General features: G+C 48.6%; 2 protein-coding genes across 2 annotated transcripts; both read right to left on the bottom strand.

Moving 5' to 3' along the window:
* Positions 1 to 34390: 34390 nt before the first annotated feature.
* On the bottom strand, positions 34391 to 35852 carry LOC308467206 (E3 ubiquitin-protein ligase ZNRF4-like). Its single transcript, XM_080988662.1, has one exon. The coding sequence runs from the start codon at positions 35478 to 35480 to the stop codon at positions 34419 to 34421; it is 1062 nt and encodes a 353-aa protein (XP_080844788.1). The 5' UTR covers positions 35481 to 35852; the 3' UTR covers positions 34391 to 34418.
* Positions 35853 to 41347: 5495 nt separating this feature from the next.
* On the bottom strand, positions 41348 to 42719 carry LOC308467431 (E3 ubiquitin-protein ligase RNF167-like). Its single transcript, XM_080989172.1, has one exon. The coding sequence runs from the start codon at positions 42366 to 42368 to the stop codon at positions 41451 to 41453; it is 918 nt and encodes a 305-aa protein (XP_080845298.1). The 5' UTR covers positions 42369 to 42719; the 3' UTR covers positions 41348 to 41450.
* Between the last annotated feature and the right edge of the window lie 28709 nt (positions 42720 to 71428).

Here is a 71428-nt window from a genome sequence, read left to right as displayed (position 1 = left end):
TTAAAATGCAGCCTCATTTTAAAAGTAACGCATAAATCAAAACCGTAAGGGGAGGGAAACAGAAGGGTCAGACTGAGTCCAAACCAAAGGCCAGGCGGAACAGCTCTGTCTTGCAGGCCCCGTGGAAAGATGTCAAGTCCTGCAGGGCCCTGGTCTCTTGTGACAGAGCGCTCCACCAAGTCAGGGCCAGTACTGAAAAGGCCCTGGCCCTAGTTGAGACCAGTCTAACCACCTTGCGACCTGGGACCTCCAAAGTGTTGTCATTTGTGGACCTTAAGGTCCTCCGCGGGGCATACCAGGAGAGGCAGTCCCGTAGGTCCCGTACATGAGTAGAATGTGTGCTTTTATTTAAAATGCATCTCTGGGTTATTTGTGGGGCCTGCCTGGTGTTTTTACATGAGTAGAATGTGTGCTTTTATTTAAAATACATCTCTGAGTTATTAGTGGGGCATAGGAATTCGTTCATATTTTTTCCCCAAAATATAGTCCGGCCCCCCACAAGGTCTGAGGGACAGTGGACAGGCCCCCTGCTGAAAAAGTTTTGCTGATCCCTGCTCTAGTGGAAGGCACATGAAAAAGGGCCTCAGGTGATGAGCGCAGGGTTCGGATCCGGCAGAGGGAGTCCTCGAGATATTGCAGCCCTGAGCCCCTTGGGGCTTTATAGGTCACTCTGAACGGGGCCCGGAAATGAATTATTATGTTCCTGTGTTCCTTCCCCTCCCTCTTCCTCCCTTCCCAGATGGGGAGAGAAGACTCAGCAAAGCCCCTTCCCCTTCATGCTCTTTTTCTGCCTATCGGCTGTTACGTGTCAAGAGCGAACATGTTGTAGCAGCTTTGAGAGTCTCAGGTGGCAGAGAGATGCGCAGCTGTCGGAACCTCATTAAATCCTTAACAAGTGGTGCTGCAATTATTCGTGCTGAACGCTCCTATGCAGCGAGCCTGGCTGAAGAGACCTGGCAGCGGGGGACCTGTGCCAGAAACTGGGGGAGGCTGGCCCATGGGGGGGGGAGAGGGGCAGTGCCCCACCAACCTCCCTCTGACCTCAGTCCATCCACACCTACCTGCCCCCTTCCATGGTTTGACAAACTCCTGAGCCAGTGTGGTGTAGTGGTTAAGAGCGGTGGACTTGTAATCTGGTGAACTGGGTTCGCTTCCCGCTCCTCCACATGCAGCTGCTGGGTGACCTTGGGCCAGTCACACTTCTCTGAAGTCTCTCAGCCCCACTCACCTCGCAGAGTGTTTGTTGTGGGGGAGGAAGGGAAAGGAGATTGTTAGCAGCTTTGAGACTCCTTAAAGGTAAAGGGACCCCTGACCATTAGGTCCAGTTGTGACCAACTCTGGGGTTGCGGCGCTCATCTCACTTTATTGGCCGATTGAGCCGGTGTGCAGCTTCCGGGTCATGTGGCCGGCGTGACTAAGCCGCTTCTGGTGAACCAGAGCAGCGCACAGAAACGCCGTTTACCTTCCCGCTGGAGCGGTACCTATTGATCTACTTGCACTTTGACGCGCTTTCGAACTGCTAGGTTGGCAGGAGCAGGGACCGAGCAATGGGAGCTCACCCCATCACGGGGATTCGAACCTCTGACCTTCTGATCGGCAAGTCCTAGGCTCTGTGGTTTGACCCACAGTGCCACCCGCATCCCTGGCTTGAGACTCCTTAGGGTAGTGATAAAGCAGGATATCAAATCCAAACTCTTTTTCTTCTTCTTCTTCTTGATAACCAGCTTAGCACTGGCTGTGTACACACCGTGCCTCCAAAGCACATTTGAAGAACATTCTCCCCCTCAAAGAATTCTGGGCAATGTAGTTTACCCCTTTGCAGAACTACAACTCCCAGCAATCACTTAACAAACTACAGTGCCCATAATTCTTTGAGGTGGCGGTGAGGAATGCGCTTCAAATGTGTTTTAAAGGTATATTGTTTTCCTCTGTGTCGTAGAACTCAGCAGGGAGGAGGAACTAGAATCTAGCCACATGAATGTCTGATGTATCGTGTGGTTTTCTGTGTTCTGTTGGAAGCCGCCCAGAATAGCCAGGAGAGCAACCCAGTCAAATGCATGGGGTAAAAGCAGAACTATTTTTCTAGAAAAAGAATTCAGCATGCTCTCTTTTATTTAATTAAATGTTTTTATTAGCAATTTCAACACACTAAAATATCAAAACATATTCATTATTTCCCCCCCCCCACTCAGCTCCTCTCTCTGATTTCTCCACACATATTATTCTCTGCATATTATAAAATTGTATAAATCCTTATATTATCTGTCTACTATGTTAACAATCAATAAATTTGTGTATGTTTATTCAAAACCTGCCAAGGAGTCCAATTCATTTTGTTGTCTTTTCAAGTAATTTGTAAAAAGTTCCCATTCTTCTTTGAAGTCACAGTTGTCCTTATCTCACAATTTATATGTTAGTTTAGCCAGCTCTTCATAGTTCATCATTTTCTCTTGCCACTGTTCTTTTGTCGGGGTTTCCTCATTCTTCCATCCTTGTGCTATCAAGACTCTTGCCGCTGTTGTTGCATACATAAATAAATTCTTTGTTTTCCTTGGCAGGTCTTGTCCTGCAATCCCTAACAAAAATGCTTCTGGTTTTTTTTTTTTTTTTTACAAATGCCATTTTAAACATTTTCTTCAATTCATCATATATCATTTCCCAATTTTTTTTAACTTCTCTACATTTCCACCACATATGATAAAAAGTCCCTTCTTTTTCTTTACATTTCCAACATGTATTGGACCCGGTTCAGAATTCAACATGTTCTTACCATGGCAGTGGCCTACCTGAGAGGAGCCGGAACTGAGTTGCAGTGAGTTCCATTTGAAAAAAATCCCTGGGTATAAGATAATGATAGGGACGTGGGTGGTGCTGTGGGTTAAACCACAGAGCCTAGGACTTGCCGATCAGAAGGTTGGCGGTTCGAATGCCCGCGACGGGGTAAGCTCCCATTGCTCGGTCCCTGCTCCTGCCAACCTATCTACTTGCACGTCAAACTGCAAGTAGATAAATAGGTACCGCTTCGGCGGGAAGGTAAACGGCGTTTTCGTGCGCTGCTCTAGTTCGCGAGAAGCGGCTCAGTCCTGCTGGCCACATGACCCGGAAGCTGTACGCCGGCTCCCTTAGCCAATAAAGCGAGATGAGCGCTGCAATCCCAGAGTCAGCCTCGGCTGGACCTAATGATCAGGGGTCCCTTTACCTTTACCTTAAGATAATGATGATGATGACGATAATTCAAAGCAATGCATCTCAAGCACTTATGAAACCACTATAAGCAGCCATGGTTCCCCACCAAAGAACCCCGGGAGGTGCAGTTTGTTATGGGCGCAGGGGGTTGTTAGCTTCCCTCACAAAACTACAATTCCCAGAGTTCCCTATGAAGAGGAATTGTCTGTTAAACCCTTCTGCCTATCTTTTTTTTGCCATCTGTCAGGGATGCATTAGCTGAAGTTTCAGCACCGCAGGGGGTTGGACTAGATGACCACTGGGGTCCCTTCCCACCCTGCAGTTCTGTGATTATATGAAGCTTCCTTTTACTCTCTGCTCAGCTGTTTCCTGCCAGTCAGCTGAACAGAATTGGGACGGTGTCAGGGGGAGGTTTAATGGGGCATATTTTTTAAAAAACACGCACATATGCAAAGCAATATCCACCAATAGGCATAGATTCTTCCACTGGGAACTTCAGACGAATAGGGGCAAAACAATTAGTTTTACACTTTTTAATGCATGGTTTTTAATGCATGGTTTTTGCATGCAGGGGGAAGAAATGGAGGCAGTGAGAGATTTTACTTTCTTGGGCTCCATGATCACTGCAGATGGTGACAGCAGCCACAAAATTAAAAGACGCCTGCTTCTTGGGAGAAAGGCGATGGCAAACCTAGACAGCATCTTAAAAAGCAGAGACATCACCTTGAAGACAAAGGTTCGTATAGTTAAAGCTATGGTTTTCCCAGTAGTGATGTATGGAAGTGAGAGCTGGACCATAAAGAAGGCTGATCGCTGAAGAATGGATGCTTTTGAATTCTGGTGCTGGAGGAGACTCTTGAGAGTCCCATGGACTGCAAGAAGATCAAACCTCTCCATTCTGAAGGAAATCAGCCCTGAGTGCTCACTGGAAGGACAGATCCTGAAGCTGAGGCTCCAATACTTTGGCCACCTCATGAGAAGAGAAGACTCCCTGGAAAAGACCCTGATGTGGGGAAAGATGGAGGGCACAAGGAGAAGGGGATGGCAGAGGACGAGATGGTGGGACAGTGTTCTCGAAGCCACAAACATGAGTTTGACCAAACTGTGGGAGGCAGTGGAAGACAGGAGTGCCTGGCGTGCTCTGGTCCAGGGGGTCACGAAGAGTGGGACACAACTAAACGACTAAATAACAATGCACAATGCATGGTTTGTTTTCAAAGTTGAAGTCCTGACCCATTATGGAGAGAGAGAGAGAGAGAGAGAGAGAGAGAGAGAGAGAGAGAGCTTTTTTCCCACCCCAGATGTGCCATGTTTAGCAACCTTGATGGGATATTATAGCTGTCAATGAAGACCTTTCTGTCCAAACATGCTTGGCATATGTTGAAACATACTGCCTAGGATCAGGCCTGGTAAAGATGTATTATTAGTGGAGTGTTTGATTGTATTTACAATCACTGCTTTTTCTTTCTTTCTAAACACTCATTTTGATTCAAGAAAATCACCATTTTATAGTTAAAATCAGGAAAAATAAATACAGTAAATGGACAAAAGTACAAAGATTCACAAAATGTTTAGGGGTATGCGTGCCCCCCCAGAAAAAAGCACTGTTTACAATGATTATGTTATTGGAATAAAAATGATAATACACATGCCCTGTTCTGATTTGGGTTGCAATATACACACATTCCCCAATATTAGTATTTTATGAAATTTGTATATCTCCCTTCATAAAAAGTCCGCATGCTGGTTTACCACATAAAACACTAACATCAACACATAACATGACACGTAGACAGTAGAAAGATCAAAACACTTATATATAAACACAGTTAAAATAAGAAATCTGTATATTTTGGAAAGCGATTTGTTGGCCTGTCCATTTGTTTGTTCTCTCTGTGTTGAATGCCTCTCGATATTTCATTGCCAAACTAGCACAGAGGTTTCGCAAGTGGGGGTGGTGCTCTTTGGTGATGTTTGGACACTGGCTGCCATTTTGAATCAAGATGGCGGGCTGATACGTGCCTTTGCTGTGACTTTGCTGATTTTTTTTTTGGCTCAGATTTGTCTGCCTCTCAAAATATCACCACCAAACTCGATACAAGGGTTCCTGATATGTTTGTCACAAAGTTCATCACTGAATGCTGGGTGCCATTTTGATTCAAGATGGCAGACTAAAACATCACTTTGGTGTGACTTAGCACATTTTTATGTTTTACATGTTTTGGCTTCCTCTCAAGTTATCACCCGCCAACTTGGTATGAGAGTTCCCTGTTAAGTTGTGGGTGAACATATCAGACGACACAGCGATTCTTCAAACAGCTCTTGTTTATTCACAGGCCAGAACAGAACTGAACCGAAGGGTTCAGCCAACCTGCTTATATAGAGCTCAACTACAAAGCAACAGTAACAACTTTCTGTAACTATCCAATCACTGAGCATCACTTTCAATTGCTTATTTGCATATGCGGACCTGAGTGAAAACTATCTACAGTATACCCCTGCTGGCCCAGGGTGAGAACTTCAGTACATAAAAATTCCCGAAGGCGGGTCTGAGCGGCAGTCTTCGTCGCCGTTTGGATGTCTTGTGCACTTCTGAATCAAGATGTCAAACAGGAATGCGACTTTGCCATGACTTTGCCCAAGTTTTGGCACGACTGGCCAAAGCTCACAAATTCCTCTATCGGTTTAAAAACCGCAAGGTGTTTTGGTTTCTAGAAATTCCCAGGCACGCAGATTCTCATAACAGCAAGAGCACAAATAAAGGGGGAGAGAAGAAGAATGTCAGCGGCAGGATATACAAGAACAAGGTACAAGGACAGAATCTTCATTCTATCCGAAAGCAGCTCTTAATCTCAGCCTCCACAGGAAACGGCAGACCCTCCCAGCTCTCTGCATGCATAGATTGGTTTGGAGAGATGCACAATTCCCTCTCCAGAGACAGATTATGAGCACATTCTCCATGAGGCGTGGTGAATGTGGACACTGGCTAGCTGTCATGTGCGTTAGCCAAAATATTCATTTTATCGCCTGACATATGCCTGTACAGTGGACGCGCGGGTTGCAAACGTGATCCGTGCGGGATGCACGTTTGCAACCCGCAGCGGCCTGTCTGCACACACACGGGTTGCAATTTGGTGCTTCTGCGCACGCGCAAAGCGCGATTTAGCGCTTCTGCGCATGTGTGACTGCCGAAAGTAACCCATTCCGGTACTTCCGGATTTCGGCGGTCCGTAACCCAAAAAAAACACAACCTGAAGCATCTGTAACCCGAGGTATGACTGTACTGTATAAAACAGAAACTAGCCACATGTTTAATGGAAGAAGAAATTTAGAACCGAGGGGACCTTTGCATCAGAGGAGAAAAGAGGAACATAATAAGAGTGCTGGATCAGGCCAATGGACCATCTAGTCCGGTATCCTGTTCTCACAATGGCCAGCTAGAAGCCTGTGGAGAACCATGTAAAATTAAGATTTGCAAGGGTGATTGAGAATCCCAAATATTAAATAATTATGGGCTGCTGCCCCTGCTTGCCCCAGTTATGTTTAAACGTTACTCTGGTGGTTTTTCGTGGAGGGGGGAAGCCCTTCAGAGAGCACATTGCCAAACCATCTCTGAAGAACCACTCACGCTCCTTTAAAGAGCTCACCCAGGTCACCTGCCACTCACACTTCCTGCCTGCTGTTCTGTTGCCGTGGTGGAACTGCTGTGGCCACCTATTAGAATCATAGAATCACAGAATCATAGAGTTGGAAGAGACCACAAGGGCCATCGAGTCCAACCCCCTGCCAAGCAGGAAACACCATCAGAGCACTCCTGACATATGGTTGTCAAGCCTCTGCTTAAAGACCTCCAAAGAAGGAGACTCCACCACACTCCTTGGCAGCAAATTCCACTGTCGAACAGCTCTTAATGTCAGGAAGTTCTTCCTAATGTTTAGGTGGAATCTTCTTTCTTGTAGTTTGGATCCATTGCTCCGTGTCCGCTTCTCTGGAGCAGCAGAAAACAACCTTTCTCCCTCCTCTATGTGACATCCTTTTATATATTTGAACATGGCTATCATATCACCCCTTAACCTCCTCTTCTCCAGGCTAAACATGCCCAGCTCCCTTAGCTGTTCCTCATAAGGCATCGTTTCCAGGCCTTTGACCATTTTGGTTGCCCTCCTCTGGACACGTTCCAGTTTGTCAGTGTCCTTCTTGAACTGTGGTGCCCAGAACTGGACACAGTACTCCAGGTGAGGTCTGACCAGAGCAGAATACAGTGGCACTATTACTTCCCTTGATCTAGATGCTATACTCCTATTGATGCAGCCCAGAATAGCATTGGCTTTTTTAGCTGCCGCGTCACACTGTTGGCTCATGTCAAGTTTGTGGTCAACCAAGACTCCTAGATCCTTTTCACATGTACTGCTCTCAAGCCAGGTGTCACCCATCTTGTATTTGTGCCTCTCATTTTTTTTGCCCAAGTGCAATACTTTACATTTCTCTCTGTTAAAATTCATCTTGTTTGTTTTTGCCCAGTTCTCTAATCTGTCAAGGTCGTTTTGAAGTGTGATCCTGTCCTCTGGGGTGTTAGCCACCCCTCCCAGTTTGGTGTCATCTGCAAATTTGATCAGGATGCCTTTGAGTCCATCATCCAAGTCGTTGATAAAGATGTTGAATAAGACCGGGCCCAAGACAGAATCCTGTGGCACCCCACTAGTCACTCTTCTCCAGGATGAAGAGGAACCATTGATGAGCACCCTTTGGGTTCGGTCAGTCAGCCAGTTACAAATCCACTGAGTGGTAGCATAGTCAAGACCGCATTTTACCAGCTTCTTTACAAGGATATCATGGGGCACCTTGTCAAATGCCTTGCTGAAATCAAGGTAGGCTACATCCACTGCGTTCCCTTCATCTACCAGGCTTGTAATTCTGTCAAAAAACGAGATCAGGTTAGTCTGACATGACTTATTTTTCAGAAATCCATGCTGACTATTGGTGATCACAGCATTCCCTTCTAGGTGCTCACAGACTGTTTGCTTAATGATCTGTTCCAGAATCTTCCCTGGTATTGATGTCAGACTGACTGGGCGGTAATTATTTGGGTCCTCTCTTTCCCCCTTTTTGAAAATAGGGACAACATTTGCCCTCCTCCAGTCTGCCGGGACTTCGCCTGTTCTCCAGGAATTCTCAAAGATGACTGACTGCCAGTGGTTCTGAGATCACATCTGCCAATTCTTTTAATACTCTTGGATGCAGTTCATCTGGCCCTGGAGACTTGAATACATCTAAACTAGCCAAGTATTCTTGTACTATCTCCTTAGTTATTCTGGGCTGTGTTTCCTTTGCTGAATCATTTGCTTCAAATTCTTCAGGTCGGGCATTGTTTTCTTTATCGGAGAAGACTGAGGCAAAGAAGGCATTGAGGAGTTCAGCCCTTTCTGTGTCCCCTGTTTGCATTTCACCATCTTCTCCTCTGAGTGACCCCACTGTTTCTTTGTTCTTCCTTTTGCTACGAACATACCCATAAAAGCCTTTTTTGTTGCTTTTAACCTCTCTAGCAAGCCTGAGTTCATTCTGTGCTTTAGCTTTTCTGACTTTGTGTCTACACGTGCTGGCTATTTGTTTGAATTCCTCTTTGGTGGTTTCCCCCCTTTTCCATTTTTTGTACACATCCTTTTTTGATCTTAACTCAGTTAAAAGTTCTTTAGATAGCCATCCTGGCTTCTTTAGGCACCTTCCATGTTTCCGTCTCATTGGTATTGCCTGACGTTGTGCTTTTACTATCTCCCTCTTAACAAACTCCCAGCCATCATGAACTCCCTTTCCTTTTAGTATTACTGTCCATGGGATCTCACCCAGCACTTCCCTAAGTTTTATGAAGTCGGCTTTCTTAAAGTCAAGAAATTGAGTCCTAGTATGCTTGGCTGCTCCTTTCCGCTGTATAGTAAACTTCAGAAGAGCATGATCACTCGCGCCTAATGATCCTTCCACTTCTACCCCACTAACCAGGTCATCAACATTGGTTAGGACCAGATCTAAAATGGCTGTTCCTCTTGTTGCTTCTCCCACTTTCTGGACAATGAAGTTGTCTGCAAGGCCAGTGAGGAATCTGTTTGACCTTATGCTCTTGGCTGAGTTTGACATCCAACAAATATCTGGGTAATTGAAGTCCCCCATTACTACTATCTCCCTTCCTTTTGCATGCCACCTGAACAGCAGCATGACGTCAGCCTTACAATTTTATTTTATAGGGAGATACTAATATGCAAACTCCTTTCAAGGTCTAGCAGAACTGATCAAGAAGACATTTTGGAGTGGGTAGCTGGTCGTTGAAATGGAACCATTGTATAGCTCATGTGAATTTGCATGCCTTGCAATGAGCTAATTGAAAATTACTCAAAAACAATGTAAACTGACTTTTCTATTTAGCCATTTCTTAAGAACCTTTGACAAAATGCAGTGATAGATTTAGTTGAGCTAAATCATCCAGAGCTGGTGTACTATGCTAGTTTTAATCCATATGCTGATATATATCGTAATCCATATAGCATTTTTCTTTCCAGAGGAGGAATGAAATATAGATAAATTGAACCCAATGCAGTGAATGTTAGAGCTGCTTTGCAGTGCTCATGCAGCCTACGCATAAATATGCCTCACTGAGCTCAGTTGAAAAGTATAGGATCAGAGCACTAAAACCAATAGGATTTGGAAGAGGGGCAATCTCTTGCAAGCTGCTCCAGAAGAAATTCACTATGAATTCTGCCATTCATGGTGACTGGCTTAGTTGAGAATGGGCCGTGCCCTGAATATTGCAGTCATGCAGTTGGGAATGAGCAGAGGGAGGTGGTTTTCTGTGCCACAGGGCGAGAGCCTGCTCTGGCATAGAAGTGGGCCCCAGCCAGGTGAGAAATGGGAGAGGAGAGTTAGATAGTTCAGTCAGTGTGAGGCATGAGCCCATGACTGCTTCAGATACAGTGGTACCTCGGGTTAAGTACTTAATTCGTTCCGGAGGTCTGTACTTAACCTGAAACTGTTCTTAACCTGAAACACCACTTTAGCTAATGGGGCCTCCTGCTGCCGTCGCACCGCCGGAGCCCAATTTCTGTTCTCATTCTGAAGCAAAGTTCTTAACCTGAAGCACTATTTCTGGGTTAGCGGAGTCTGTAATCTGAAGCGAATGTAACCTGAAGCGTATGTAACCCGAGGTACCACTGTACTAGGAGAGTGCCTTATATGTGTATGCTTGGCAGCAACCCTTTGTAAAGGTAAAGGTAAAGGGACCCCTGACCGTTAGTTCCAGTCGTGGATGACTCTGGGGTTGCGGCGCTCATCTCGCTTTACTGGCCAAGGGAGCTGGTGTTTGTCCGCACTTTTTCCAGGTCATGTGGCCAGCATGACTAAACCGCTTCTGGCGAACCAGAGCAGCAGCACGGAAATGCCGTTTACCTTCCCGCCGGAAGGTACTTGCACTCTGACGTGCTTTTGAACTGCTAGGTTGGCAGGAGCAGGGACTGAGCAACGGGAGCTCACCTCGTCGCGGGGATTCGAACTGCCGACCTTCTGATCAGCAAGCCCAAGAGGCTCAGTACTTTAGACCACAGCACCTCCCGCATGTATGCACATTGTAATATTGTTGAGTTCAGCTGCGATTCCTGCATTGCAGGGCGTTGGACTAGATGACCCTTGGGGTCCCTTCCATCTCTATGATTCTGTGAGTGTGTTTACGTTTGAGTGCTTGATTGATGGAGAGACTGCTTGAGGTAGTGAATGATTGCATCATCACCACCATCATTTCCCCCCTAAATTGATTTTTGAATTCTGAATTTATTGTTATTCACATTTTATACTGTATTTTCTGCATCAATTAAGTGTTTTAAATTTGTTGTTAGCTGCCCTGAGCCCGGTTTTCTGAACCTGGAAGGGCAGGGTATAAATAAAAAAATATTGTTATTATTTATTTAAATCCCACATTTTCCTCCAAAGAGCTCCACACGACAACCCTGGGAGTGAGGTTAGGCTAAGAGGCTAGCCCATAATCTCAAACTTTATTACTGAGTGAGGATTTGAACCCTGATTTCCCGGGTCATAGAATCATAGACTCACGTATTGTCTCCATTGTAAACCGCTTTAACATATTCTGAAAGTAAGCAGGATATAAATGGAAATAATCAATAATAATTAGATTGAATTCAGCAAGGTTTACTGCCAGGTCAATGTGCACGGGATTGTCTCTAACTCAGGGCCAGTTCATGTAGGAGGAGCAACCGCTCAGTCCACATGGTCCGAATATCCTGAGTTGATCGGAAATCAATCGTTCAAAGTCAGCAGGTGTCATGGACTGGCTTGGTGCAGAGGTGCGGTGCGAGGCACCAGCTGGGGAACCCCCAAGGGATGAAAGCTCAGAGCCTGGAGACTGGTGTTGGGATGACAATGAGGGAGAATTGGGAGCAGACTGGGAGGAAGAGGTGTCCAAAGTGGAAGAGGTAACAGGTCTTAGTGAACAGGGAGAGTCAGTGGCAGAGAGCAGTCCAGAACCAGAGGCAGACGCAGAAGCTGGAGAGGAGGGATGTAGGGGTGAGTCAGGTTGTCAAAGAAGGCAGGGTTTCTCTCTCTTCTGCTTTGACCAGCTTCCCTCTCCCCTGGTCCACCAGAACCAGGAGAGGTATGAAGAGGGAGGAGCAAAGACAGGCATGACGACGGAGTCTCTGATTGCTTGGGAAGCAGTAGTGGAGCCAGCTGCTCTGGCACCAGGAGTGGCGTGCACCCTGGGGCGGGGCTGGCCACCCATGGGGGTGGGGCTAGCATCCCAGGGGGCAGGACGAGCACCCCAGGGGGACGGGAGAAGCATGCCGGGGGCACCGCCCACGGCAAGCGTCTTGGAGGTGCACGTCCCAGGGTGTGTGCCGTCCACTCCGAGTGTCCCGGGGTGTGTGCGTCCCAGGGGGTGTGCTGCCCACGCCGAGTGTCCCAGGGTGTGTGCGTCCCAGGGGGCAGCATGGTGATGTCACCCCCCTCAGGGATGACACCCAAGGTGGGCCTCACCTACTGCACCCACCATGCTCCGCCTCTGTTGGGAAGGTCCTGGGGGAGAGGGAGACTTAGACAAGTGTGGGGAGGCAGGGACCCCCAGTCCCCACAACTGTCTCATAGGAACAAGATCAGCTGAGATGAATAGCTGTGCTCACTAGGCCTGGTCTCCTGAGCAGGACTTTTTCCTCTGAATAAAGCATTAACCGCACTGATGCCGTGTGAGTTATTGCTGATCCGCTCCTGACACCTGCTCCTGGCAGCAGGTAGGTTTGCAAGTCTACCCTCACTGTTGTTGCTGTTTAGTCGTTTAGTCGTGTCCGACTCTTCGTGACCCCATGGACCAGAGCACGCCAGGCACTCCTGTCTTCCACTGCCTCCCGCAGTTTGGTCAGACTCATGCTGGTAGCTTCGAGAACACTGTCCAACCATCTCGTCCTCTGTCGTCCCCTTCTCCTTGTGCCCTCCATCTTTCCCAACATCAGGGTCTTTTCCAGGGAGTCTTCTCTTCTCATGAGGTGGCCAAAGTCTTGGAGCCTCAGCTTTAGGATCTGTCCTTCCAATGAGCACTCAGGGCTGATTTCCTTCAGAATGGAGAGGTTGGATCTTCTTGCAGTCTCTCAAGAGTCTCCTCCAGCACCAGAATTCAAAAGCACCAATTCTTTGGCGATCAGCCTTCTTTATGGTCCAGCTCTCACTTCCATACATCACTACTGGGGAAACCATAGCTTTAACTACCCTCACTAGAGATGTGCAAATCTGTCCATTTCAGGTTCTTGGCTGAGCTGCCCTTTTTGATCTGCATATGGTTCCATATGGTGAAAAATGGCAAGGATTTCTCGTGCAGTCTGAACCGAAGAGAAAATTGTTTCAAAGTAATGGCAAGATGGCGCGCTACGCCAGAGAAGTTAGATAAAGAAATTTGTGCACATTATCCTCTGTGCTGGAAATGTCAAGATGAATTATTTTATCGATGGGGAAGACTTGGTTAAGAGCGAAGACATTATGGAACAAGATTAAGAGGGTCGTTGTTGGGTGGATCATCAAATTAGGGTGCAATCCTTTACCTACTGGTCATTGTACGCAGAAAGGTAGAATAGAATTGTAGCGTTGGGAAAGGGAGCATGGGAACTGAAGTCCACAACAACGTCTACCCTAGGCATAGGCCATGCAGAACTATATGACTCAAGGAAGTTTCCCGGGTTCAAAAATTAACATAGTCCTTCCTCCTAAAGTTGTTTGCATGCATTGGACTCAATGTATTTAAACACTGACAATGGTTAACCAGAAGCGGTTTACATCCTGGGAGACCAGGATGCATCTGGTCCAGGAACAGTCTGCAGGTTGCCAGAGTATATTATGTAAGGAGAAAAGGTCAGGGCATTCTCAGTGGTGGCTCCTCAGCCCTAGAATGCCAGCCCTGCCAAGGGAGATACCCCTGGCACCAACGTCATCTCCTTTTCGGACCCACATCCAGTTCAGACACTTCCATCCTGGTGAATTGCACGGCGAGAAGAGGAAAGGGAAAAGTTGAAGCGTCACTTCCTCCCCCCTGGAAGTTAGGGGGCGTGACCAAGCTGCGTCTAGGAACAGACCTCTCTGGTCTTTTTTTTTTATAAAAAAATAATATTTATTACTTTTCCAACAATTTAAACATTACAAAGAAAAAATAAACAATACAATACAATACAATACAAAAACAATACATAACACTAACCTAACAAAAACAATTTAAACTAACAAAACAAAAACAGTTTAAAATAAATCAAACAATTTCAATATCTTATCTTTCATTCACTTATTTCAATGACCTCCTCACACCTCCCTTTTTGTATTCCACTTCTATTAGTTGTTTCAGCAATTCCTTTCCATCTTCCTCTGTTTTCTATCCTATAATTATCTTAACACATTTTAACCTTATTTTTCCCTTTAATTCTCTATTAATCTATTTATACTTAATTCCTTATAACATTTCTACTAAAGCCATATAACTTCATTCCAACATTTTTCTAACATTCATTAATTTTACAATATTTCTGTAAATAGTCTTTAAACTTTTTCCAATCTTCTTCCACCGACTCTTCTCCCTGGTCTCGGATTCTGCCAATCATTTCCGCCAATTCCATGTAGTCCATCAACTTCATCTGCCATTCTTCCTGGGTGGGTAAATCTTGTGTCTTCCAATACTTCACGATGAGTATTCTTGCTGCTGTAGTTGCATACATAAAAAAAGTTCTATCCTTCTTTGGCACCAATTGGCCGACCATGCCCAGGAGAAAGGCCTCTGGTTTCTTCAGGAAGGTATATTTGAATACCTTTTTCATTTCATTATAGATCATCTCCCAGAATGTCTTAATCCTTGGGCATGTCCACCAAATGTGAAAGAAAGTACCTTTAGTCTCATTACATTTCCAACATTTATTGTCGGGCAAACGATAAATTTTTGCAAGCTTGACTGGTGTCATGTACCACCTATAAATCATTTTCATTAAATTTTCTCTTAAGGCATTACATGCTGTGAATTTCATGCCTGTGGTCCATAACTGTTCCCAGTCAGCCATCATTATGTTATGTCCAACATCTTGTGCCCAGACCTCTCTGGTCTTAACCCCTTCATGCACTAACTAGCGCTCGAGCACAATTACATTTGACTGCAATCTCCTACCGCCTCTAGGCTGGGGAAAGGCTCCCTGCCTGAAACCCCAGGGTGAGTTCAGCTTTTCATTCAAGAATGAGGAGGACAAGAAATTGAAAAAAAAATAATGTTTAAAATGACATTTGTAAAAAACCAGAAGCATTTTTGTTAGGGATCGTAGGACAAGACCTGCCAAGGAAAACAAAGAATTTATGTATGTATGCAACAACAGTGGCAAGAGTCTTGATAGCACAAAGATGGAAGAATGAGGAAACCCCGAGAAAAGAACAGTGGCAAGAGAAATTGATGGACTATGCAGAACTGGTGAAACTGACATGCGAATTGCGAGACAAGGACGACTGTGACTTCAAAGAAGAATGGGAACTTTTTACAAATTATTTAAAAAGACAAATTATTTTACAAATTATTTAAAAAGACAACAAAATGAACTGGACTCCTTGGCATGTTTTGAATAAACGTACACAAATTTATTGAGGGTTAATATAGCAGATAGATAACATAAGGATGTATACAATTTTGCAGTATGCAGAGAATAACATGAGCTGAGAAATCAGAGAGAGGAGCTGAGGGAAGTCTTGGAGGGGAGGGAGGGAGAGTTTGTTGGGGAGCTAGGGGAAAAATAATATGATATGTTTTGATAATTTGTTATGTTGAGACCAGAGAGAAGAGACGGTGAAAGAAGATTGGAAGAAATTTAAAGACTATTTACAGAAATATTGTAAAATTAAGGAATCTTAGAAGGATGTTGGATAGAAACTAAGGGGGTTTTTTTTAGCTGTAATGCTTTAAGAGATATGAAAAAAGGTTTGCACCTGGGTAATTTCAATGGTAAGGATTTGCTGAATCAACAAATTGAACTGGAATACAAAAAAGGGAGGTATGAGGAGGTCCGGGGAAATATGTATAAGGAAGATAGGTTATGGAAATTTAATGCCCTTTTAATTGTTTTATTTGGTATGTTTTCTTTTTTTTCTTTTTTTACTTCTTTGGTTATATTTTTTTAAAAAAACTTTATTCTTTTTCTTTCTGTATTCTGTATTTTTGTATTTTTTTTGAAACTTTAATAAATATCATTTAAAAAAAAGAAAAGAAATTGTTAATAATTTATTTATTTATTTATTTTAAAAAACACAAATAAACACAAATTGGTTATGCCAATTTGTCCTGGTGTGTTTTACTTTAAAAGCAACAACCCATACACGACCCGGAGTTTTTGAGTTAGGATGGGAGTAGTTTAAATTTTTTTAAGCAAACCAGTAAACAAGCAATTAAAACTGCCCCCTCCCCACCTCTGTGGAGTGGGCGCGATGAAAACAAATTAATTTGGAAGACCTGCCAGCTGTTTGAAATTAATCTGATCTTTAAATTGGGCCTGCTCTAAATTGGCACAGCCTCCGTGACCCATTGTCTTCCTGGTTGCATCTGGAGACCTGAACTCTTGCTGGCGGAAGCCAAAATTGTTGAGCTCTTCTTGGGAAATCACGGATGAAAATAACCTGTAAATAGGACATTGCAGGGGCAGGCTTCTGTTGGGGGGGGGGGGGCAGGGGCAGGGCAGAACCTCAGATAATTGAGTATTTTCGATGTTTTTCAATAATAGCCCCCCTCCTTGGCTATGTCCATGGTCCCGTCTTCTCGTTTGACTCCATTGGTTCAGGTCCCACCCTCTGGAGCATGTGACTGCCCTTCAGGTATTTAAAGATAATAATAATAATAATTTATTATTTATACCCCGCCCATCTGGCTGGATTTCCCCAGCCACCCTGGGTGGCTTCCAACAGAATATTTAAAACACAATAAAACATCAAACATTAAAAACTTCCCTAAACAGGGCTGCCTTCAGATGTTTCTAAGAGTCAGGTAGTTGTTTATTTCCTTGACATGTGATGGGAGGGTGTTTTACAGGGCGGGCGCCACCACCGAGAAGGCCCTCTGCCTGGTACCCTGTAACCTCACTTCTCGCAGGGAGGGAACAGACAGAAAGCCCTCGGAGCTGGACCTCAGAGTCCGGGTTGAATGATGGGGGTGGAGACGCTCCTTTAGGTATACTGGGCCTTTGAGGCCGTTTAGGGCTTTCAAGGTCAGCACCAACACTTTGAATTGTGCTTGGAAACATCCTGGGAGCCAATGTAGGTCTTTCAAGACTGGTGTTATGTGGTCTCGGCAGCCACCCCCAGTCACCAGTCTAGCTGCCACATTCTGGATTAGTTGTAGTTTCCGGGTCACCTTCAAATGTAGCCCCACGTAGAGCGCATTGCAGTAGTCGAAGCGGGAGATAACCAGAGCATGCACCACTCTGGTGAGACAGTCCGTGGGCAGGGAGGGTCTCAGGCTGGCTATCCAATCCCTTCCCAGTCTTCTCTCTGCTACCCAACTTTCTCCGCTGTTCCTCCTAAGTCCTGGTTTCCAGATCATGTGAATGGGCTTGAATTTGAGTGACTGGTTGATGGAGAGATTGTTTGAGGTTGCAAGTGATTGCAATCATCATCATTTATATCTCACCTTTCCTCCAAGGTTCTCAAGGTGGTGTACATGGTTCTCTCCCCCCCCCCCATTTTATCCTCACAACAATCCTGAGAGGTAGGTCAGGCCGAGAGTGAGTGACTGGCCCGGGGTCACCCAGTGAGCTTCCTGGCTGAGTGGCGATTTGAACCCTGCCCTCCCAGGTTCTGCTCTAACCATTGCACTACACTGTGTTGGAACGAATTCACGACAGACGAGTGGCAGGTGTCATATGAGAGGCGTCCGCCGGGGCAAGCCCCGGGAACTCTCTTTTATTGAATATTACAAACATTGCCACAGGTGTGCTTGTGGCTGATTGGTTGATACAAACACAAAGCAACTTGTTGCTGATTGGTTAACATAGGTACAAGGCGGGAATTACATATGAACATTTATCACCGATAGATTAAAGGCTGAGAAATGGAGCTGGAACTAGACAGGCATGAAGCCTCCTAATTAAATTATAACTAAAGATTGATATTGAAAGAACATAACATGAAAGAATACAACAATCACGTTCCGTAGATGTGGTCAGCAATGCATTAAGAACAGGTCAGGGTACACTGTTTCATGAACTCAATGGGAACTGTTCAGAACATTCTCAGACTCATGTGCAGAGGCAAAAACTTCCCAGCAACACTGGCTCCGCAAGATCCTTTTTTTGGTGAGGTTAGCAGAAACGGGACACAGAAACCCCAAGGCCCCAAAGAGTTGTACGTTGCCCAGATTAGAATCCTGCCCTCCCAGCTCAAACGCTTCTGCTATTTGCCATGGCTCATTGAATGATAATTCTTCCTTCATCACTCAGTCATGGAACAAGTGACTCGGCAATCTACTTTTTTTAAAAAAGAGAGAGAGAGAGAGAGAGAGAGTATTTTTTTCAGTCTATTCCTCATCTCTTGCATTCTTTAGAATTATATATTAGTAGACACTCCTGTCTCCTTCGCTCATCGAGGACGGCATCCGTGCATCTGGCAAGTCGTTAATTGCAATTTTTGGAATCAAAGTCCTTGTGCCAGAGGGAGGACAGGAAAAAATAGGAAGACTGTATCCCCCCCCCCCATTTCCCCCCTGCCTTGAATTCCAAAGCGAGCTAACCTCAGCTCTTTTGATAGTAATAGTAATAGTAATAAACTCGAGGCATGCAAAAGAGGCTGTTTGATTTCCTTCCCCCTTGTCTGGTGGCACCTTTGCTTTTGGAGAGATACCCTGACGGGATGGAAGAGATCATTTAAAGCCATTGAAATTGCATTACTGCGAAAAGAGAATTAAAAACGTGCCCCTGTTTTCCTCGCACCCCCCCCCCCTTTCCAGGTAATGTCCTCGCGGGAATGTTTGTAGTGGCTGAAGGCAGGCAGGGGAAGGGAGGGGGCTGAACTTTTTAAATATCTGAGGGCTTTATGGAGATGAACGTGCAGCATCAAAGGAGCAGGCGGGAAGCTGGGAATAAAGTGGATTAAATCATTCTCCACGTCAGGCTTTTCTCAATTCCAAAGCTTTTACTTGAAAGACTCCTTGCTGCCAACCATGCTATGATTGTTCGAAGCCATCTGCAAAAAAAAAAAAACAAAAAAAACAACCTGCAAAAATCGATGCAGCCCTTTAATAACAAACTCAGGTGTTGCATGCTGACTAGCGATGGAACAACAAGGAAATTTCGGGTTTGCCCCAGTTTTCTCTTTTTTCCTGCTCTTCGGCGGATTGTGAATTTTTCTCAACAAACTCGTGTGAAAATTCGCCAGCATTTTCATGCAAATTTTTCCTAGTGTACAAATTTTATAGGCAAATTTCCCCAACGCACACGTTTTTGCAGAGCACCTGTCCCTCATATAATTCATTTGGGCATGCTATTTTCACCAGTCTATAGATTATGTGTGTGTGTGTAGATAGGACACCAGTACAGTCACACCTCGAGTTACAGACGCATCAGGTTACGTTTTTTCAGGTTACGGACCGCCGAAACCTGGAAGTACCGGAACGGGTTACTTCCAGGTTTTGGCGGTCGTGCATGCGCAGAAGCACTAAATTGTGCTTTGCGCATGCGCAGAAGCGCCGAATCACAACCCGCACGTGTGTAGACGCACAGATGTGGGCTGTGAACACTGCATGTTGCAAATGTGCATCATGTTCGCAACCTGAGCGTCCACTATAATGCATTTTTACACATGTTACTTTGGTTGGGAACGGCATTGCAAAATTCAGAGAAGTGTACGTTTCAAAGGATGTCTGTGCTTTGGTCCACAAACCACGTGAATCAGGGAAGCTTGCCTTTAAACACAAACTGAATCGAACTTCTCTAATGTTCAGTTTATAGAAGCACAATAAACTTTTTAAAAGCCACAGGAAAGCCCTGTGCGTGCTATGGATTCAGTGCAGCATCAATTTACTTTAAACAGACGTATTTTACCCCGAAGAATGCAGGGAGCTGTCATGGACCCTGAACTGGGGCTGGGGGGCTGACCAGACCAAGACAGAGAAGAAGGGGGGCTGAGGGTCCTGGAGAAGGTCCTGCCGGAGGGGAATTTCTCTCACCTTGTCTCAGCTACCCACTCGGTCATGTAACACAAGGCATAGAGTCATAGAAACTTTGAGTTGGAAAGGGCTCAAGGGTCATCTAGTCCAACCCACTGCAATGCAGGAATCTCAACTAAAGCATCCATGGCAGATGGCCGTCCCACCTCTGCTTAAAAACCTCCAAGGAAGGAGAGTCCACTACCTTCTGAGGGAGACCGTTCCACTGCTGAACAGCTTCCACCGTCAGAAAGTTCTTCCTGATGTTTAATCGGAATCTCCTTTCTTGTAACTTGAAGCCATGGGTTCGAATCCTACCCTCCAGAGCAAGAGAGAACAAGCTTGTTCCCTCTTCCATGTGACAGCCCTTTTTGAAGATGGCTATCATATCTCCTCTCAGTCTCCTCTTTTCAAGGCTAAACATTCCCAGCTCCTTCAAGGGCTCCTCATAAGGGTTAGTTTCCAGACCCTTGATCATCTTGGTTGCCCTCCTCTGCCCACGTTCCAGCTTGGCTTCCACTTCCTGCTTGGCAGGTTGGACTCGATGGCCCTTGTGGTCTCTTCCAACTCTATGATTCTATGATTCTATGATTCCATAGCTGTTGGAGGCTGGTTCTGGCTCCCCCACTTTGCCCATCGCTGCGCCTACACTGCCTCTGTAGTTGCCAGAAACCATTCCAGCCCTGCCTCTCCAAAGTGGGCAATTGCCCCACCTGCCCCTGTAACCTCACTTCTCGCAGGGAGGAAACCGCCAGAAGGACCTCAGTTTCCAGGCTGAACGATGGGGGTGGAGACACTCCTTCAAGGTATACTGGGCTAAGGCTATTTAGGGCTCTCACCAACACTTTGAATCGTGCTCGGAAATGTACTGGGAGCCAATATAGGTCTTTGAGGACCAGTGTTATATGGTCCCAGTGGCCGCTCCCAGTGACCAGTCTAGCTCCCACATTCTGGATTAATTGTACAGTGGTACCTCTGGATGCGAATGGGATCCGTTCCGGAGCCCCGTTCGCATCCTGAATCGAACGCAACCCGCATCTGCTTGTGTGCGGGTTGCGATTTGCCGCTTCCGTGCATGCGCGTGACATCATTTTGAGTGTCTGCGCATGCGCGAGCGGCAAAACCCAGAAGTAACGTATTCCATTACTTCCGGGTCACCGCAGAGCGTAACCTGAAAATGCTCCACCTGAAGCACATTTAACCCGAGGTATGACTGTAGTTAATTCAAAGGTAGCCCCACATAGAGCGCATTGCAGTAGTCCAAGCATGAGATAACTAGAGCATGCACCACTCTGGCAAGACAATCCATGGGCAGGTAGGGTCTTAGCCTGCGTACCAGATGGAGCTGGTAGACAGCTGCCCTGGACACAGAGTTAACCTGCGCCTCCATGGACAGCTGTGAGTCCAGAATGACTCCCAGGCTGCGCACCTGGTCCTTCAGGGGCACAGTGACCCCATTCAGGACCAGGGAGTCCCCACGTCTGTCTGCCCCCTGTCTCCCCAAAACAGTACTTCTGTCTTGTTAGGATTCATCCTCAATCTGTTAGGGACAAAACCATTGTTGAAACTGTAGTTTTGGGAGACGAGCAGGAGTCTCCTATAGTGCAGATAAGACCTGAGCAAAAGTGGGCGATATAGCCCAAGGATGACTGAGCATGCTCAATAGCCACAGACTGCTGAGGGTCAGTTGCAAGACAAATGGAAAACCTGGCAAAGAGCAGAATGTCCTGGCTGGAGGGAATGGATGACCAGGACACTGAGCAGGAAGGGGGTAAAATGCACTGCGATATTTGCTTGCAAATCCCACCAGTGTGTGTGCTTTAAAAAGATATTTATTTTATTATTATTATTTTTTAATTGCACTGAGTGGTGTCATCTGGTCTAGAGTCTCTCGGCGTCATTTCGGCAATCGGCAACGGACCAGAGAGATGGAGAGCGGTGGAGGCGTTTCACAGAGAGTAATCCACTGGCTTTAGTCACTGGAATGACTTTTGAGAGTTGAGAATTGGCAGCGTGTTCGGGATTGAAGGTGGCGGAGGGAGGGAGGGAGGGGGAGGGAAACAGGAGGGGGAAGTTTCTGTCTTGCCAAGCAGCTCAGCTTGGTTTGGATACAATTATCTTCTACTCCCCAGCTGTGCAGATGATGTTATTATCATCCGCATTATCATTATTGCTGCTATCTTCCCATATATATATAAATGTAAGGCTGTCGTCACGCTGTAGTTCGCTTGGCTGTTGTCTGAAGCACCTGCCCCCTCCTTTAAAAGCACTTGACTTGATGAGGGGGTAGGCAAGGGGGCGAGTGAGATGTAATGGGGGGGTTGGTCAGGTGTAAATGGTTGGCTGGCGGGGGGAGGGAGGGTTGGTGAGTGAAATGAGCAGGGGCAGCAGCCCCTAGTGATTATTATGCATTTATATCACACCACACCAGAACTCAGGATGGAGAAATCACTCTATATCTAGCCCATGCTGCTTTGGCTTACACTCATAAATCTTCTCCATCCCATTTACATTATAATCTATTATTATTATTATTCTTATTAGCACAAAATGCACATTCAATGCATTTTATTACAAAAAAATAGAAAATGCATTTGATACATTATTTTTAGTTGAGAACCACAGCATTCAAAGAAGGGCAGAAGCTGACCCTTATGACAATTTTAAGACTTGGTTCCTGTGTTCGCTTTCTTTCCTTTCCCCTCCTCCTCCCCTTTTCCTTGTGTGTCGTGCCTTTTACATGGTTCAGCCTGAGGGCAGGGTTTAGGTGTTCGTTGTTGTTGTTGTTTTGTAATTGATCTCTGCACCATTCCGGCAACCTCTCTCTTTAATTTTCCTAAGCTGGTGAGTGGGAGGCGGGGAATAAATAAATAAAATGCTTTAAATAAGTAACAAATGAACTGGCAGACAGCTGCATAATGGGAGCAGACGGTCTCTTGGCCTCAAGGCATTTAGGGCTTGAAAGGCCAGGAGCAGGACTTTTAAATGAAACCCACAAACAAATAGACATCCCAGTGCAGATATGTGAAAACCAGAATTACATGTGCTCCCATCTCTGAGCGCATGACGCCCAGGGATGCCTCATTCTAAAAGTCTCACCCTGGTGGCTCTGGGTCCCCATCCATCCTATGCAAACCCTTTCGCCTAATTGCATTTTAGGGGGAGTGGGGATACCTCCTCCCCCCCCCCCAGCTCGGTGATTCAAGGTGGCATTTGAGAGGAATGGTTCCCTTTAGCATAGCCGACAGCTAATTTGTGTAAAGTTTAATTACAGCGAGCATTAATTAACTGGCAGTGTGTTGCAGTACTAAAAGGAAGGCCATCTGTTCCCAGAGAAATTGTCACTCTCTCCAGTCTCCGCCTCCCCCCACACCCCGGATTTCAGCCTTAATAATGTCATCGCTGTGGAGGTTCTTACATCGGAGGCAGCATGCGATGAAGTCACTGCAGGAGGGATCCATTCATCATGGAAGACAAGGAGAGCTGGCAACTCGCATAGGAACCACCTTCTCGTGTATCATACAAAGGAGTCTATGGATTGGGTCCAACTATCCCGAGTAGACCCACTAGGTTGCATCAAGGCCAGTTCTACTCACAGGTAGACCCAGTGGAATGAACGGGCCAAAGTAAAGGCAGTCCATTAAATTCAATGGGTCCTGCTCTCAGCAGTACTTGATGGGACACCACCCATTGAAACCAATGGACCCAGGTCAGTCATAGGGTTTTGCCCAACAAAGTCCTACTCAGAGTAGACCCATTGGAATTAATGGGCATGACTAGGGCCATTAATCTTGGCGGGTCTCTTGTAAGTAGAATGTAGTTGGAGAGAAGCCTAGGAAATTCTGCATGAGAAGCAGGCGATCCTACCCCTAATGATCAAGTAAGATTCCAGTCCTTATTGTTCCAAGCGAAAGGTTGCCTCCTGTGTTTTGAACTGGCTGGACGCAGAGAAGAGGTGGGAGGATCCAGTTTTGGAACCCCCAGGGGAAGAAGGCTCAGAGTCCGGGGAGGGATGGTGGGATGACTGGAGAAGACTGGGGTGGCAGAAGCTGAAGAGGGAACAGGGCTTAGTGACATAGCTGTCAACCGTCCCTTATTTGGTGGGAAACTCCCTTATCCCAGCGCCATGTCCCGCTGCTGTCCCTTATTGATGATGTCCCTTAAATTTCCCGGGTTTCAAAGGAAGCAGCTCCTCTCCCTCCCTCCCTGCCGGCCAGGGAGGAGGGAGGCTCCAACTGTGTTGCTCACCCAATAAGGAGTCTAAGAACGACTGGGGGGTGGAGCTTGCATGCCTTGTGCCGATCAAATCGGCCGCGTTGCCTGGGGACTCGCCTTTGCTCAGTGCTTCCCAGCGCAGAGGTGACGGTGGTTTTCCTTGCTGCATCCCCTTTGCTGTGCTGTGGGAACCACCGCTTGAGGCTTCGTTTGGTTGCTGGCTGGGCTTTCTGCCTTTGGCTCGGAGGGGCTCAGTAGTTGAACATACCTGTGCCTGGAAAATCCCTTATTTTGGCTGCTGATCCCTTATTTTCGAGGTTGCTGGTCCCTTATTCTCAAATCTGTAAGTTGACAGCTATGGCTTAGTGAGCAGGAGGAGTCTGTGGCAGAGAGCAGTCCAGAATCAGAGGCAGAAGCAGGAGAGACCAAGAGGCAGAGATGAGTCAGGCTAGTGTCACAGCATCCACTATGGAGAAATTAAATCAAAACTTTAGACTGAAGTCCATACCCTGTGGATCTGATCTTAATCTGCAATGTAAAAGGTTTTCCAAGTTTGTTTTGATGCCACGTGGAAGACTCAACATCTGCACATAGCATTTGTCTTGGAAGAAAACTCTTGATGCTTGGCAATAGTTTTTCTTTTTCAAATTTTCAAAGGTTGGTTAAAAAAAGAAGAGAGATTCAGAGAACGAGAAACAGAGAAATGGACAGATCATTACACCCCCCTGCAAGTTGTCCTCCTCTTCCATACAACTCAATTCTGCTCTGACTCACCATTTATTTGAAATGACTCAGCGGCATCCCTCTCTTCCCCCCACCAACCACGCTTGCCCACTCCTTGAGGACATCTCTGGGCATCATCTTTACAGAGAAGCAGCCAGCGCCAGCCTCCGTTTGCAAGCATCTGACTGAACAGAGGAGGCGACCCAACTGCCCAACACTTTTGCGAGTGCTCAACTCCGATGGAGATAATGAATGGAAGGAAAGGGCTCCAAGGAGAGGACTGGTTTTTGCAGCCTCCCTTTCTGAACTCGTTCCCGGTACTTTGGGGGAAGAACGCTCACGGATCCAAATGTGGGTGCCTGACAGCTGAATACAGGGCAAGCCGCAAAGGCTCCTGCTTAATGTCCATCGGCAGGGAGTTCCAAAGTCTAGGTGGTGCCTACATGAAGGCGTGGCTCCTTGCGAGTGCGGAATTAATAAATGCTTGCAAAAGCATTGTGAAGTTGCACTCAGCTGCTTTCCCTGATTGGCTAGATGGTTTCTCTTTAACAGTGCTCTATCCCTAGAACAATAGGATCCAGAATGCAGCAGTCTGATTGGTCCGCAGGAGCTACCCAATCCAGCTCCAGGTGGAAGTGAATCAGTGACCTGATTGGCCTGCAGGAGCAGCCAATCAGGCTTCTGGAGGAGGTGAATCCGCAACCTGATTGGCCTACAGGAGCAGCCCAGAATTAGCCAATCACACGGGGCCCATTATTTAAATAATGTATACATAGCTAGATGTTTTAGGGAAAGTTTCATTCATTGCTACTATGAGCTGAATAAAGAGCATGAAATTCACACTTGACTCCGAGTATGTTTCAAGTCTCAATGTGGTTAATAATCTCTTTTCTCTTTCTCCCCCACAAGAAACACTCTGTGAGGTGAGTGAGGCTGAGAGACTTCAGAGAAGTGTGACTGGCTCAAGGTCACCCAGCAGCTGCATGTGGAGGAGCGGGGAAGCGAACCCGGTTCACCAGATTACAAGTCCACTGCTCTTAACCACTACACCACACTGGCTCCCAGGTATCGAGTTCATCAAAATGGTGTTGAATTAATTAAACTGGGGCAAGCTTGTTTTCTCCTGCTCTGGAGGGTAAGACTTGAACCAATGGATTCAAGATTTCTGACTCAACATCAGGAAGAACTTTCTGACAGTAAGAGCTGTGCGACAGTGGGACAGTCTCCCTCGGGAGGTTGTTGACTCTCCTTCCATGGAGGCTTTTAAGCGGCGCTTGGATGGCCATCTGTCGTTGAGCTTCCTTCCAGCTCTACTATTCTACCCAGTGCTTTTTATTCTGGGGGGGGGGGGAGCAGTGGTACGCATACCCCTAAATATTTTGTGAATAAAAGTTTGGCCTCATTGAGGGGTAGTATTTCAATATGAGTAGGAAAATGAGAGTACCCCTAAACATTTTTTTTAAAGAAAAAAGCACTGATTCTACCCATTCTAAATATTTTTAATTGAGTTTTGAATAAATGCACAATTAATGCCACTGTTTTGAATTTTATTGGGTTCTTCTTCTTCTTTGGCAATCCCTCGTTGCCAAGTAAGATTGTCTTTTATGAGCACGGTTTTAACAGTGAGTCTGTAAGGGACTGTGGAGGCCAATTCTGGATCCACACATCCTTCCACAGTGGGGACATTGGTTTCTGGGAGGGAGTGGATCCCGGTGAGGGTTTGCCAAGCGTGCCTTCCTCTTAGCACATTTCTCCCTTGTGTCCTGAGTGTCTTCAAAGCCCACGACACCTTTGGTAAAGGCTGTTCTCCATTTGGAGTGCTCGCAGACCAGTGTTTCCCAGTTGTCGGTGTTTATACTACATTTTTAAAGATTTGCCTTCATAAAGTCTTTAAACCTCTTTTGTTGACCACCAGCATTATGCTTTCCATTTTTAAGTTCGGAATAGAGGAGTTGCTTTGGAAGACGATAATCAGGCATCCACACAACATGTAGTTGATGTTGAAGAATCATCGCTTTGACAATGGTGATCTTTGCTTCTTCCAGTACAATGGCATTAGTTTGCCTGTCTACCAAAGTGATGTATAAAACTTTTTGGAGACACCATTGATGGAATCTTTCAAGGAGTTGGAGATGGTGTTTATAAGTGGTCCATGTTTCACAGGCATACAGTAAGGTTGGTAGTTATTAGATGGTCGCGCGAAGCACTATTCTGAATAATGCTTTTTATAGGGTAGGGGGCACCGGGTGTGAGGTTATGGAACCAAGGGGGCAGTGGCCCAGAAAAGTTTGGGGACCATTGCTCTAAGCTTTAAAGTACTTCCTTTTCCTAAACATGATTTTTATTAAGTTTTCCATGTTTCATTACATTTCCATATCAAAAATCAAAAATCCACAACTTAAGACATTGCTTAAATAAAGCATCAACCTCCTTCCCTCCTTCTAATTGACTTCCACACAACTTTACCAATTTCTTCAAGTTTCTATATCCACTTTTTTACCTTATGTCAATCTTTTAGCATTCACCTCTTATATGTAAATCAGCTCCTTGTTTTCCCATTACCAAACATTTCAACTCAAACCTACAAATGTTTTCAACTGTTTGCAATTTTCTTTCATATGGAGTATAAATTTGCTCCAGTCCTTTTGAAACAGTTCATCACGCTGATTCCGGATTTCCCCGTCAGCTTTGCCAACTCCACGTATTCAACCATCTTTATCTGCCAGTCTTCCAATGTAGGTCCTTGCTGCTTCCATTTCTGGGCCAGCAGTATTCTTGCAGCCGTTGTGGCATACGTAAACAAATTTACATCTTTCTTTTGAATTTCCTCATCAATTAGCCCCAACAGAAAAGCCTCTGGTTTTTTTTACTGAAATTGACCTTTAAAGTACTCCAAGCTTTTCTGCTAATTTCAAAGGGACTGTGTAGCCACTCCAGGAACGTGGCCATGGTGCAGGGACTCTCCCAGCCACATAGCTGTCAACCGTCCCTTATTTGGTGGGAAAGTCCCTTAACCCAGCGCCGTTTCTCGCTGCTGTCCCTTATTGATGATGTCCCTTAAATTTCCCAGGTTTCAAAGGAAGCAGCTCCTCTCCCTCCCTCCCTGCCGGCCAGGGAGGAGGGAGGCTCCAACTGGGTTGCTTGGCTGCATTGCTCACCCAATAAGGAGTCTAAGAACAACTGGGGGGTGGAGCTTGCATGCCTCGTGCCGATCAAATCAGCCGCATTGCCTGGGGACTCGCCTTTGCTCAGCGCTTCCCAGCGGAGAGGGGACGGTGGTTTTCCTTGCTGCATCCCCTTTGCCGGGTTGCTGCGCTGTGGGAACCACCACTTGAGGCTTCGTTTGGCTGCTGGGCTGGCTGGGCTTTCTGCCTTTGGCTCGGGAGCTGGTTGACTAAAATCCCTTATTTTGGCTGCTGATCCCTTATTTTCAAATCTGTAAGTTGACAGCTATGCCCAGCCATCCCTCCAAGTACGCCTTGCTCTGAGGAAGGACCCCTTTCCTATCCCTCCCATTAATAGGAAAGGAAAACATCCCCCAACTCCCTCCACAAATGTGTATTTCGTGCTTCGGCTTCCTAGCGAAAACCCAGTTGTGGATGGAGCTCTAGAAAGGCTGGAAAAGCTTTGCATTATGTGTGTTTGTGAATATGGGGAGGGGAGAGAATATCAACTCCAGCCACTGTCCCCACTGTTGAGATAACTAGGGACGCCGCGAAACAAACTGCTTTTAATTAGAGCAGGTGCACACTGCCAAAGACACCCAAGAGAAACAGCAGCCGCTTTCATCCAGGGAGGCCTTCGGAACGAGGAAACAATCTATCGGGCTGTTGTGGTTGTTTGCTAGCGATGGAGGCGAAGGGATTTTATTTTGTTTCCATTCTAACGAGAGACCGCCTAACTTGCACCAAATATGGTACGCTATCCTTCGAAATCTGCACTTTCCTGGATTTCGTGATGCCAAGTAATATATACAGAATTGCACAGGCATTGGGGGGGGGGGCGGGTTGCTTGCACAAATCTGCATGTTAGTCAAAGGCATGCAAAATGTATCTTTGCACAGATATGGTGATGAACTATCATGAGGATTTGGGTTTTAAAGGAAAGGTGCAGAATTGTGGGAAACGGAATAACAGAGTCATTGAGTTGGAAGGGGGGGTCCAGCCCCCTGCAAAACAGGAACCACAGCTTCAAAATTCCTGACAACTGGCCCCGCAAACCTCTGTTTAAAAACCTCCAAGGAAGGAGAGTTTGCCACCTTCCAAGGAGTCCTTTCCACTGCCAAATTCTTGCTGATGTTTTGTTGGAATCGCCTTTCTTGCAACTTGAATCCATAGGTTTGGGTCCTCGCCTCTGGAGCAGCGGGGGGAAAACCAGCTTTCTCCATGAAAGAGCCCTTCAGATCTTGGAAGATAATAATAATAATAATAATAATAATAATAATAATAATAATAATAATTTATTATTTATACCCAGCCCATCTGGCTGGATTTCCCAGCCACTCTGGGTGGCTTCCAACAGAATATTAAAATACAATAACCTATTAAACATTAAAAGCTTCCCTAAACAGGGCTGCCTTCCAATGTCTTCTAAAAGTCTGGTAGTTGTTTTTCTCTTTGACATCTGGTGGGAGGGCGTTCCACAGGGCGGGCGCCACTACTGAGAAGGCCCTCTGCCTGGTTCCCTGTAACTTGGCTTCTCGCAGCGAGGGAACCGCCAGAAGACCCTCGGCGCTGGACCTCAGTGTCCGGGCGAACGATGGAGGTGGAGACGCTCCTTCAGGTACACTGGACCGAGGCCATTTAGGGCCTTAAAGGTCAGCACCAAGACTTTGAATTGTGCTCGGAGACGTACTGGGAGCCAATGTAGGTCTTTCAAGACCGGTGTTATATGGTCTCGGCGGCCGCTCCCAGTCACCAGTCTAGTTGCCGCATTCTGGATTAGTTGTAGTTTCCGGGTCACCTTCAAAGGTAGCCCCACGTACAGCACATTGTAGTAGTCCAAGTGAGAGATAACTAGAGCATTCACCACTCTGGCGAGACAGGTAGGGTCTCATCCTGCGTACCAGATGGAACTGATAATCAGCGACGGCTCTCTGGCCCATTGGGGCAAAGAAAAGAAAAAAGATTGCCACCCCTGCTTTAAAAAAGAGTCAAACCTTTTACATTTTCTGCTAGAATCGGATGCCAATTGCTTTCAGGGTCACCCCTTCCTGATGGGATGAAGCCTGTCAAATTTCAGGAAGAGAGGTGATTCCAGGTGGATGCTTTTGCAGCATCGTTTGCAAGTGAAGCTGATCTGAGTCTTGCTGCCCCTTCCCCTTCCTCCGGCTTCCGTAACTGATGTGGGAGACTCCATTAATATTCCTTTCTCTTTCCTACTTCCATCTCCTCCTTTGACTCCTCGCAAGTCAAAGCTGCCAGCTAATTAAGGTCTGCTTTTGTGCATCTCCTTCTCCTTCTTAAAAGTCATTCCAAGAAAATTGCAGTACATCTGATAGCTAAGTAGGAAAGGATGGGGGAACCTGATTGGACGGCCCCTCCCTGGGAGAGGCTGAAGAGGGATATGTCTTGTATTCTGAGTGGCCCTCGATGAAGAATTATAATCTAGCTTCAAGTGGGCCGATCAGGAAGTCAGTCTGGATAGCGTAGTACCCCTGGCTTCTGCCTTCATCAAGTTGATCAACTGCTAACCTTTGTAAATGAGTTCATGAATGTACCAACAAAAGGTAAGTTCAGTGTTGTTCACAATACCAAGAGATGCTAGTGAAGTTGTAGATGGATGTTAATGAAGTTGTGGACAGGGTGTCGGCGTTTTGCACCTGTTTCGCCCTGGCAATCCAAATAATCAAGAGACCGCTGTTTGTCCCTGATGGGGCCCTTTTACTGGGGCTTGCAGGTAGCACACTCCCAAGGTAGCTTTCCTGGCTCCTTCAGTGGTCCAGTCTCAAAGCCTTGATGCGTATATTGATATTCACTAATAATAATTCAAACCAAATCTTATTAGAAATAACTTAATGCACTTCTAAATATTCAATTAAAGGGTGGCGCTGTGGGTTAAACCTAGCCTAGGACTTGCCGATCAGAAGGTTGGTGGTTCGAATCCCCGCAATGACGGGGTGAGCTCCTATTGCTCGGTCCCTGCTCCTGCCAACCTAGCAGTTCGAAAGCACGTCAAAGTGCAAGTAGATAAATAGGTACCACTCCGGCGGGAAGGTAAACAGTGTATCCGTGCGCTGCTCTGGTTTGCCAGAAGCGGCTTAGTTATGCTGGCCACATGACCCAGAAGCTGTATGCCAGCTCCCTCGGCCAGTAAAGCGAGATGAGTGCCGCAACCCCAGAGTCGTCCACGACTGGACCTAATGGTCAGGGGTCCCTTTACCTTTACCTAAATATTCAATTAAATCAAAAATACATATCCATTATATGTGAAATGAGACTTACTACAAAACTTTATACAAATATACTTACATTTCATAGAGAATAGTATTTCTTGGCTTAAGCTTAAGAGACTGATTTGCTTAGCAAGGTTACCCTGTTTGGATCTGGATATAAACACACTCTTTCATTACTAATTTTTCAAATGCTTAACTCAGTCTTGATCCATTGAAATCAGACATTATAAGTTCATCTTAGGTTGGGTAGTCTCTGTGGCTTTGCGTAAGTTTTTGTATTTTTCTCAGGAGATTGATAAAGAATGCATAATTATTTTAGTGATTATTGTGTGTATATTAGTCGCCAACGTGTTGCATGAGTCGTACTGCTTCTATCTGCAACACAGGTTGCATTTTTTCTAACTTTTGTAAATGAAACACTTCAAAACCCAGCTTCTGGATGCATTTTGATGAGCGACCTCCCATTTAGACTGCATCACAGAATTGTAGAGTTGGAAGGGACCCCAAGGGGCCATCTAGACCAACCCGCTGCAAGGCAGGAATCTCAGCTCAAGCATCCCTGACAGATGGCCGTCCAAGCTCCAATGAAGGGAAGCCCACCATCGCCCAAGGCCATTCATTTCATTGTTGAACAACTCTTACCACTAGGATGTCCTTCCTAACATTGAATCAGAATCTCCTTTCTTGCCATTTGAGTCCATTCATTTGGGTCCTGCCCTCTCAGCCACCTCCTCTCCAGGCTCAACATAACCAAGTCCCTCAATTGCTCCTCATCAAGGCATGGTTTATTCCTGCTGCGTCAAAGTCTCTTCCCACACCGGTTTGTGAAATTTGGCTTTCATGATACGTTTTGTTGCCCTTATGTTTTCTAAATTCTCTGCTCTCCACTTGGAAAAATACCGTATTTTTTGCTCTATAAGACTCACTTTTTCCCTCCTAAAAAGTAAGGGGAAATGTGTGTGCGTCTTATGGAGCGAATGCAGGCTGAGAAGCTATCCCGGAAGCCAGAACAGTGAGAGGGATTGCTGCTTTCGCTGCGCAGTGATCCCTCTTGCTGCTCTGGCTTCTGAGATCCAGAATAATTTTTTTCTTGTTTTCCTCCTCCAAAAACTAGGTGCGTCTTGTGGTCTGGTGCGTTATAGAGCAAAAAATATGGCACATCCTTTGTACTGCTCCCTTTGATCCGGCATCCCCAAACTTGGCTTTCCAGCTGTTTTGGGACTACAACTCCCATCATCCCTAGCTAACAGGACCAGTGTTCAGGGATGATGGGAATTGCAGTCCCAAAACAGCTGGAGGGCCGAGTTTGGGGGTGCCTGCCTTTGATTTATAACTTTGATTACATTTTCTCTGTTGTTTGTTGGCATCTTTACATTGATAATAATAATAATTAAAACTTCGAAGAAAGGAAAAAACACAGAGAGGGGGAGGGTAAGAAGCTTGGACACTGTCAGGGTTGATGGGAGTCAAGAAACCAGCAATATAGAATCATAGGCTTGCAAAGTGGGACACCCAAGGTTCATCTACTCCACCCTCTGCAATGCAGGAGTTGCAGCAAAAGAATCACCTTCTGGGCAAGAGATTTTGGGCACAACATACAGCTTACAGCTTGGGAGAAGTTATGGAATTGGGATTTAAAGTTCACGGCATGTTACACGCTGCAAGAAAATATATATTAGCAAATTAGCAAAAGGGACGCGGGTGGTGCTGTGGGTTAAACCACAGAGCCTAGGACTTGCCAATCAGAAGGTCGGTGGTTCGAATCTCTGCGATGGGGTGAGCTCCCATTGCTCGGTCCCTGCTCCTGCCAACCTAGCAGTTCGAAAGCACGTCAACATGCAAGTAGATAAATAGGTACCGCTCCGGCAGGAAGGTAAACGGCATTTCCGTGCGCTGCTCTTCTTCACCAGAAGCGGCTTAGTCATGCTGGCCACATGACCCGGAAGCTGTACGCCGGCTCCCTTGGCCAATAAAGCGAGATGAGTGCCGCAACCCCAGAGTTGGTCACGACTGGACCTAATGGTCAGGGGTCCCTTTACCTTTACCTTAAATTAGCAAAAATGTACTGTATAAAACATGCTCAAATGTACGCTGGAATTGTAAGGAAAAAGAAGGCACCTTTGACCATATGTGGTGGAATTGTAAGGCAGTAAAAGGATTTTGGGAGATGATATATAATGAGTTGAAAAATATGTTTAAAACCTTTGTTAAAAAGCCTGAAGCCTTACTTTTAAGAATTCTAGGTGCCAAAATCCCAAGGGAGCAGAAAAGACTATTTATGTATGCGACCACGGCTGTGCAGATGTTATTGGCCCAGAGATGGAAAGGAGATAAAGTCGCTACCAGAGAAGAATGGCAGATGAAGTTGATGGATTATGCTGAAATGGCTAAAATGACCAGAAGTTTCAGAAATCAGGAGGACCAAAATGTTAACAAAGAATAGAGAAAATTTATAACTTTCCTTAAAGACCATTGTAAACAGTTAAAATCGTTAGTAGGATTGGAATAGCACTTGTCGTTTAAGGTTGAATTCTGGACATTAATGGAAGAGGGTAAAGGGTCTGGATGATCATAAAAGATGCGGGAGGAATTGACTAATAATAGGACCCACAAAGGGGAGGGTGGAAGTTCAGGAGATTCCTTGGAATCTTGTTTTTATGATTTATGTTGGATATATCTCTGTAAAATTTTAATTTGAAAAACCAACCAACCAACCAACCAAATAAATAAATAAATAAAATAATCACCTTCCAGCTGCCGTGTTTTGGCCAGGTGCCAAATAAATACTCTCTGTATTTTCTGATCCTCATCAGAAAGGCCCCCCTTTTTGCCACTGACATTGCGGAGCAGAATAAATTGCGGCAATCTCCTGCACTGTCATTATTTCCTATCCATTCTCTCTCCCACCCCCCACCCCTGCCCCACGGGTCAGTTGTTTGCCTTCCTTTCTGGTTGCCAAGAAGCTCTGAGCAGAACTCCCGTTTCGGCCAAACTTTTGGGGTTTATCACTGTAACAGAGAAACCGGTCATTCTCTCTCCCTCCCCTCCCCATATTCCACATCCTCCTCCACATATTCCACATCCTCCTCCACATATTCCACATCCTGCTCCACATATTCCACATCCTCCTCCAGCCCTCCATGGCTGATTATTGCCCCTTCCTTGGTCATTGCAACAGGAGGGACCACACCTTCCTCATTCTTGGTTTTATTATATTTTTCAGAACCGGGAAGGGAGTTGCTGGGGGAACAAGAGGCAAGCTCGTTGGTCCACGGCGGTTCTGGCTTTGCTGGGCCACGGGGTCCGGTGGCTGTCCCTCGCGGCCCCCTCTTTCCACAGCCTCACCGCTTGCAAACGGGTGACCACCATGACCCTCTGCATGCAGAGAGGGCAGGTCTTGCTCCTGGCTTGGGTGATGTGCCAGAGGTCGATGCACTTGCTATGAAATGCATGCGAGCAGGAAAGGACCTTCAGGCTGTCCCTCTCAACATACTTCTCCAAGCAGATGGCGCATTCCTGGTACCTGGAGCTGGGGAAGGAGAAGGTGAGCAGCTCCCCCCTGTTTCCTTGGAGGTGGAAACTTCTCCCCACCTTCCACCTGTGGCACCTCAAGAGGTATTTCTCAATGAGCAATGCGGCTATCAAGGCAGACACCGGGATGCAGAAGAACCAGAAAGTGTGGAGAAGTGAAAGCTGAGAGCAGGGCCCGGGCAGCTGGATGTGACACCTGCAGGGGTGCGAGGAGGAAATTTGGGTGGTCCCAGAAGCCACCTTCCAGGTAAAGTGGAAGTATTCGGGCATCAGGACCACCGAGCTCAGCTTGCCGGCGCCATGAAGCCGCTTCAGGATCCTGGAGGCCACATCTGTCGTGAACACAGCAGGGATACGGATGTGATGCATGGTGTCTGGCTCTCTCACCATGCTCACGAGCGTCTGGGAGTCGACGTTGTAGATGATGGCAGCGTGGAAGCCAGCTTGCTGGGCGTGGAGGACCTTGGTGGTAAAGGAACAGTTGTATCGGCGGATGAGCACTATGAAGGTTGAGGAGGCATTGGGCGGACCTTCGATGGGGTGGCAGGCGTTTGCGGGGCTCGCTTCGACCAGGGACCCCGTGAGCCCTTCCGTGGGGAGCAGGGGCCCAAAAAGAGCGGGCAGGGCCCTGAAATCGAGGCTGGGGGAGTCGTGGCTGTGGACGGCGCGGATGAAGGCTCTCCCCGCTTGGACTTGGAGGACCAGGAACATGGCAAGCACGCGGGAAGGTGGCGGAAAGAGAAGATGCATAGCTGGTGGTGCTTTCAGAGATCTTAGGGCTGTGCTGAATCCTACCACGAAGGTCAACGCGACTGGGGCTGGCTTGAAGGGGAGCTTTGCGAGTCTCTAGAAGAGGAGCCGTTTCCTCAAGATGTTGACCTGCGTTTCCATGAGACTGAAGCGTTGCGGCAGAGGTGAGAGGTAGGTCTGACCAGGTGCTTTGCCCTTTTCCTCTGCCCTCTCAACAGGCTGGGCCTGTTGGCTTCTCCTAAATGACCCCAGCCACTTCCTCCAAGTGGCCTCCTAGAACTTTCTCCCTGGCCCTTTGTGACCTCACCGTCTTGCCTTTCTCGACCACCACACCTGTCTCTCTGCTCTCCCCTTGGCTTCTGGGAGTTAGTTCACTAAGCCCGTTCTTCTTGCAGAGCTGCAAATTGACTCATCTCCCATCCCAGGACTCTGCCCAGTTCCCCCCCTGGACTGGCAGAGGACACACCTGCAGCGTAATAATCTATCATTTATACCCCGCCCATCTGGCTGGGCCTCCCCAGCCACTCTGGGCGGCTCCCAACAGAACACCAAAAACACGATAAAACACCAAACATTAAAAGCTTCCCTAAAGGGGGCTGCCTTCAGCTGTCTTCTAAAAGTCGGGTGTTTCCTTGACATCTGATGGGAGGGCGTTCCACAGGGCGGGCGCCACCACCGAGAAGGCCCTCTGCCTGATACCCTGTTACTTTGCTTCTCGCAGGGAGGAAACCGCCAGAAGGACCTCAGTGTCTGGGCAGAGTGATGGGGGTGGGGATGCTCCTTCGGGTATCCTGGGCCAAGGCCATTTAGGGCTTTAAAGGTCAGCACCAACACTTTGAATTGTGCTCGGAAACATATTGGGAGCCAATGAAGGACTTTCAGGATTGGTGTTATATGGTCTCGGCGGTCGCTCCCAGTCACCAATCTAGCTGCCACATTCCGGATTAGCTGTACATTTCATACCCTCCAACATCCCTCAGATGGAAACAGGGGCATTTCTCACTCACCCCCCTAACTGACCCTTCAAAAAAAAAAAAGGTAAAGGACCCCTGACAGTTAAGTCCAGTCATGAACGACTCTGGGGTTGACTAACACAGACAATTCTTGCAAGCAATGTCTGCTAATGCATTTTTGTATGTTATCTTCACCAGAATATGTATTTTTATGCATGCTTTCCCCTGTTGCTGTCGCTACATTTAGCTACTATCCCAGCTCTTCCCCAGACTCAAGGAAGCCTTTAAAAATTAAAACATGGAGAAAATCCAGAAAGCTAAAAAACATACAAAAGATAATAGCTAAATATCAATTACCGTAGCAGAAACAAAGCAATACAAAAGCAAATCTGTTAGAACGCAGATAGCAAAGACAGCCCAATACTACAGTGGTACCTCGCAAGACGAATGCCTCGCAAGACAAAAAACTCGCTAGATGAAAGGGTTTTTTGTTTTTTGAGCTGCTTTGCAAGACGATTTTCCCTATGGGCTTGCTTCGCAAGACGGAAACGTCTTGCAAGTTTGTTTCCTTTTTCTTAACACCGTTAATACAGTTGCGACTTGACTTCGAGGAGCAACTCATAGAACGCGGTGTGGTAGCCTTTTTTGAGGTTTTTAAAGACTTTGGTGATTTTTGAAGCTTTTCCAAAACTTTCCCGACACCGTGCTTCGCAAGACGAAAAAAATCGCAAGACGACAAAACTCGCGGAACGAATTAATTTCGTCTTGCGAGGCACCACTGTATTTGAAAGTCCTTTCCTTAAAAAAAAGCCAGTCGCCAAAAGCCTGTCGGAATAAAGCAGTCTTCACTTGCTGGCAGGAGGAGAACAAAGAGGGAGACAGTCTAGTTTCTCCAGGCAGGGAGAGAATTTTTGTAAACACTGTGTTATGTACTAAGCTTGGATCCTAGAACAATAGACAAGTAGGATCCTAGAATGCAACAACTGATTGGCTTGCAGGAAAAGACCAATCAGGCTCCAGGAGGAAGTTAATCAGCCTATGAGGCAGGTAGAATCGTAGAATGCCACAACTGATTGGCCTGCAGGAAAAGACCAATCAGGCTCCAGGAGGGAAGCAGAACCAGCCAATCAGACGGGACTCATTCTGTAAATAATGTATATAAAAGCCTGAGGTTTGGGGGGCAATTCAATCACTGTTTTACAAGCTGCAATAAAGAGCATGAAATCACTACAGGACTCCGTGTATATTTCACACTGGTCGGTTGGATGACTGCATCACAAAATTCGGAGAAGTGGCATGTTTCGGTTCTCATAGTTTCAAGAAAGTTCAAGAAAGGTTGGATGGATTCAGGTTTTAAATGTGAACTGAGTCAAATTTCCCTCCCCGATGGGGATGTTCTATGGGGTGAAAGCAGGAGTTTGCGAGGCAGAGGTGGTTTGCTTTTAAAGCTTCTTCCTAAATGTGCTCCACCACGTCCCCAATCCGTTCCCATCCATCTCCTCGCATTACGGAGAGGGTGTTTGATTTCTTCAGCTGTCAGGAGCAAAACTCTGAACTTTTGTCGGATTACCCCAGAGAGCCGTATTTGCAGCTTAGCTGTTTGGTCTCTCTTTACAAAAGTGCGAAAACACCTGAGGGGGGAGGAGAGGAGACATAACGGGATGGAGAAACACACTGTGCCGAAACAAAAGATGTTTATGCGGAGGGAAGGCAGGGGAGGGAACAGTCTAGGCTGGGACTGCAGGGAAGGAACAAAAGGCTGGAAGCAAAATAGGACAATGGAAGGATGCAGAAAATGATTTGCTCGAAAGAAGAGGTCCTCCAGGAAATAAGAAGGGCCTGCCTGCTGGACCCACATCTAGACCCACATCCTTTCCTCAAAGTGGCCAACCAGATGACCCAAAGGATCTTGGAGGGGGTTGGACTACATGACCCTCAAGGTCCCTTCTAATAATAATAATAATAATAATAATAATAATAATAATAATTTATTATTTATACCCTGCCCATCTGGCTGGGCTTCCAACAAAAAAACTAAAATACAATAACCTATTAAACATTAAAAGCTTCCCTAAACAGGGCTGCCTTTTGATGTCTTCTAAAAGTTTGGTAGTTATTTTTCTCTTTGACATCTGGTGGGAGGGCGTTCCACAGGGAGGGTACCACCACCGAGAAGGCCCTCTGCCTGGTTCCCTGTAACCTCACTTCTTGCAGTGAGGGAACCGCCAGAAGGCCCTTGGCGCTGGACCTCAGTGTCCGGGGAGAACGATGGAGGTGGAGACGCTCCTTCAGGTATACAAGACCAAGGCTGTTTAGGGCCTTAAAGGTCAGCACCAAGACTTTGAATTGTGCTCGGAGACGTACTGGGAGCCAGTGTAGGTCTTTCAAGACCGGTGTTATGTGGTCTCAGCGGCCACTCCCAGTCCCCAGTCTAGCTGCCGCATTCTGGATTAGTTGTAGTTTCCGGGTCACCTTCTAAGGTAGCCCCACATAGAGTGCATTGCAGTAGTCCAAGCAAGAGATAACCACAACATGCACCACTCTGGCGAGACAGTTCGTGGGCAGGAAGGGTCTCAGCCTGTGTACCAGATGGAGCTGATAAACAGCTGCCCTGTACACAGAATTGACCTGCGCCTCCATGGACAGCTGTGAGTCCAGAATGACTCCCAGGCTGCACACCTGGTCCTTCAGGGGCACAGTGACCCCATTCAGGACCAGGGAGTTCCTTCACACCTGCCCGCCACCTGTCCCTCCAAAACAGTACTCCTGTCTTGTCAGAATTCAACCTCAATCTGTTAACTGCCATCCATCCTCCAACCGCCTCCAGACAACTCTACAATTGTGTGATTCTGTGATTTGAGGAGCCCCAAAGCAGGACCTGAGCGTGACGCCACACTTCCTAGCAGTGGATATCCAAATGTTTACTGCCTCTGGCAGTGGAAGGAGCAAGTTGCCACTCTGCTCAGCGATCATGGATAGGTTTATCATCCTCCTTGAGTTTCCCTAATCCTCTTTTAAAGCCACCCGTCAATGCCTAGTGCGGAACGAGTGCCGTAGTTTGACTCTGCACTACAAGAAGAAACGCTTTCTCTTACCTGTCCTGAATCAGCTTCACTCGATGTGCACCAGTTCTAGAGTTGGGAGAGAGGGAGGAAAACGTTCCTATATCCACTTCCTCTCTGCACACATTCACCATGCCCCCTCTTAAGGGACCCCCCCCCGCTAAGCTAAAAAAAAACCCAAACAAGAAACACCACCCCCCAAAAAGAAAAGGTAAATGACCCCTGGGCGGTTGTTGTTGTTTAGTCATTTAGTCGTTTAGTCGTGTCCGACTCTTCGTGACCCCCTGGACCAGAGCATGCCAGGCACTCCTGTCTTCCACTGCCTCCCGCAGTTTGGTCAAACTCATGTTAGTAGCTTTGAGAACACTGTCCCACCATCTCGTCCTCTGTCGTCCCCTTCTCCTTGCGCCCTCCATCTTTCCCATCATCAGGGTCTTTTCCAGGGAGTCTTCTCTTCTCATGAGGTGGCCAAAGTATTGAAGCCTCAGCTTCAGGATCTGTCCTTCCAGTGAGCACTCAGGGCTGATTTCCTTCAGAATGCAGAGGTTTGATCTTCTTGCAGTCCATGGGACTCTCCAGAGTCTCCTCCAGCATCATAATTCAAAAGCATCAATTCTTTGGCAATCAGCCTTCTTTATGGTCCAGCTCTCACTTTCATAAAAGCGACTCTGGGGTTGCGGCGCTCATCTCGCTTTCAGGCCAAGGGAGCCAGTGTTTGTCCACATACAGCTTTCTTGGTCATGTGGCCAGCAGCACAAAACCGCTTCTAGTGCAACGGGACATCGTGACGGAAACCAGAGCGCATGGAAATGCCGTTTACCTTCCTGCCACAGCCATACCTATTTATCTACTTGTGCTGGTGTGCTTTCGAACTGCTAGGTTGGCAGGAGCTGCGACAGAGCAACAGGAGCTCACCCCGTCGTGGGGATTTGAACCACCGACCTTCCAATTGGCAAGCCCAAGAGGCTCAGGGGTTTAGACCACAGCACCACCCTTCCTCATAGGAGAGTTGCTCCAGCCCCTTGATCATTTCAGTTGCCCTTTTCTGAACCTCTTCCAGGTCTGCGTGAACCACCCACCCACAATTTGCAGGGGATGCTGGATTTGCTTTGCTCCACCCCCAGACAGAGCACAGGGAAGGATGAGTCGGTGCCTCTCAGGTGGGCTATTGGCCAGCGAGGAGGGAGGCTGCAGCAGGCTGGCAGAATTCTTCCCTGGTGGTCACCAACAAGACAGTCGTGTGGGATTAGCCAACCATGGCTTGATTTGGAATTTGGGGCACAAATTCCACAACCGGTACCCAGGACTGTCTGCCAGTGTGGTGTAGTGGTTAAGAGCAGTGGACTCGTAATCTGGGGAACCGGGTTCACTTCCCCGCTCCTCCACATGCAGCTGCTGGGTGACCTTGGGCCAGTCACACTTACTTGAAGTCTCTCAGCCCCACTCACCTCACAGAGTGTTTGTTGTGGGGGAGGAAGGGAAAGGAGAATGTTAGCCGCTTTGAGACTCCTTTGGGTAGTGATAAAGTGGGATATCAAATCCAAACTCTTCCTCACTTCCACCACACTGCAGGAGGATTTCCTGCCCCCAACTTGGAATATAAACAGCCAGGCGCTTTCCGACTGCCCTTACCTCATTGAACTATTTGACATCTCACCTGTTTGCCAAGGTGTCACCCATCCACCTGGGTTCACCTCCTCCAGACCGCCAGAGCTTCCAAGAGACATGCGCTTTTATTTATTATTTTGGAAAAGAAGAAGAAGAAAAACCCCACCCAAACCCTGAGCACACATCTGTACCTAATTCTGAAATGTAAACACAGAATCTCAATAAAAGGAAGGGGACAACGGCGGATGTTTGGGAGAATTTTGTTGTTTCTGATATTTCGTGTTGGGCCTCCCTCCTTCCATCTCCTCCTCCTCTTCCTTCATCCAGCGGTATCCCGCGTGGCGGGCCTAGATCACAACGCCAACCTTCTGTTTGCAAATGGGGCAGGTCTTCCCACTCCTGGGCTGGATGAGGAGCCAGGTGTTGATACAGGTGCTGTGATAGGCATGGGAGCATGGCAAGATCTTCAACTTCTCTCCCACCTCGTAATCTGCCATGCAGATCACACAGAGGTCGTAGCTGTCGCCTCTCCTGAAGGTCTTCACCCTGATGCCTTGTCTCCGCCGGTACCACTTCAAGCATCCAGCGAAGACCAGGCCGCTGACTGCCAAGCTCAGAAGGATCACGAACCCAAACTCTCGGAGGAATTCCACAATCAGTTGTTGGGTGCAGTAGCCCGGCCAGAACTGCAGGTAATGGTGAGCTGGGTCCCAAACAGAGATGTCCATGTCATCATCCCAGCAGGGATTGTAATAGCCCTGAGGCACCACTGTCGTGACCTTGGTGCCGTTCCCAGAACGCACCAGCCCCCTCAGCACCTTGGAGGCTGACCCACCAATGAAGAGGGACGGAATCAAGATCTTCTTCTCCTTATGACCTTCTACCTCAACAGCCATGCTCACAAGCAAATCAGAGTAGAAGTTGTAGATGACTGCCGCCCGGTAGCCAGCTTGCTGGGCGTGGAAGACCTTGAGGCCAAAGGGACATCCATACCGACGGATGAGGGCAATATAGCCCAGCGGAGACGTCTTTGGAACCGGAGGGGCTACTAGGGGTTGGCAGGCATTTGGGGGCACCACCTCGACAAGGTAGCCCGTGAGCCCCAGTTGGGGGAGCGGAGGGCCGAAGCAAGCGGGGACAGCTTTGAAATCGAGGCAGGTGGAGTTCTGGGTGTAGACCAGGTAGACAAACGGCTTGGCCAAGGTGACCTCTAGAACCAGGGAAAAGGCCACCAGCGAAGGAGGAGAGAGAAGCGAGAGCTGCATCTTGGAGGTCACCTTCCGTGGACAAGGATGGTGGGGTGGAGAGCTTGGTGGGAAATCCAGGTCTCACCTGCGCATCTTGGAGAGCTGGGTTGGGACCACGGAGGCAAGGCCAACAGCAAGCCACACGCTTCTCACAGGGACGCTTCCTTCTCCAGGACCAGCTTCCAAAAGAGCTTTTCAATCATAGATGTTGGTCACCTCCCGTCCACACACTTCCCACCACTTGCACCTCCGACCTTCTCAGCAATAGTTGTTTGGAAACTGCCTGGCCCCTTATGACATCACTCACTGACAATATCCCTGGCTGGTGAGCAGAGGAAAGATGGAGTGAGAGCAAACAATGTCATGGGACTCTCACACAAACGCAAGGAGCGCCTGGCTGGGTCAGGCCAATGGTGGCATCCTGCTCAGCATCCTGTTTTCACAGCGACCAACCAGATGTCCCAATGGGGAAGCCTGCCAGCAAGACCCATGAGCCCTCTCCCTTCCTGTGGTCTCCAGCAACTGGTTTCCAGAACTGCCTCCAGATGGAGGCAGAGCATAGCGCTTGTGGCTAGCAGCCTTTAGATAGTCATGAATTTATCTCAGCAACTCTCCCCAGTAGATCTTGCCCCAATAAGGCAGTCTCCTCCTCTCCTGGGTCCTTCCCAAACAATCTGATACTTCTTCGTCTTGTTCATCTCTGCTCCACACTCTTCATGCCTCTTCTGGTCCTGAGAGACCGGCGGTGGGACTGGTCACAGCAGGAGGGGGAGAAGCCCTGGATTCTTCAGCCACCTGCCTCATCTCTGGCTCTTGGTCCCCTTCCTTTCCATCCCCATCTTCTGCCCCTGAGCCTGGACTTCTCTCTGCCTCAGCCTCTTCCTGCTCACTAAACCCTGTTGCCTCTTAAGCTGCCAACACCTCCTCCTCCCAGGCTTCTCCCTCTGACCAGGACTCTGTTGTTGTTGTTTTCCAAAAAAATTATTTATTTTCCACATTTATCACAAAAAAGACATAACAAACCACATAACAAAGAAAAACACATTACACCACAATAAACAAAACTAAACACAGAGGAAATTTGTATCTTTAAATATCTAATTCTCGTTACATTGATAACTGACTTCCTCAAACCCCCTCTATCTGAATTTCATTATATCACCTATTTAACAGTTCTCCAACTTCATATTTCTAATAATATTAACTCCTTTCATTAACTAACCTCTTCTCCTTTATTAATATTCTAATCCTTAATATTTACTACACACATTCTTATTCTACCCCTAAGCCTATTTATTACTTCCAAGAATTTTCTATTTATCTTATTTCACAATATTTAGCGAAATATTTTTTAAATTTCTTCCAATCCTCTTGTATCTCCTCTTCTTTCTGGTCGCGGATTCTTCCAGTCGCGTCGGCCATCTCCAAAAAGTCCAACATCTTCACCTGCCATTCTTCTATTGTTGGTATTTCTTGCGATTTCCAATTTTTGGCTAATAAAAGTCTTGTCGCTGTAGTGGCATACAAAAACAATCTGACATCTTTTTTGGGCAATTCCTATCCTAATATTCCAAGTAGAAAGGCTTCTGGTTTCTTAATAAATGTATTTTTCAACATTTTTTTCAACTCATTATAAATCTTTTCCCAGAAGTCTTTCACCTTAGGACACGTCCACCACATATGATAAAAAGTACCTTCTTTTTCTTTACATTTCCAACATAGATGATCATTTGTATGATAAATCTTTGCTAATTTGACCGGGGTTAAATACCATCTAGGGACGCAGGTGGCGCTGTGGGTTAAACCACAGAGCCTAGGACTTGCCGATCAGAAGGTTGGCGGTTCGAATCCCCGCGACGGGGTGAGCTCCCGTTGCTCGGTCCCAGCTCCTGCCAACCTAGCAGTTCGAAAGCACACCAGTGCAAGTAGATAAATAGGTACCTTCTCCGGCAGGAAGGTAAACAGCGTTTCCGTGCGCTGCTCTGGTTTGCCAAAAGCGGCTTAGTCATGTTGGCCACATGACCCGGAAGCTGTACGCCGGCTCCCTCGGCCAATAAAGATGAGCGCTCACCCCAGAGTCGTCCGCGACTGGACCTAATGGTCAGGGGTCCCTTTACCTTAAGTACCATCTATACATCATTTTCATAATATTTTCTTTTAATAGTGTACGTGCAGTAAACTTAACCCCTTTCTTTCATAGCCTTTCCCAGTCTTCCAACATCTGACCAGGACTCTGAGCCTTCTTCCCTTGGGGCCTCCCCAGCTGGTGTGTCCCCCCCCCCACTTCTCGTCATCCAGCCAATCCATGACACCACCCCAGCTAACAGGGTAATCCCTAGGGTGTTCCCAAGGGAGATTACACCATGTCTTCTGCATTCTGTGCTTCAGCTGCTGCCTCTCTTTGGTGCCCGCCTGTCAAGAAGCTGGAAGTGCTGTTTCTTTGCCCGGTAGCTGGGCCTGTGACGGCTGCTCCGGCTGCTTGAGGATTCTGTCCCCTCTTCTCCCGGGCCCTGTGTGTGTTAACGTTACTGAATATTTTTGATGATGCCAATGCAGATTGTGCTGGTCCCGGGGTGGTTACTGTGTGGCGTGGTCTGAGTCCTGGGTCGAGGGTCCTGGGTCGAGGGTCTGGAGGCTGTCCATCAAGGGCGGAGGGGGGTCCAGGGCAAGGAGCCGGGCGTGGTCAGGAACTCCAGAAGAGCAGGTCAGGGTGCTGGCAGGAACAGGTTTCCAACGATGTTGCTCCCGCAACCTGGGACTGGGCTGGCTGGCTTTTATCTGCCCCGAGGCATAGGGCGGTCCCAGCCCACAGGTGACTCGCCTCCCCCTGGCTTTAAGGCGAGCACTCCTCCTGAGAGAACTTAGTTCCCTCCGCCTCTCTGCCCTGAGCCTCTGCAGCTCAGGAGAGGCTGGAGGGTTACCGGACCCAGAGGCAACCTCAGCTTCCCCTGACAGGGCTGGGAGAGGCGCACCTGCAGGCAATGGGTCCTCCATCCCCTCCGGAACCAGAGCAGATTCAGCTGGTGTCTGCTCCTGAGGATCCAGCACAGGTGAGGACCCTTCAGATCCAAGCCCCTGCCCCGGCTCAGCTGGTCCTGGAGGAAGGGACTCCTGTGCAGGCTGGGATTCCTCCGGTTCAGCCTCTGAATCAGATTCCCAGGCCATCACACATATATATTGTCAAAAGAATTGGTCTTATATGCCATCTTGGCAGCTGTTGTAAACAGAGAGTGGGGAAAGTTGGGTTGGTAGCCATGGTAAGAACAGGTTGATGGACTAGATAGGCCATGGGCCTGATCCAGCGGGCTTTTAAGTTGTTCCCATTGGGGCATCTGGTTGGCCACTGTGAGAACAGGAGCTCGGTTGGTAGAGCGTGAGACTCCTAAAGGTGCTGACCTTCAGAGCCCTAAAAGGCCTTGGCCCTGTATACCATAAGACGCACCTGACCACAAGACACACTTAGTTTTTAGAGGAGGAAAGGGGGAAAGCGCTGTTTTGGGGGGAATCAGCCCACAGTTGTACAGCTTGAAAAGTCCCCTTTTTGGAGGATCAGCTCAACGTTGTTGAGCTTACTTTGCAAAGGGGGGAAATCCTGTTTTTATGGGCTTCAATTCACAGTTCTGCAGCTTCTTTAGGAAAGGAAAGGGAGCCCTTTCTGCAGTGTCCAGACGGATAATCTAATCAGCCAGTCACATGTCGCTGGGGAAACAAACAGCCTCCATCTGCAGAATATTCAACAATGGAGGCCTGGGCAAGGGGCCGGAAAGGGAGCCAGCGAGCGACCACACATTCGCTCCATAAGACGCACAGACATGTCCCCTTACTTTTTAGCAGGGAAAAAGTGTGTCTTATGGAGCGAAAAATACGGTATCTGAAGGAACGTCTCCACCCCCATCATCCAGCCCAGATTCTGAGGTCCACCTCCGAGAGCCTTCTGGTGGTTCCCTCCCTGCGAGAAGTGCTGTTTCTTTTTCCTGGTAGCTGGGCCTGTGACGGCTGCTCCGGCTGATTGAGGGTTCTCTCCCCGCTTCCCCAGGCCCCTCTGGCCTCCCCTCCCTGCCCAGGCAATCTCCTCGCTCCTTCGGATTCTGATTTATTTAAATGTCAACAAGCCTCAGAGGAGATGCTGTCATGCCTGCGTAAGAGAGGAGCAATTATGGAGGAAAAGGGTCCCGCTTTGCCACTCCAAGGAAGAACCAAACTTGGAAGGAGGGAGGAAACGGCCCTCCTTGAATTTTTAACCCATTGTCTTCCAAAGTTGTTTTGCTGTTCTCTCTCTCTCTCTCTCTCTCTCGTCCCTTCCTCTTCTGGGGAGCAAGGGCAGATCTGCACCACACATTTGACACACATTCAAAGCACTTGACTTGCCCCCAAAGAATCTCTGGCACCGTTGTTTTCACAAAGCTACTATTTCCCACAACCCTAACAAACTATAGTTCCCGGGATCCTATGGGCCATGTGCCTTAAATGCACGTTGCATGTGCTTTAAATGCGCAATGTGGATCTATCCTAAGAAGCAAGGTTAGAAGCAGCAGCAGTCAGAAATGCCAGGAGTTTTGAGCCTTTAGAGGCGACTTGCCTGGTCTGACACATGGGAAAGCACACAAGGTGGGCCAGAAGCTGAGAGCCAGGGACTACGAGACAAGTCGGGATTTGGGAGGGGATTCTTCAATATCAGTTTCTGTTTCTCATTTTTCCAGTCTTTTAAGGCCAGTTCTCATTAAAATTCACCAGCATCTTAGTGCGGATTATTCTCCTAACCAACATACTTTTGCATGCAGCTTTGACTAAGGTATGCATTTATTTTGCAAAGCAATTCCCCCAATATAATGCATTTCTGTAATTTTCCACGAATGCGTGCATTATTATTATTATTACTATTACTATTATTTTACGGTGGTACCTCTGGTTGTGAATGGGATCTGTTCCGGAGGTCCGGCCGGATCCCGAGGTTTCCGCAACCCAAGGATCACTGTTCTGAGCATGCACTAGGCGGTAGACCGCTTCTGCGCATGCACGCACAGCAAAACCCGGTCTGATACTTCCGGGTTTGCCGCTTTCGTAGCATGAAGTTTACGTAACCAGAGGGTTACGTAAGCCGAGGTGCTACTGTATTTTGCACACATGACTGGGTTGGAGAACTGTATACACCATTCAGAGAAGTGCAAATTTCGAAGCATGGCTGTGTTTCGGTCCTCACATCACCTTGGGAAGTGCAAATACGATAGATCGGCCTCGAAACACAAACCTGGGTCAAACCCGGAATGTATGCAGAGGAGGGCGACGTATGCAGATGATCAAAGACCTGGAAAGCATGTCCAGATGAAGAATGGTTGAGTTGGGTATGGTTAAGCCTGGACCATAAAGAAGACTGATCGCTGAAGAATTGATGCTTTTGAATTATGGTGCTGGAGGAGACTCTTGAGAGTCCCATGGACTGCAAGAAGATCATACCTATCCATTCTGAAGGAAATCAGCCCTGAGTGCTCACTGGAAGGACAGATCCTGAAGCTGAGGCTCCAAGACTTTGGCCACCTCATGAGAAGAGAAGACTCCCTGGCAAAGACCCTGATGTTGGGAAAGATGGAGGGCAGAAGGAGAAGGGGGTGACAGAGGACGAGATGGTTGGACAGTGTTCTCGAAGCTACCAGCATGAGTTTGACTAAACTGCGGGAGGCAGTGGAAGACAGAAGTGCCTGGTGTGCTCTGGTCCAGGGGGTCACGAAGAGTCGGACATGACTGAACGACTGAACAACAACAAGAAGAAGACTGGAAAGTTACAAGATGGCCACCATCAATGATGGAGCAAGCTTGTTTTCTGCTGCTCCGGATTCAAACTCCAAGACAGGAGATTCCGACTCAACGTTAGCAAGGACGTTCCGGCAGTCAGAGCAGTTCGACAGTGGAACAGCCTCCCTTGGAAGGTGGTGAACTTTCCTTCGTTGGAAGTTTCTCAGCAAGGGTTGGGGGGCCACCTGCCAGGGACTCTTTGCTGTGATTCCTACATTGCAAGGGATTTGGAGTAGATGGTCCTTTTCCAATCCTACTATTCTATGGCTCTATTGGAGTGAGCTAGGTGCACCCAAAAGCTACCAGCTTGCATCTTTAGAAGGAGTGCAACGCCCAATGGTAGAATGATAATAATAATAATAATAATATAATAATAATAATAATAATAATTTATTATTTATACCCTTCCCATCTGGCTGAGTTTCCCTAGCCACTCTGGGCAGCTCCCAATCAAGTATTAAAAACAATACAGCGTTAAATATTAAAAACCTCCCTAAACAGGGCTGCCTTCAGATGTCTTTTATAGAGAAGATAGCTGCTTATTGCCTTCACATCTGAAGGGAGAGCGTTCCACAGGGCGGGCGCCACCACCGAGAAGGCCCTCTGCCTGGTTCCCTGTAGCCTGGTTCCCTTCTCGCAATGAGGGAACCGCCAGAAGCCCCTCGGCGCTGGACCTCCGTGTCTGGGCTGGATGATGGGGGTGGAGACGCTCCTTCAGGTATACAGGACCGAGGCCGTTTAGGGCTTTAAAGGTCAGCACCAACACTTTGAATTGTGCTTGGAAACGTACTGGGAACTGCCTGCCACTCCCCTCCTCACCCCTAGAACCAACCTCACCCCCTGGCAGGAGAGGCGACCTCAAATTCTGCTCTTGCTCTGCTATGGCTGGCACATTTTACCCCTTGGGATCCAGTCATTCTTCACCCCCCGCTCCCCACAGCCCTCCCCTGCCATGTCATTAAAAAGTACACGCGAGATAATCTTGTTTCTCCTAAAGCACACAGCAGCTTACATGATTTGATAATAGCTTCTAAACATACCAAATCACCTCCGACCGGAGAAACCGTAAGACCTCTATTATCCCCGCCTCTTTAATTTGTCTCTTTCTTCTGTACCTTAATCTCTTTCCGTGATTACACGGGCTTAAGAGGCAGGTACATCCTCGCGACGCAACTTCACCCTATTTCCCCATTCGATCAGACCCTCTGATGTTCTGACAAACTCCCTGAGGACGGGAGGGTGGGCGGGAAATTTCGTTCCGCTGGCATTTCAAAGAGGACTGACCCAATTCACTTCGCTTCCTGATATTAGGACGCAGATCACAATGCTATTGTCCCTCGGGCTCCACTCACCTCTAGATTTTGCGACAAAGTTCTTGGCTCAAAAGAAATGCATGTGTTAAAGTTACTGAATATTTTTGATGATGCCAATGCAGATATATTGTCGAAAGAATTGGTCTTTTTAAAAAATAAATATTTTTATTAATTTTTGACATACAAAATTATAAAACGTACCACACAATTTGTCACAAATACAATCTTATTAGACTTCCCTCAGCTCCTCTGATAATCCTCCGTCTTAAATCACTTCTTATGCATTTCTTCACTTAATATTGCCTTTATATCTCTTAACCTATCTTCTTTCCTTCTCCATTTTTACAATATTTCCAATAATACTCCTCACAGAACTTCTTGCAAACCTACAAACGCGTCGTCTGATCATTACAAATACTTTTCAAATAATCCGTAAATTTACTTCAGTCTTCGGTGAACCTCTGGTCTCGCCGGTTTCGGATCCTTCCTGTTAGTTTGTCGAGTTCTGCATAGTCCATTAATTTCATCCTCCATTCTTCCATCGTTGGTAATTCTTCTTGTTTCCATTTTTGGGCCAATAGTATTCTTGCTGCTGTTACTGCATATAGAAAAATCTTACCTTCCTTTCTATTTATATCATTTCGAAAGAATTGGTCTTATATGCGATCTTGGCAGTTGGGGAAAGTTGCTGTTGGGTTGGTAGCTATGGTAAGAACAGGTTGATGGACTGGATAGACTACTGGCCTAATCCAGAAGGGTTTTCTTAAGTGCTTATGTTCCCATTGGGGCATCTGGTTGGCCACTGTGAGAACAGGAGCTCAGTTGGTAGAGTGTGAGACTCTTAAAGGTGCTGACCTTTAGAGCCCTAAAAGGCCTTGGCCCTGTATACCATAAGACGCACCTGACCACAAGACACACCTGGTTTTTAGAGGAGGAAAGGGGGAAAGCCCCGCTTTTTGAGGATCAGCTCAAAGTTGTTGAGCTTACTTTGCAACAGGGAAAAAATCCTGTTTTTATGGGCTTCAATTCACAGTTCTGCAGCTTCTTTAGGAAAGGAAAGGGAGCCCTTTCTACAGTGTCCAGCCAGATAAGCTAATCAGCCAGTCACATGTCGCTGGGGAAACAAACAGCCTCCGTCTGCAGAACATTCAACAATGGAGGCCTGGGCAAGGGGCCGGAAAGGGAGCCAGCGAGCGGCCACACATTCTCTCCATAAGACGCACAGACATGTCCCCTTACTTTTTAGGAGGGAAAAAGTGTGTCTTATGGAGCGAAAAATACGGTATCTGAAGGAGCGTCTCCACCCCCATCATCCAGCCCAGATACTGAGGTCCACCTCCGAGAGCCTTCTGGTGGTTCCCTCCCTGTGAGAAGTGAGGCTACAGGGAACCAGCCTTCTCAGTTGTGGCGCTCTCCCTGTGGAATGCCCTCCTGTAAGTTGTCAAGGAGGTAAAGAACTATGCAACCTTTGGAAGAGACCTGAAGGCAGCCCTGTTTGGGGAAGTTTTTAATGTTTGATGTTTCATTATGCTTTATATTCGTTGGAAGCCACCCAGAGAAGCTGGGGCAACCCGGTCAGATGGGCAGAGTTCAAATAATAAAATTATTATCAATTACTCTCAGGGTTGTGGGTTCGAGCCTCATGTTGGGCAAAGGATTCTTGCACTAGATGTCCTTTGTGGTCCCTTCTGACTCTACAGTTTTATGATTCGAAGGATGCTGGACAAAATGGGCTATTGGGCTGAATTCAGAAGGCTCTTCTCACATTCTTGAGACATCTCTCGTTGCTGTGTTTGTTATTTCCATTTTGATGTTGTTGTTTAGTCGTTTAGTCATGTCCGACTCTTCGTGACCCCCTGGACCAGAGCACGCCAGGCACTTCTGTCTTCCACTGCCTTCTGCAGTTTGGTCAAACTCATGCTGGTCGCTTCTAGAACATTGTCCAACCATCTCGCCCTCTGTCGTCCCCTTCTCCTTGTGCCCTCCATCTTTCCCAACATCAGGGTCTTTTCCAGGGAGTCTTCTCTTCTCATGAGGTGGCCAAAGTATTGGAGCCTCAGCTTCAGGATCTGCCCTTCCAGTGAGCACTCCGGGCTGATTTCCTTCAGAATGGAGAGGTTTGATCTTCTTGCAGTCCATGGGACTCTCAAGAGTCTCCTCCAGCACCAGAATTCAAAAGCATCCATTCTTCGGCGATCAGCCTTCTTTATGGTCCAGCTCTCACTTCCATACATCACTACTGGGTAAACCGTAGCTTTAACTATACGGACCTTTGTTGGCAAGGTGATGTCTCTGCTTACTATCAGAATTTCTTGAAGCGGTTTACAATACGTGCAGATGCGCACACTCAGAAACTAAGCACGGTAAAAACTAGGCCAAGCAATTTTCCATAATAACAAAACAATTGCAGAAATGATATCCGTGTCCATAAACATTATCGGTATGAACGAAACAATCAAGACTCTTACAAGGCAGTGCAACGCAAGATTCAACTGACATGCACATGCACATATTAATCATATAATCGACCCGCCCACTCTCACTGCGCACAACCACTTACGATCGTTCACAACCTCAAACATTTGGTCTGCCGAGCACTCAAACCCACTCACATGCAGAGGTATGACGGACCAGGTGCAAAAGGATGGCTGCTAAGCCCAGACACACAAGGCCTAAACGGCCTCGGTCCAGTATAACTGAAGGAGCGTCTCCACCCCCATCGTTCTGCCAGGACACTGACGTCCAGCACCGAGGGCCTTCTGGCGGTTCCCTCCCTGCGAGAAGCCAAGTTACAGGGAACCAGGCAGAGGGCCTTCTTGGTGGTGGCACCCGCCCTGTGGAACGCCCTCCTACCAGATGTCAAAGAGAAAAACAACTACCAGACTTTTAGAAGACATCTGAAGGCAGCCCTGTTTAGGGAAGCTTTTAATGTTTAACAGACTACAGTGGTACCTCGGGTTACATACGCTTCAGGTTACAGATTCTGCTGACCCAGAAATAGTGCTTCAGGTTAAGAACTTTGCTTCAGGATAAGAACAGAAATTGTGCTCTGGTGGCACGGCAGCAGTGGGAGGCCCCCTTAGCTAAAGTGGTGCTTCAGGTTAAGAACAGTTTCAGGTTAAGAACGGACCTCCGGAACGAATTAAGTACTTAACCCAAGGTACCACTGTACTGTATTTTAATACTTTGTTGGAAGCCGCCCAGAGTGGCTGGGGAAACCCAACCAGACCAGATGGGCGGGGTATAAATAATAAATTATTATTATTATTATTATTAGGCACTCTCCTGACCTCTGAAGCTGCAATGGGCTCATTCCCCACAGCTGCTGAACGGTCCAACTCTGCTATCTCCATCTCTCACCTGAGAGGGACCCAGTTCTGTACCTGTGGGACAGCAAAACCACACCCCTCTGCTCTTTCCCAACTACATGGTTGTAACATGCACTGTACAGCCCAACATTGGCTCTGGATAAACAACCAGTCAGCACTGGTAGCAGACACAAATGACAGCCTCACAGTCAGCATGGTCAAAGGAGAGAAGTCTTGGTCTGAGAGGGGCAGTGGCCTGGAGAGAGGGCGTGGCTTGGGAGAGGTGGACCTGCTTGTGAGAGGGGGCGTGGTTTAGGAGAAGGGGTGTGGCCTAGAGAGAAGAGGGTGTGGCTTAGAGGGGGCATCGCCTAGAAAGATGAGTGTTGCCTACACAGATGGGGGTGCAGTCATACCTCATGTTACGTTTGCTTCATGTTACGTTTTCTCAGGTTGTGTCCTGCGGCGACCCAGAAGTACCGGAAAGGGTTACTTCTGGGTTTCGCTGCTTGTGCATGCGCTGTAGTGCTAAATCAAGCTCCGCGCATGCGCACAAGCGCCAAATCACACCGCGCACCTGCGCAGATACGGCCTTTTCATGTTGCGAACGGGCCTCCGGAACGGATCCCGTTCGCAACCAGAGGTACCACTGTATTGCCTAGGGAGAGGGGGTGTGGCCTGGGAGAGGTGGAATTGCTTGTGAATGGGGGCAAGGCCTATGGCAGGCTTCCTCAAACTTGGCCCTCCAGATGTTTTTGGCCTACAACTCCCATGCTCCCTAGCTAGCAGGACCAGTGGTCAGGGATGATGGGAACTGTAGTCTCAAAACACCTGGAGGGCTGAGTTTGAGGAAGCCTAGTCTACAGAGAGGGGGCATGGCCTACAGCAGTGATGGCCAAACTCGGCCCTCTAGCTGTTTTGGGACTACAACTCCCATCACCCCTGACCACTGGTCCTGTTAGCTAGGGATCATGGGAATTGTAGTCCCAAAAAACAGCTGGAGGGCCAGGTTTGGCCATCACTGGCCTCGGGCAAGTTCAGAGGCCTGGAGGGGAGTGTTCTGCTCTGGTGCCTGCCATTCTCCCACCCCAATCACTTACAGAATGACTTTCTTAACCAGGTCAGCTCCCCCCCCCCCCGCCTTCCCCATTTCCAAACTGGATTCAGCGAGTGCAAAACAGCCGTTCCTTTTGCCTCCGCTTTCCAAGAAGCTTCTTCAATTTATCTTGCTGCATTACCGAAAGCAGTGCTGATTGTTCTACGGTCCCGGGAAATAAGAGCCTGCACTTTTGCAGATTACCCCAGGGAATCGGCACTCGTGGCACTGCACATTTTGAGAGCCCAGATATGTAATTGGCCGGGGAGGGGGAGGGGATTTGCCAGAGCAATCTCAGGGTGGGAGGGTGGGGGCAGGTGGCTTTGGATTAGGGTGGGGGGTTTAGAGACACGAGCTGGAGATCTTCAGAGACAAAAGGAAGCACACTCAGGATCCTTTGGGGCAAGCCACGGCTGTTTAAATGGACACGATCCTGCTTTACGTCCCTTTTTGTTTCAGCAGAAATTGGTGGACCTAAATTAGGCCCCATCTGCAAAATGAATTTAAAGCAGTATCATACTGTTGTAAACAAAAAAATTCCCCTTTTCCCTTACGGGGTATCCAAGAGCCCATATAGAGTCCTTACATAGGTTCCCTATTGGTAGGAGAGAATAACAGAGGCCAAGCAGAGAATATTGAGAAGCAAAGCAGCTAGTAAGCTTGATCTTTATTGATCTGTTGCAACAGGGTGCTCCCCTCACCCGCAGGAGAGAGGAGGGACCCAGAAAAATGGCGTGCAAGGCCTTATTGAATTTTGAATTTTTGAATTTGCCGCCCTGTAGATCAAGACCACCCCCAGAAACATCATACATACATCACAGAAGGGGTGTAACCTAAGACCACCCCTCAGATACATCACACCTACATCACAGAAAAGGTGGTCTAAAACAGAAATTTGAATATTGTTTTTCTCCTGTTGTTGTTTATCTCCTGTCTGGCAGGTTACTTGATTGGGTTGCCTGGGGAGCCTGGCCAGTCTTTTGTAGTGATAAATACTTAGTTCCTGGGCCAGGTCACAGGCTCACACCCTATTCATATCTTAAATGTGTGAGGATTTGTGAGGAAAGAGACAATGGGGAGGCTTCCCACTTTGACCTTGCAGAGAAAACATTTGGCCAGATTAGGAATCAAAATGGTTCCAGGTTGGCCTTCCTGTGCTGATCTATGTACGTGCTTGGTTGGTACACTTATGAACATTACCATATATCTAAGACCATAAAATTCCTATCACAATACCACTTTAAACAGCCACAACACACACCGTGGATCCTGGGAGCTGTAGTTTGCTAAGGCTGCAGAGAGATGTTAGGACAGCCCTCTGAGATTACACCGGACAAGAGTGTAAACAGAGGCTGAACATGGAGCCTGGCACACTTCCCTTGCGAAACTCTGCAAGCTATCCATGCCCTGCGAAAGTCCTCCTCAGGCCTCTTTCTCTTGCCGGTAGCAGAGCGAAACACAGCGGTGAAAAACAAATTGCAGCACGTGTGTAATAAATCAGAGCAGACACAAGGCAGTCCTTATCTTCTCTTGCCTTTAATCATGAAGAATAACACCATAAATTCAGACCTGGCGAGAACTGACACATTCTCCCTCTCGCATAGCGTCCCAGAGTCAGACTGAAACACTTAGAGTCAAACCACTCCCTTAAGTGTTTCTAACCACGCCTCAGGAAAGAGACGTCACCAGAACTCTTTAACTCTGTGAGTTCTGAAACCATTAACACCCCCTCTCGTCACGAATCCTGAGGGAAACTGTGAACCCCTATTTACAGACCTCTTTGAGTTCAACTCACCTCCCATTGCCTTTTGCCTCCCACTGGCATCTATCCCAGGCAATTGTTGAATCCCTTCCACACTCCCAGAATCACACTGTGCGAAACCAACCCACGCACTGGTGACCTGAAACCTCTCCGGTGGAATCCCCTTTGTGGTCCGAGTTGACCGCCGGAGCACAACCTCGGGCGCTCCTCCTGACCCACTGGGGTCAGCAAGTGTGTCTCCAGCAAGCTCAGAAGACTCCCCCTCTGACTTGCTGTGTCTTCGGGCCTCCTGCACTTGGCTAACAGGAGATGAAGGCTCACTCTTGGGTTCCCTCTTAACCTGTGGAGAAACCCACCCCTGTGCTTGACCATCATCGGAAACCTGGTCTTCAGCAACAGGCTCCGCCTCTGCCTCTCCTTCCTCCCTTTCTTCCTCCCTTTCCTCCCCCTCAGAATCCGACAAGCATTCTGAGAGAAAATCAGGACCAACCCTAGGCTGTGACCAACCACCCTGCTCAAAGAACTCAGCATGCTTGCTGACCAGCAGCTTGGTCTGATCACCCTCTGGGTATGCAAACTTCCACCCATTTGTTGCAGGATCATACCCACAGAAAATCATGTCCTGGTACCTAGGACCACCCTCCTTCCGTTGCGCTGTTGGTATTGGCACTGAAGCCTTGGAACCAAACGAACGGAAGAAATGCACCTGTGGCTTCCTCTTGTGCAACAGAAAAAACGGTGTGTCACCTACATCGTGATTGTAGGACCTGTTAAAAATAAAGCTGGCAAACTTCCAAGCCTCACTCCAAAAGCCCTGAGGCAGCCCAGAGTCACACAGTAAAACCCTGACAACTTCAGCCAGTGCTTCACTCCTGTGCTCTGCCACGCCTCTCTCTTGAGGAGACTTTGCACCCGTCACCTGGTGACGAATTCCCTTTTCCTTGAAGAACTCCTTCAGAGCAGACCCAGTGAACTGTGACCCACGGTCGCTCCTGAACTCTTGCACCTTGGTGGAGAACCTTAGTTCCACCTCCGCAACCCAATCCTGGATGAGTTGCGCCGCCTCTCTCTGCGACCTGAGAGAAAAAGACCATAAATTCTGAGTAAAATCATCCGCTATCGTTAGCAGATACCTGGCCCCACCCAGACTCTCACACTTCATTGGCTCTGTAAGGTCTGTGTGAATCAACTCAAAAGGTTTTGTGGTTACCCTCTTTACCCCGGGAAACCTGCACCTTTGAACCTTGCTGCATGCCCTGCACACTAGGGATCCCTCACATGGCGTGATTTTACAACCTTTGGTGCAGCCTGGCAACCTTTTAACATCCTCCAGACAAGCATGAGACATTCTCTTGTGCCATATATGAACACATGAATCATGGCTGGGAACACTAGCACACTGCGCCTGTGCTTTCCCTGCATTCCCACCACCCTCCAGAGGTGTTTCCAGAACAAAGAGATTGTCCTTGCTCTCCACGTTGACAAGTTGCCTCCCCCCTCTGAAAATGGAACAGGTATTATTTTCAAAACAAATTTTGTATCCCTGCTTCGCCAGAGCAGAAATCGATAACAGGCAACACTTCATCCCTGGTACAATGAAGCACTCCAGCTCCGCCTGCGAAACAGAAACATATACATTTGCGACTTTAGATACATTTCGTTTTGTCCCGTCAGCTAATGTAACAGTCATTCCAGCCAAAACAGCTCTGCAATTCCGCAGCTCCCCAGCAGATGGCGTTATCAGGTGATGACTCGCTCCTGAGTCCAACACCCACTTCACAGTTGTGTCCCTGCTGGCATTGCTCTGTAGCGTTGCCATGCCAACAAACGTCTGGCTGCACCTGTCCTTGGCAGCGTCCGTAACCGCAACTTCCTGCGTTGCTCTGAAGACTGGACTTATCTCAGAGTTCCCAGACAGCTCTGCAGCACGTATCTCCCTCTGCAGCAGATGGCTGGCCTTGAAGCCTTTAGCTTTGTCCTGTTTCCCAGGCTTCGACTCACGACGCAAACAACTCTTGGCAGCCTTTGGAAAAAGAGGCTTCACTGAGCTTTTACTGCTCACTGCCCCCCCACTGCTCCCAGGGCTCCCAGGACGCTTTCCTGCACCCCCAGTGATGGGTAAAGGGCCCCCAGCAGCTTGCCTCTCTCCAAGCTCCTCACGCAGACATGTTGCATCACCCACGCAGCTTTTAGACTCTGCTAAACCACCAGCAGCAGCAGCAGCAGCAGTGGCAACAGTCCCTTCGCCCCCCTCAGGGGTCCCACAGCCTTTCCCAGCTGTGCACCGGCTTTCCGTGCTCTCTTGCCTTTTCTGTCCTGATGCAGCCATCTCCCGGCCCTTGCCTCCGCCCCCAGCTTTACACGCTTCCTGGAGAGCTACCCAAGCGACCTCAGGCTTCCTTGCATCCAGAACAATAGGCCTCAAATCAGCACTCACGTTCTCAGCCAAAAAAGTAAGCACACGCTCCTCAGCTTCACGTTGGCTTGTAACCGCCCCAGCTGACGTAGACATCGGCGTGACTGTTTCCCAGAGCTTGGCTCCAACTAGGGACAACTCTGCTAAATAACTCCACTCTAGCCACGAGTTAATAGTTAACTTCGCACACGGCATCTTAAGCTCAAAGCCGTGTTCCTGGGACTGAGCCATCTCCTCCCCCGGGGGCTAAGCTTACTCACGCCTCGGCAGTAGCTTCCTCCGCCTCCCGGCTCCGGCAGATCGGCTTCTCCTCCCAGCGAGCTCCTTCCAGCTTCAAAGACACAGCTCCAGAGCTCCAGCTGTACCCAGCAACTTTCCTGCTGGCTTCCCCCACACGTGGGACGTTCCTGCAATGCTTCAAAGCGTTAGCGAGCATCCATAACCTCTGAGATTACACCGGACAAGAGTGTAAACAGAGGCTGAACATGGAGCCTGGCACACTTCCCTTGCGAAACTCTGCAAGCTATCCGTGCCCTGCGAAAGTCCTCCTCAGGCCTCTTTCTCTTGCCGGTAGCAGAGCGAAACACAGCGGTGAAAAACAAATTGCAGCACGTGTGTAATAAATCAGAGCAGACACAAGGCAGTCCTTATCTTCTCTGGCCTTTAATCATGAAGAATAACACCATAAATTCAGACCTGGCGAGAACTGACACATTCTCCCTCTCGCATAGCGTCCCAGAGTCAGACTGAAACACTTAGAGTCAAACCACTCCCTTAAATGTTTCTAACCACGCCTCAGGAAAGAGACGTCACCAGAACTCTTTAACTCTGTGAGTTCTGAAACCATTAACCATTGCTCTCTCACCGAACTACAACTCCCAGAGTGCAGTTTAACAATCAATCCCTCTTCACAGGGAATTAGAGCTCTGCGTGTGGTTCAGGGAAAGGAGTACAACAAGGCTGTATATTGTCTCCCTGCTTATTTAACTTCTATGCAGAATTCATCATGTGAAAGGCTGGGCTGGATGAATCCCAAGTCGGAATTAAGATTGCCAGAAATTGCCAACAACCTCAGATATGCAGATGACACAACCTTGATGGCAGAAAGTGAGGAGGAATTAAAGAAGCTTTTAATGAGGGTGAAAGAGGAGAGCGCAAAATATGGTTTGAAGCTCAACATCAAAAAAACAAAGATCGTGGCCACTGGTCCCATCACCTCCTGGCAAATAGAAGGGGAAGAAATGGAGGCAGTGAGAGATTTTACTTTCTTGGGCTCCATGATCACTGCAAATGGTGACAGCAGTCACGAAATTAAAAGACGCCTGCTTCTTGGGAGAAAAGCAATGACAAACCTAGACGGCATCTTAAAAAGTAGAGACATCACCTTGCCAACAAAGGTCCGTATAGTTAAAGCTATGGTTTTCCCAGTAGTGATGTATGGAAGTGAGAGCTGGACCATAAAGAAGGCTGATCACCAAAGAATGGATGCTTTTGAATTCTGGTGCTGGAGGAGACTCTTAAGAGTCCCATGGACTGCAAGAAGATCAAACCTCTCCATTCTGAAGGAAATCAGCCCTGAGTGCTCACTGGAAGGGCAGATCTTGAAGCTGAGGCTCCAATACTTTGGCCACCTCCTGAGAAGAGAAGACTCCCTGGAAAAGACCCTGATTTTGGGAAAGATGGGGGGCACAAGAAGAAGGGGACGACAGAGGACGAGATGGTGGGACAGTGTTCTCGAAGCTACCAGCATGAGTCTGACCAAACTGCAGGAGGCAGTGGAAGATAGAAGTGCCTGGCGTGCTCTGGTCCAGGGGGTCACGAAGAGGCAGACACAACTAAACGACTAAACAACAACAACCACAAAATGTGGTTCAGGGTGTCTCCCAGCACCGCCTCAGCATCCTTAATGAACTGCCATGTCCCAGGAACCTTGCTGAAAATGGCAGGGCGCCACTTTTAAATGTACAGCACAGATGGGACCCGGGTTGATCAAGGCACAAGGAACACCGTGCAGAGGCGTTTCTGCACAAATGACTCCCCAGGCAACCGAGTGGATATCCAGGCTCAACCGACCGTCTCTCTGCTGCTTTAGAGAGCTCAGCATCCGCGTCCAAATGAACAGCTAAAAAAATAAATGAAAATAACTAAGCTAGAGGCACCATGACAGCTGCGGTGTTTAGGAAGGAGCTCGTTCTGCCCATTGCAACAAGGACTACCAATATTTTTTCTCACTCCTGCTACAAACACAGGGAGAGGTGGTGCATGGAATAGCACAAGCTTGGATTCTGGCTCCAAATGACCCTGTTCGTGGGATACTCCTGATCAGGTTTTTGGCTCTCCTTTGCAACAAGGCTGGGCCCATCTGCCTGCTCTGTGCAGCTGCTGTTTCCTGCTTCTCCATGGTACACACATTCTCTCTCTCTTGCTCCCATTTAAAGACCCAGCAAAGGTTTGCTGGCCATGATGGCAGAGGTCCATTTGGCGGCAGCCGTATGGAGTGCAGAGCAGAGGGAAAGAAGAAGCAAGAGAGAGAGAGAGAGAGAGAGAGAGAGAGAAGGTCAGTTAATTATTTCAACAACTTGACGAGCTGTCGGCTGCCTTTCCGCTGCTGCTTGTGGATTTTTTTGCTTGCTGGGTTCCCACAAGCCAAGGGAAACAGCACGGGATGCCTGGGCTGGTGGTTATACTGCGGCATTTGCCTTCACAGGGAAGTGAAATGAAAGCACGGCTCTGTGCTAGAACAGGGTCATAGGTCTTAGCTGCCTGCCGAAGCCACACTAGAAAACTTGACTCCCAAAATCCTGAATGGGCAAAAGTCCTTCTAATTTATTGAAATATACTCAGAGTCGCAAAGTGATTTCATGCTCTTTATTCAGCTCATAGTGGTGAGGAGGAATGAATAAATGTCCCCTCACAGTATCTGCTTTATATACATTATTTACACAATGGGCTGCACATGATTGGCTAATTCTGGAATTCTACTGTAAGCCAATCAGGTTGTGGATTCACTTCTATCTGGAGCAGGATTGGGTGGTTCCTGCCAACCAATCATACTGCTGCATTGTTCTAGGACCAATCAGACTGCTGCATTCTGAATCCTATTGTTCTAGGACCAATCAGACTGCTGCCTTTTGGATCCTATTGTTCTAGGACCAATCAGACTGCTACAGTTTGGATCCTATTCAACTCAGTACATAACACCCCTCCCCTCTAAGTTCCAGTCCTGCCCGGGAGGTCGCATTCATAGTCCTCAAGGTATGCCGGCGGCCTACGTGTGCGTTGTGGCCTGGGGTGTTCCCTGGTCCGGGCTCCGGGTTCTGGCTCGTGTTCCAAGGATGCTGGCTGTGATGCGGCTGTTTGGTCTGGTGCAACCGGCTCGCTCAGTCGTGGTTCTGGTTCCGGTGTCCTTTCGGCCTCACGGGTCCTCTCTGTATTTACTGATTCTGCCTCTCCTGCTGGCCCCTCCTGCTCTATGGGCCTCACTGCCCCGCTGTTCCCTTGGGACTCCTCTGACCTGTCCTCCTCCTGGTTTTCTCCCGGGAATCGTCGCCGTATCTGGTCGCAGTGGCGGCGCCAGCATTGCCCCCCATCCGTTAGCACCTCGTACGACACGGGGCCAGTGACCCTGGTGATTGTGGCGGGTACCCATGCTGGGCCTGCCCCAAAATTCTTTGCGTACACTGGGTCCTGGGCCTCGAAGGTCCGGGGGTTCCTGCCTTCCCCCACCACTACCTCATCCTGAGCTCTATCGGGGTGAAGGCGGTCCAATCTGATTGCAAGGCGCCGACCCATTAGTAGTTCAGCGGGGCTCCGGCCAGTCGTTGAGCTGGGGGTGCTGTGCTGTGCTAGAAGGAATGTGGCAAGGCGGTACTCCCAGTCCCCTTGCGTCATGCGGCGAAGGGTGTCCTTGGTGGTCCGCACCATGCGTTCTGCTTGGCCATTGGTGGCAGGGTGGAACGGCGCCGAACGGATGTGGCGGATGGCGTTCTGCGCTGTGAAGGTTTGGAATTCTCCTGACGTAAATGCAGTCCCGTTGTCTGAGACGAGAGTGTCAGGGAGCCCGTGGGTTGCAAACAGCCTGCGTAGTACCCGGATGGCTGCGGACGTGGAAGTGGACGGTACCAGTGCGACTTCCAGCCATTTGGTGTAGGAGTCCACCACTATGAAGAATGTTTTCCCCTGAAAGGGGCCAGCGAAATCCACATGCAGGCGTGACCATGGTGCTCGGGCGGACTCCCAGGACTGGACTGGGGCCCTTGGGGGATCTGGGCGGGATTCTTGGCAGGCCTGGCAGTGTTTGACCCAGGCCTCTATCTCTCCATCGATCCCCGGCCACCACACATAGCTCCTGGCAAGGGCCTTCATTCTTACTACCCCTGGATGTGTCTCGTGTAGGGCTGTGAGGACCCTTTTGCAGAGGGGCTGGGGAACAACGACTCTGCTTCCCCATAACAGGCACCCCTTGTGGGCCGACAGTTCATGTTTGCGGGTTGTGTAGCCGGCGAATTCTGGCCCGGGGCTGCTGCTGGGCCATCCCCTCCACACCCAGTCCAGGACCCGGGAGATGACCCTATCTTTCTTGGAATGGTGTGCAACTTCTTGTGCCTGAATGGGGCGGTCGGGAAGCAGCTCCAGGCTCATAACCTCTTGTGCAGGTGCTGGGTCAGGGCCTGTTTCCGGTAGTGGTAGCCTGCTGAGGGCGTCCGCATGGCCCATCGCCTTCCCAGGTCGGTGAATCAGTGCATACTGGTAGCTGGCAAGGAAAATTGACCACCTGAGGACGCGAGGAGACAGCACTTGGGGGGTCTGCTTTTCGGGGGCAAACAAGCCAAGCAACGGCTTGTGGTCAGTCACCACGGTGAAGGGCCGCCCGTACAAGAAATCATGGAATTTTTTTACTCCCTTTACGATTGCCAGACCCTCCTTGTCGATTTGCGAGTAGTTCCGCTCGGTTGTGTTGAGTGTCTGGGAAAAGTACGCCACCGGTACCTCTCTTCCATCCGGGAGTTGGTGCCCCAGGACAGCTCCAATGCCATAGGGTGAGGCGTCGCATGCTAGCACCACCGGCAGCCTCTCGTCGAAGTGTGCCAAGACCGAGTTTGAGACAAGCAAGTCCTTGACTGCCTGGAATGCGGCCTCCTGGCGCTGGCCCCACACCCAAGGGGCCCGCTTGTCCAGGAGTCTGTGTAGGGGCTCCGCTACCGCCGCCTTGTGGGGAAGGAAGGAATGGTAAAAGTTCAATAGTCCCAAGAAGGCCTGAAGTTCAGTCTTGCTCTTGGGCGCTGGGGCATCACAAATGGCCCGTACCTTGTCCCCAGTCGGGTGGACCCCTTCTGCGTCCACCATAAATCCCAGAAAGTCCACCTGAGGCACTCCTAGTAGACATTTTTCCCGCTTCACCTTGAGACCCGCCGTCTGGAAACGGTGCAGAACGGTGCGGAGGCGGTCCTCAAACTCCTCTGGTGTGGGGCCGGCAATCAACACATCATCGAAGAAGGGGGTGACGCCAGGAATCCCTTTAAGGAGAGAGTCCATTATATTCTGGAATATGCCTGGTGCCACGCTGACACCGAATTGCAGCCGCTTTACCCTGAACGCTCCTCTGTGCGTCACAATCGTCTGTGCCTCTGCTGTGGCCTCATCTACTGGCAGCTGTTGATATGCTTGGGCCAAGTCCAGCTTGCCAAAAATTTTCGACCCAGCCAGGGTGGCAAGGACATGGCTGACCACTGGCACTGGGTATGCGTGGGCCGTGAGGGCCTTGTTTATGGTACATTTGTAGTCTGCGCAGATGCGGACCGAACCATTAGGCTTGACGGGTGTGACGATTGGGGTTTCCCAGGGAGCATTAGGCACCGGCTCCAGCACTCCTTGCTCTACGAGTCGGTCCAATTCCTCGTCTATACGGGGTTTCAAGGCGAACGGGACCCGGCGGGCCTTGAGCCTGACCGGTCGTACTGCGGGGTCAAGCTGTAGCGCAATGGGGGGGCCCGTATACTGTCCCAATTTCCCATCGAAAACCCCTGGAAATTCCTTGCATATGGCGTCCACGTCCACTTGTAAGCTAGTGTGGTTCACCCCGGTGACAGCTAGCCCCAGTGGTCCAAACCATGCCAATCCCAGTAAGCTAATGTAGGGGCCCTTGACCACAAGCAAGTCCAGTTGCCGCGTCCGCCCTCGGTATTGCACCCTGAAGGTCCCCACCCCCATTGTGGGGACCTTACGTTTCTGGAAGTCCCGGAGGGTGAATGGGGCCGGCCTGAGTTTGGGACCCCCAGTGGGACACAGTTTCCTTAAGGTCCTTGCCGAGATTATGGATAGAGTTGAACCCGTGTCAAGCTCCATGCGGCATGGGGCCCCCTCTATCTGTACCTCTACATAAATTTTCTCTACGTTGGGGTGGGGCAACTGGTATACCTGGAAGTCCGTGAGCTCCGTCGAGTTGCCTTGGTGCGTTGGGCCCCGGGACCTGGGGCTCTTGGATTGGTCATCTGATGCCTGGTGTCGGGTGGGCCGAGCCCGACACACCCGGGCGATGTGTCCCGATTTTCTGCACTGCCTGCACTCTGCGTTGCGGAAACGGCAGGTCCTCCTCTCGTGACTCTCCCCGCAGCTTGCGCAGTTCCCTCCTTCTCGTCGAGGCAGCTGTGGTCTGTGCGCTGCTTGAGTGCGCTGCTGTACTCGGTGCACCTCCTCCCTGTCGGATCCTGAGTCGTCGGTGAGGTCTTCATGGTGGACCCTCGGTTGGGATGGCAGGCTCGGCCGTGCCTCTTGGGTCGACCTCTCGGCAGCTTCTGTTGCCAGGGCCTCCTCCAGAGCGACCTGGAACGTTAGGTCCTTCTTAGCGTAGAGGCGTCGTTGCAGCTTCTCATCCTTCAGGCCACCGACGAGGCGGTCACGAAGCATGTTCTCCAGCTCTGAGAAGTTGCAGAACCGGGCGGCTTGGCGGAGAGAGGTCACAAACCCAGTTATGGTTTCCCCAGGGGCTTGCCGCTTTGCGTAGAAGGCATTTCGACGAGCCACCACTGAGGGCTGCGGCGAAAAGTGCCCCTTCAGCTGTTCCATTATTGTTTTGTATGGAACAGTAGCGACGTCTTCAGGCGCAAGGAGAGCCCGGGCGATTTCAAACGTCTCCTCTCCGCAGACGCTGAAGAATATCGCCCTCTTCTTGGCGTCTTCTTCGTCGGTGACCCCTTTGGCTTCTAGGAGGAAGGTGAAACGGGAGGCGTACGCTTCCCAGTCTCCAGATGCTGGGTTGAATGGCGAGAAGCTGCTGTTGGCTGCCATTCTGAGTTCCTTGTGCCCCGGAGCTGAAGCCTGGATACACGGTGCGAGGCAGCGGTGCGGCAGTTGGCGGTGCTGCGGTGCTGTGTGTGGCAGTCAGCTCAGCGGGATCCCACCCTCGTCGCCAGTGAAATATACTCAGAGTCGCAAAGTGATTTCATGCTCTTTATTCAGCTCATAGTGGTGAGGAGGAATGAATAAATGTCCCCTCACAGTATCTGCTTTATATACATTATTTACACAATGGGCTGCACATGATTGGCTAATTCTGGAATTCTACTGTAAGCCAATCAGGTTGTGGATTCACTTCTATCTGGAGCAGGATTGGGTGGTTCCTGCCACCCAATCATACTGCTGCATTGTTCTAGGACCAATCAGACTGCTGCATTCTGAATCCTATTGTTCTAGGACCAATCAGACTGCTGCCTTTTGGATCCTATTGTTCTAGGACCAATCAGACTGCTACAGTTTGGATCCTATTCAACCCAGTACATAACATTTATGTTGGTAGGGTTGTGGACACACCAGAACAGTACAGTGGTACCTCTGGTTATAAACGCTTCTGGTTACGAACGCTTCAGGTTACGAGCTCCGCTAACCCGAAAGTAGCTGCTCCTGCTTGAGAACTTTGCCCCAGGATGTGAATGGAAATCGTGCGCCGGGGGTGCGCATGCAGCGACAGGCCCCATTAGCAAAAGCGCGCCTTAGGATAAAAACGGTTTCAGCTTAAGAACGGACAGTCCCCGGATTTGCGAATAAGTCCCCAGAGAAATTCCATCCCCAGAATGTCCCCAGATTTCATCTAATGTCCCCGGGAAACGCAGCAGCGGCAGTCTCAGCAGCCCGGAGCAGTTGTCTCTGGCTGGCTTCAGGAGCTGCTCAGAAGTCCCCATGTGATGGTGGTGCAGGGCCTCTCAGATACAGCTTCCGGGCTGCCTCCACCTTCCCGGACCCCAGCAACTAAGTTGTGAAGGGAGGCTTCGCGCTGCCTATCAGAGCTTGCGTGCAAGCAGGAGAAGGCAGGGATCTCTCAGTTAGGCAACTGGGGAAGTCTTCCTTCCCAGCTGAGGGATCCCCACCTCCTCCTGCTTGCACGCAAGTAGGAATGGGATTGGGGCTGCTCCGATGGGAGGGGAGGCATTGCGCTGCCCGAGCCTCACCACCACCTCCGCTCTCGGTCCTCCTTCTCCACCTTCCATGCCTGACCCACCACACATTGCTTCCCCACCACCACCAGAGAACCAACAGCTCAGGGGCTGCCCAGGCTCGTGGAGAAAGTAGATGGAAGCCTCAGAGGAAGGGGAAACATGGCGGTTGAGGTCAAGGCGGCAGTCGCCTCTCTGCCACCACCATTGCTGCAGCATCAACGTCCCAAACGTGTAGTATTGATTGATTGATTGATTGATTGATTCCCCGGATTCATTGAAAAAAATCTGGTAACCTTACCCTAAGGAGTCTCAAAGCAGCTAACATTCTCCTTTTCCTTCCTCACCCACAACAAACACTTTGTGAGGTGAGTGAGGCTGAGAGACTTCAGAGAAGTGTGACTGGCCCAAGGTCACCCAGCAGCTGCAGGTGGAGGAGTGGGGAAGCGAACCCGGTTCACCAGATTACGAGTCTACTGCTCTTAACCACTACACCACGCTGGCTCTCAAAGGGTGAGAGAGAATGGTCAGGTTGCCAAGTGGTTCTCAAAGTGGGTGGTGGGATGACCAGGTTTGGGTGACAAGAGCCCAAGGGGGCAGCAGGCGACGCTGAAGGTGTAAATGTCTTTCAGGCTCCGAGAAGCTGGTATCGCTGGACCAAGTTCATTGATTCCGTTGAATTAATTAAACTAAATTGTTTTAATTGGACGAGGAGCAAATGTGCAATTAATAGTTACTCTTTTGGAATTCCATTGTGTCGTTATCTCCCCTAGTGGGCCATGCAAAACCCTTACTCTGAATAATGTTTTTTTATGGGGTAGGGGGAACTATGGAACCAAGGGAGCTAGCGCCCCCCAAAAGTTTGTAGGCTGAAACCTCCTTGTCTGGGGAACCTACAGGACTACCAAGGAAGGGGCTAGTTGGCTCCTTTTGCAACCTGCCTTTGAATTTTCTCCTTCAAGGTCACGTCTCAGGTTCCTTTGCCTCCCCATCTTTTAAACCCGGCTTCTCATCACCATTTTTAATGATAGGAATATTGCACCGGCGTGACTTATAAGTGCTATTCTAAGGGATGGCAAGTCGATATATTTGTTTTCTTGTTTGATATACGGCGGCGAGAGGAAGCCATGGATGAAGTTTATTAAACCTGCCTAATTTTCTATCAGTTCTGAGGACTATCGATCCTGTCCATAGAAGTTATCAGGCTCAGGCGCAAGCATAGGTTAAAACAAAATCATTTAAAGGCGGAGGTGGGGGGTGGGGAGGGGGGGGAGAAAGTGATTCTGTAGGGAAGCAACAGAAGGGGAATATAAAGGACCTTATTTGAATGCACAGGAAACTATATTGGATCAATGGGCCAAAGAATGGATATTTTTTGGGGGGTGGGGGGGAGGGGAGGGAGGAAGAAGAGACGTTAGAAAGCAAGTGACAACAAACAGATGAGGCTTTGGAGCCAGTGCGATGGGGGGTGGTACAGATTGTTCATTGAGAATCCTGCCCCCCCTGCCATCTCTTGTTCATTTGTGGGATCAATAGGAAGTGGGGGTGTGAAACCACTTCTAGATTAAGACACACACCCCCAACCCAGCACAATTGCCCCCTCTCTCCCAGCATTCAGTGTGAGATGAGCTGGTCTCCCAGGGTGAGATTAGCTGGTCGCCATAGGCGAGTAGGGATTTATTTGTTTTTGTCATCTCTTGTGATTGGCTGGCTGGGATTTTTTTCCTCATCTATCCCCACACTGCAGCGCTGCGTGGGTGTGGTTAGGGGCAGGGGTCTTCGAAAATAGGTTGATTGGTTGATTGATTGGTTGATTGGTTGATTGGTTGATTGGTTGATTGGTTGATTGGTTGATTGGTTGATTGGTTGATTGGTTGATTGGTTGATTGGTCTCTTGGCAGAGGGGGGTGAGTATCCGCTCACTTTTCAGGTGAACAGTGATTCTTCGGCTTACTATCAGAAAGTCCTTCCTGGTGTTCTGTTGGAAACTCTTTCCTTTGCCTTTGAATCCATGGCTTCAAACAGTAAGAGCTATTTTGTGGTGGAACGGACTCCCTCCACAGGTGAAAAGGGTCATGCAACCCAACAAGGCAGCTGTTTAGAACGAAATTAACATATCCTCATGCTCCTTTTATGCTTTTTACATAATATTTTTCCTGCATCTCTGTAGCATAATCTTATGTTGTAGGTCCCCTTGACTCCTATCTTAATTTGTGAAAAATAAAGTATTTCCTCCAGAGGTGGTGGACGCTGCCTTCCTTGCATGCTTGTAAGCAGAGGTTCAGAGGTCACCTAGTTAGGGTTGCTTTCTCCGGGATTCCTGCATTGCGGGGGGTTGGACTAGATGACCCGTGGGGTCCCTCCAAAATCCCACTCATTCTCAAACCTTTATTGGCCTATATACAAGATTCCAGTAGGGTTCTGTGCAATAAATTCACTCAGAAGAAGAAGAGTTTGGATTTGATATCCTGCTTTATCACTACCCTAAGGAGTCGCAAAGGGATGTGGGTGGCACTGTGGACTAAACCACAGAACCTAGGGCTTGCCAATCAGAAGGTCGGTGGGTCAAATCCCCGTGACGGGGTGAGCTCCCATTGTTCGGTCCCAGCTCCTGCCAACCTAGCAGTTCGAAAGCATGTCAAAGTACAAGTAGATAAATAGGTACCGCTCCGGCGGGAAGGTAAACGGTCTTTCCGTGCGCTGCTCTGGTTCGCCAGAAGCGGCTTAGTCATGCTGGCCACATAACCCGGAAGCTGTACGCCGGATCCCTCGGCCAATAAAGCGAGATGAGCACCGCAACCCCAGAGTCGGTCACGACTGGACCTAATGGTCAGGGGTCCCTTTACCTTTAAGGAGTCACAAAGCGGCTAACAATCTCCTTTCCCTTCCTCTCCCACAACAAACACTCTGTGAGATGAGTGAGGCTGAGAGACTTCAGAGAAGTGTGACTGGCCCAAGGTCACCCAGCAGCTGCAGGTCGAGGAGCGGAGACGCGAACCTGGTTCACCAGATTACGAGTCCATCGCTCTTAACCACCGCACCACGCTGGCTCTCAGGGAAAACTCTGCACCTGACAGTTAAGTTAATATTGCGTAGCATTCACAGTTCCTCATTCTGTGATGGCCTGGGATTCGGACTCGGATGCTGAACCCGAGGGATCCCAGCCTGCACATGATTCCCTGCCTCCAGAACCAGCTGAGCCGGGGCTGGGGCATGAGCCTGAAGGGTCCTCACCTGTGCTGGATCCTCAGGTGCAGGCACCAGCTGAGTCTGCTCTGGCTCCTGAGGTGATGGAGGACCCATTGCCTGCAGGTGCTCCACTCTCAGCCCCGTCAGAGGAAGCTGAGGTTGCCTCTGGGTCCAGTAACCCTCCAGTCTCTCCTGAGCTGCAGAGGCTCAGGGCAGAGAGGCAGAGGGAACTAAGTTCCTGCAAGAGGAGTGCTCGCCTCCAGGCCAGGAGAGGCAAGTCATCTGTGGACCGGGACTGCCCTATGCCTCGGGGAAGATAAAAGCCGGCCAGCCCCAGTCCCAAGTTGCAGGAGCAACATTGTTGGTTGCTAGTTCCTGCCTGAACCCTGTCCTGCTTTCCTGCCTGAGCTCCTGACCCGCCCTGGCTCCCTGCTTGCAAGCTTCACCGTGACTTCACCCGACTCCCTGCCCTGCACCCAGCTTCAGCTACTACGGACTGCCTCCACGTTGCACCTGCAACTGCAGACAGGACTTGGACCTTGCCTCTCGGGTAACCCATGGGACCAGCACACATTGTGTGTTGTGGAAACCTGGCTGCTAAAGCCCGTCCTGTGAAAAGATAAGGATGGCAGGGGGTTGGACTAGATGACCCTCTGACTCCCTTCCAACTCTAAAAAATACAGTGGTACCTCGGGTTAAGTACTTAATTCATTCCGGAGGTCCGTTCTTAACCTGAAACTGTTCTTAACCTGAAGCACCACTTTAGCCTATGGGCATAGCTGTCAACTTACAGATTTGAAAATAAGGGACCAGCAGCCTCGAAAATAAGGGATCAGCAGGTATGTTCAACTTCTGAGCCCCTCCGAGCCAAAGGCAGACAGCCCAGCCCAGCAGCCAAACGAAGCCTCAAACAGTGGTTCCCACAGCGCAGCAACCCGGCAAAGGGGATGCAGCAAGGAAAACCACCGTCACCTCTCCGCTGGGAAGCGCTGAGCAAAGGCGAGTCCCCAGGCAACGCGGCCGATTTGATCGGCACAAGGCATGCAAGCTCCACCCCCCAGTCATTCTTAGACTCCTTATTGGGTGAGCAACGCAGCCAAGCAACACAGTTGGAGCCTCCCTCCTCCCTGGCCGGCAGGGAGGGAGGGAGAGGAGCTGCTTCCTTTGAAACCTGGGAAATTTAAGGGACATCATCAATAAGGGACAGCAGCGGGACACAGCGCTGGGATAAGGGACTTTCCCGCCAAATAAGGGACGGTTGACACCTATGCCTATGGGGCCTCCTGCTGCTGCTGCGCCGCCGGAGCACGATTTCTGTTCTCATCCTGAAGCAAAGTTCTTAACCTGAAGCACTATTTCTCGGTTAGCGGAGTCTGTAATCTGAAGCGTATGTAACCCGAGGTACCACTGTATCTGTCATTCAACTTCATTGGTGCATTCCTTCCCCCCCCCCCCACGATGCCCACAAACAGGACATGAGCACAGCAGCATTCTGCTGCTGCCATCTGGTATTCAATGATGTGTGTTCAGAGAAAGGTTGCCTCTGATCCTGGAGGCAGCCAATAGCTGTCACAACTAGCATCCACCGATAGCCTTATCGTCCTCCGTGAATTTATCTAATCCTGCTTTGAAGCCTCCAAGTGGGCTCTCCTAATTCTGTATGTGCTGGGTGAAGAAGAATTGTATTTTATCTGTCCCGAAACCTTTCAGCATTCAGCTGCGTTGGGTGTTAAGGGCTGCTGACTTTAAGAGGGAGGAAAACTTCTTCCTATTCAATT

The sequence above is a fragment of the Podarcis pityusensis genome (genome assembly GCF_964106645.2).
Source record: "Podarcis pityusensis genome assembly, chromosome: 18".
In the NCBI taxonomy this organism is placed as follows: Eukaryota; Metazoa; Chordata; class Lepidosauria; order Squamata; family Lacertidae; genus Podarcis; species Podarcis pityusensis.
This window is presented reverse-complemented; position numbering and strand designations above follow the sequence as displayed.

What these genes read in the sequence shown, in the direction of transcription:
- LOC308467206 (XM_080988662.1), bottom strand. Translation starts at nt 35,480, where the DNA reads ATGCATCTTCTCTTTCCGCCACCTTCCCGCGTGCTTGCCATGTTCCTG.
- LOC308467431 (XM_080989172.1), bottom strand. Translation starts at nt 42,368, where the DNA reads ATGCAGCTCTCGCTTCTCTCTCCTCCTTCGCTGGTGGCCTTTTCCCTG.